At 36.8% G+C, this 63,367-nt stretch overlaps 8 protein-coding genes and 1 long non-coding RNA gene across 16 annotated transcripts; 3 read left to right on the forward strand and 6 right to left on the reverse strand.

The window, feature by feature from the left end:
* Positions 1 to 16,788: 16,788 nt before the first annotated feature.
* Positions 16,789 to 18,203, reverse strand: LOC110918391 (F-box protein At5g07610-like). Its single transcript, XM_022162722.2, has one exon. The coding sequence runs from the start codon at positions 18,109 to 18,111 to the stop codon at positions 16,915 to 16,917; it is 1,197 nt and encodes a 398-aa protein (XP_022018414.1). The 5' UTR covers positions 18,112 to 18,203; the 3' UTR covers positions 16,789 to 16,914.
* Positions 18,204 to 19,147: 944 nt separating this feature from the next.
* On the forward strand, positions 19,148 to 23,771 carry LOC110918390. 4 transcript variants are annotated; one of them, XR_004883108.1, is made up of 8 exons: positions 19,148 to 19,380; positions 19,450 to 19,494; positions 20,464 to 20,541; positions 21,854 to 21,949; positions 22,036 to 22,125; positions 22,215 to 22,350; positions 22,450 to 22,599; positions 23,509 to 23,771. It is a non-coding gene; the product is annotated as an uncharacterized LOC110918390 (long non-coding RNA). The 4 variants fall into 4 exon arrangements; XR_002581272.2 differs by having other exon boundaries at positions 19,453 to 19,494; XR_004883109.1 differs by lacking the exon at positions 20,464 to 20,541.
* Positions 23,772 to 25,548: 1,777 nt separating this feature from the next.
* On the reverse strand, positions 25,549 to 27,011 carry LOC110918388 (F-box protein At5g07610-like). The gene has a single exon (XM_022162720.2). The coding sequence runs from the start codon at positions 26,663 to 26,665 to the stop codon at positions 25,721 to 25,723; it is 945 nt and encodes a 314-aa protein (XP_022018412.1). The 5' UTR covers positions 26,666 to 27,011; the 3' UTR covers positions 25,549 to 25,720.
* A 6,413-nt stretch (positions 27,012 to 33,424) lies between these two features.
* LOC110918387 (histone H2AX-like) lies at positions 33,425 to 34,045 on the forward strand. Its single transcript, XM_022162719.2, has one exon. It carries the CDS (start codon positions 33,486 to 33,488, stop codon positions 33,912 to 33,914), a length of 429 nt encoding a protein of 142 aa, XP_022018411.1. The 5' UTR covers positions 33,425 to 33,485; the 3' UTR covers positions 33,915 to 34,045.
* An 866-nt stretch (positions 34,046 to 34,911) lies between these two features.
* LOC110920120 (F-box protein At5g07610-like) lies at positions 34,912 to 36,375 on the reverse strand. The gene has a single exon (XM_022164355.2). The coding sequence runs from the start codon at positions 36,165 to 36,167 to the stop codon at positions 35,184 to 35,186; it is 984 nt and encodes a 327-aa protein (XP_022020047.1). The 5' UTR covers positions 36,168 to 36,375; the 3' UTR covers positions 34,912 to 35,183.
* A 2,754-nt stretch (positions 36,376 to 39,129) lies between these two features.
* Positions 39,130 to 42,027, reverse strand: LOC110918385 (F-box protein At5g07610). The gene is made up of 3 exons (XM_022162716.2): positions 39,819 to 42,027; positions 39,604 to 39,702; positions 39,130 to 39,499 (listed from the first exon to the last, which is right to left on the reverse strand). Exon 1 carries the CDS (start codon positions 41,734 to 41,736, stop codon positions 40,609 to 40,611), a length of 1,128 nt encoding a protein of 375 aa, XP_022018408.1. The 5' UTR covers positions 41,737 to 42,027; the 3' UTR covers positions 39,130 to 39,499; positions 39,604 to 39,702; positions 39,819 to 40,608.
* A 5,148-nt stretch (positions 42,028 to 47,175) lies between these two features.
* LOC110918384 lies at positions 47,176 to 49,096 on the reverse strand. 4 transcript variants are annotated; one of them, XM_022162715.2, is made up of 3 exons: positions 48,919 to 49,096; positions 47,555 to 48,519; positions 47,176 to 47,423 (listed from the first exon to the last, which is right to left on the reverse strand). In XM_022162715.2, the coding sequence occupies exon 2, from the start codon at positions 48,379 to 48,381 to the stop codon at positions 47,581 to 47,583; it is 801 nt and encodes a 266-aa protein (XP_022018407.1). In that variant the 5' UTR covers positions 48,382 to 48,519; positions 48,919 to 49,096; the 3' UTR covers positions 47,176 to 47,423; positions 47,555 to 47,580. The 4 variants fall into 4 exon arrangements, with proteins under 4 accessions (XP_022018407.1, XP_035840833.1, XP_022018406.1 ...); XM_035984940.1 differs by having other exon boundaries at positions 47,570 to 48,491; positions 48,919 to 49,095; XM_022162714.2 differs by having other exon boundaries at positions 47,570 to 48,513; positions 48,919 to 49,095.
* A 2,462-nt stretch (positions 49,097 to 51,558) lies between these two features.
* LOC110920119 (basic leucine zipper 23) lies at positions 51,559 to 52,189 on the forward strand. Its single transcript, XM_022164354.2, has one exon. It carries the CDS (start codon positions 51,653 to 51,655, stop codon positions 52,046 to 52,048), a length of 396 nt encoding a protein of 131 aa, XP_022020046.2. The 5' UTR covers positions 51,559 to 51,652; the 3' UTR covers positions 52,049 to 52,189.
* Positions 52,190 to 52,916: 727 nt separating this feature from the next.
* On the reverse strand, positions 52,917 to 55,745 carry LOC110918383 (protein IQ-DOMAIN 14). 2 transcript variants are annotated; one of them, XM_035984941.1, is made up of 6 exons: positions 55,586 to 55,736; positions 55,411 to 55,544; positions 55,105 to 55,332; positions 54,376 to 54,582; positions 54,171 to 54,302; positions 52,917 to 53,666 (listed from the first exon to the last, which is right to left on the reverse strand). In XM_035984941.1, exons 2-6 carry the CDS (start codon positions 55,480 to 55,482, stop codon positions 53,091 to 53,093), a joined length of 1,215 nt encoding a protein of 404 aa, XP_035840834.1. In that variant the 5' UTR covers positions 55,483 to 55,544; positions 55,586 to 55,736; the 3' UTR covers positions 52,917 to 53,090. The 2 variants fall into 2 exon arrangements, with proteins under 2 accessions (XP_035840834.1, XP_022018404.1); XM_022162712.2 differs by having other exon boundaries at positions 55,411 to 55,745.
* Between the last annotated feature and the right edge of the window lie 7,622 nt (positions 55,746 to 63,367).

The following is a 63,367-nucleotide window of genomic DNA, read 5'->3' on the forward strand; positions in this document are numbered from 1 at the left end:
CGACCACAGAGGCGTATACCAACATGTGACCTGGTCCTAAGAGAGTCCTAAGGTATATTCATACCTCACTAAAACGGGTCAGAACTGAAGTCAAAGCAAAAGTCAAACTTTTGCGACATTCGGCTCCGAACCGGTTCTATATAGTAAATGATCGATTCAAACGAGCGCAAACAGGTTTATATACTTATTATCATGGTTTATGATTGTCAAAACAGGTTCCATAACATATACATTACAGATTATGCTTAAATCGCTAAAATAGCTTTCTGTTGACTTTTTAACCGCACGTTTGACTCGATAATTGACATAGTTAGAGTGGTGATTAGGGGGAACCATTTTAGAGGTTTAATACCCACATAAATACCAACTCATAACCATTTTTGATTCGTCATAAGACTGAACCATTTGCAAGATATTGCAATGACAACCGTTAGTTACGACGGTTGCGTTTATGAGCTATAACTATGGAAATGCAAGACCAAATTGATTGTGAACGACTTACAGAAGTGTGTTCTTGTTTATGGAGCAGAAGAGAATGCTTGGGAGCACTTAGAATGATCAGTAGTTGTGTGTTTTGATGTTGTGAATGATATGAGCCAATGTAGCTTATTTATAGTGCTTAAGAGCCTTCAAGATCATTACACAACAAGCTACAATTGATCATGGATCATGGGCAGGTGTCCCTAAGTGGTATGGGTCGTGTAGGGGGCACCCATGCTCAATTAAATGGTTGTTTGATCGTTCAAAAGCTCCAAAAGCCAAGTAGTTACAACCATTCTGCATCTGGGCACTTTACGCGGCCCGCATGGGAGTTCCCATGCATTTTAATGCGGGTCGCCTAAAGGTTAAGAAATCAGGCGAATTAGTGAGGAGGCTCGCGGCCCGCCTCAACTAATCCTTAACCTTCACGCGGGTCGCCTAAGGTTAAGATTTCAGGATTTTTAAATCTTTTTGTAATGATTGCAGAATCCGACCATTAATAACGAGATCTTTCGTAATGATTTACCTGACCTTTCGGGTTTGAAGGGGTAACTTTGCGGTTTGGCCCTCGGTTATTTACCGATAGGGGCCTCGTGTTAATTACCCGCATTATTAAGTCCCCGGTTTATTTATTAATTATATTGGAAAGCCTTAACTTTCACTGTTGACGCTTTTAACCCTTCTTCTACGAATTCGATCGTAACTTTCTCGTTTCATATCGAAACTTCGCGAAATTCATATATATTATTTTAGTGAGGGTATAATACCGTTACAAAGTCTTTGGAACGTTAAAGGGTCACTCAGAGGTATTATTAAACATGTTGACACAGTTAACCCCTGTAGTTTGTAATCTCTCACTTTCTTCCGCGTTTTATTTTTGTACGATCTATAATTTATTCGATTGAAGGTTTAAGCATTATTTAGGGATACTATACAGTATATTTACCCTTGTTGACATTTATAACCCTCGAATTTACATACTTTCAAGGTTTGTCAAAATTAGTCCCTTATTTATTATAGATGCCACGTGTAAACAAATGCCACGTGTTAACACATCATTGGACACAAAAATTCGAGGTGTTACATGAATGAAGCCCACAAGTCCCGATACTCCATTCATCCCGGTGCTGACAAGATGTACCAGGATCTGCGTTATAAGTACTGGTGGTCGGGCATGAAACGGGATATCGCTCTCTACGTTGTAAGTTGCTTAACTTGCGCAAGAGTCAAGGCTGAACATCAAAGACCTTCTAGCTTACTCGAACAACCGCCGATACCTATATGGAAGTGGGAGAGTATAGCTATGGATTTCATAACGAAACTCCCGCCCACGCCATCAGGTCACGATAGTATTTGGGTTATAGTTGATCGTCTAACCAAATCAGCCCACTTTTTGCCAATACGAGAAGACTACAAGGTGGAACGACTAGCCCAAATCTACATCGACGAGATCATTTGTAATCATGGTACGCCTCGCGACATCATCTCTGACCGTGATGCTCGGTTTACTTCTCGTTTGTGGGAAACGTTTCAGGCGGCTCTTGGTACGTCGCTTAATCTGAGTACTGCATTCCATCCACAAACCGACGGGCAGACTGAAAGAACGATCCGTACTCTTGAAGACATGCTCCTGGCGTGTGTCATAGATTTTGGTGGTAGTTGGAACAAACACCTGCCACTAGTCGAATTCTCGTATAATAACAGCTATCATGCCAGCATTCAAATGGCACCCTTCGAGGCCTTATATGGTAGGAGATGTCGATCGCCTATTGTGTGGCACGAGATCGGTCATTCGCAACTAACCGGTCCCGAGATTCTACAAGAAACGACTGACAAAATCCACCAGATTCGAGACAACTTGGTAAAAGCTCGAAGTAGACAGAAAAGTTACGCCGATAGAAGACGCAAGCCCCTTTAATTTGACGTTGGCAACTACGTACTCCTAAAGGTATCCCCTTGGAAGGGTGTAGTCAGATTCGGCAAGAAAGGGAAACTAGCGCCTCGATATGTTGGACCTTTTAAGATTCTGTAAAGGATCGGAAAAGTCGCCTACAGACTCGAACTACCGGAGGAACTCAGTAACGTCCACCCGACTTTCCATGTGTCTAACCTCTGAAAATGCCTTGCTGATCATGATCTAATCGTACCACTCGACGATCTGCAGGTCAACGAAACCTTACACTTCGTGGAAAAGCCTGTCGAAATCATGGATCACCAAACCAAGCAACTCAGGCGCTCACGCATCCCTATCGTGAAAGTCCGATGGGAAGGCAAGCAAGGCGCGGAGTTCACTTGGGAACTGGAAAGCGACATGAAGGCCAAGTACCCGTAGTTGTTTAAATAGATCTGAAGCATCAAATTGGTAAAATGACTCACGGTGATGTGCAGCTTCGAGCCTAATTTCGGGGCGAAATTCCCTAAACAATGGGAGGCTGTAACACCCCGTGTTTTCGAATGTCAAAGTCAAAGTCAAAGTCCAAGTCAACTTTGACTTCTTGACTGTTAACGTTTCTTTTTGCTTTTTATATTATGTGGAGTAAGTGTTGTCTAAATAAAATGATCGAATGTTTAATCAATGCGACCGATTACGACCGTGAATAATAGGAAGTAACAATGCGATAAAGTTAATCAATCAATAATCAAGTTAATCAAATCAATCAATCGAACTCGAGACTCGAACTATGCGGAACCGGTGTGGTAATACTTACGTGTGTGTGTGCCTTATGTGTTACTTATGCATGTTTACTTTATGTTTTGTGTGGTATTCAATCGAATCAATCGAAACTCGAATCGAAACTCGAAAAGCAATCAAACTCAATCGAAACCGGCATCGAAACGTGACTTATAGATGATTGTATGTTAGATATAGTAGTTGGGACTGAAAGTAATTTGACTAGGAACTCTATCGTATTCGTATCATCGTCTATCGAAATCGAAATATCGAAAACCGTCGCGAAACATTCGAAAAGGGTTGCTGATCGAACAGGAAGCATCCTGATCGAACAGGCCAGCCGATCGGCTAGCACTTTCCTGGCCGATCGAGCAGGCCATTCGATCAGAGATCCTGGCCGATCGGTTGACACTTTCCTCTTTTGGAGCCTATAAATAGCCCTGTCATTGTCACTCTTTCCACTTCTGGAAAGCTCTGACCGAACCAGCCTTGTTCTTCACCTTTTCTCAGATTTCTCTCAACTCCGGTAAGTTTTCACCCCAATTCTTGTACGTTTTTTATCATTACATGATTCTACACCTTTCTATCTTTCAAAACTTGATTTCTAACCGTGAAATCATCAAGATCTAAGTGTTCTTGGGTGATGTCATCATGGTGTTCTTGAAGAACATCATACTTTGGCCTCATTCAACCGTGAATAGCTTAGATCTGACCGATTTCCACATAAACAAACTAAGATTTGTAAAAGTCTTAACATTTTCATGGTAAAAGGGATTGAAAGAAGGATTTCCAATTTTCTTTCAACTCTTTTACACTCAAAACCTTAAAACCGAAAGAAACGGAGCTCGAACCAACTAACTAATCATTCTAATAGTCAAGAGGTTCAATATTCGGATTCTATCTACGAGGTTCACCGATTTCGGGTTAAACACCAAACTACCGTTCCGAACAGCTCACCGGCCGGACTTGGGTGATTCCTGTCCAAACCGGTGGAGCAAGTAAGAACCCACGTTCTACGGTTTAACTCGTTTTCAGAATACCTTAAAATCATGACAAATAATCAAACAGCCAAGTGTTAGACGAAAGGCTGACCAGGTCAGAAATGCTGGCCGAACGGCTAGGCTGTACGAACGAACAACCCAGCCGATCGGACATACCAGCCGATCAGCCGGGCCAGCTGATCGGCTACCACATGGTTCCACACTTTTCAAATTTCATGAAGTATGCTATTAACGAAGCGATGTTCGATCGAATACGCTACTCGATTGGTAAACATTACTCTTCGGATCGTGAGATACTATGCTTCAACACTTAATCGATTTTGCAACTCGTTTGAAGTAAGGAGTGCCAACCGAGCGAACAGGCTGTTCGATCGAGTGACATCCAGCTGAGAATTACTTCTGAAGTCCCTAACCGATCGGTTAAGCCGGCCGATCGAACAGCACGTTCGATCGATCGACCTGAAAGGTAAGAACACTTCAGTGTTCTCAAATACTACCACAAAAACTTCAAAAGTTCAAACCATCATACACAAACACATCAGAGGAAGAAACAATCCACTCGAATGGACCAGCCGATCGAGCCTACCGGCCGATCGAACAGGACTGTTCAAACGGACTTTCAAGCCGATCGAACAGCCCGTTCGATCAAACCTGCCGTTCGATCGACCAGGCTATTCGATCCATTCACACTCGTTTACATTTCTGCGTTACTCATTTTTGTGCTATCGAACTATTCAGGCTAACCCTACTCTCAGCGCTTCCTTCAATTCATAATCAATCACTGTGAGTATACTCGAACCCTTTTTGCTTTAGCACTTTTGGGTGTTACATACGTTACTTATCAAAATCACAATCGAACACACTACTCAAACTATTTGAACGCTAACCGATTGCATGTGTTACGTGACTCAATGTATGCTTGTTGTTATGTTTACACGTGGAATGCTGTCTACATGCCTTAGCAACGGAGTACTATAGTTTGGACTCAGCACCCGTTCACACGGGGGTTGTTAAGGACAATTACTTGCATGGATTACGGTGGTAATCATGTATTGCGAACTGTCTCGGACAGTCAACCTGCAGTCGTTGGTATTGATAGGTCCATGTCGATAATTAACATGCATCATTTCCCTCTGTGTACGTGCTGGTTATGCGTAAACTATTCGAACTCTATATGCTATTATCAAACTTGTATGCTCACCTTTACATTTTATGTATTGACTTTATTTTAACGTATGTGACAGGTGTTTAAGGTAGTTGCTTGCTAGGGAAGTGAAGCTAGAATAAGTCTCTAGAGGCCCCCAACAAATAGTTGTCTGTCAAGAACAAGCTGCCAGTGCATAGTTGTCTGTAGATCTTGTCAGTCTGGGTCTTTAGGGGCATTGAACAATATTTATGTTTAATTTGAATCTGAGTTGTCGGAACAGGATTAATTGTTTGGATGTTATCTGTAATAACTTGTTATTTATTCGGGATACGGTATGGGACGTATCATTTTAAACTGAATTTGTATTAATAGTTGTTGTGGAAACTTCTGGACAATCTGTTTCGCTCAGTGCCATGCCCCGATGATTCCGCCATCGGTTGGGGTGTGACATAGGAACCTTCTCGTGCTGTAGAGATCAAAGCCTTTGAGCTAGAATTATTTGATGCATTCTTGTTGTTTGAACTCTGACTCGAAGTCTCTTGCTTTTGTTTTTGACATTCCCTAGCGAAATGCCCATAACTTTGATAGTTAAAGCACCTCACTTTGGTCTTGACGAAACCAACAGTCCTCCTTACAAACTTCCTTCCTGTTATGTTCTGTTCCCAAATTCGGTTTTTGACATTATATATCATTGGATTCGTCTTTTCGAGACGATTCTAACGGTGTAATTTGGTAACCACTGTTTTCGAAAAAATTTTGTACGGTCTTATCAGTCTGTTACGTTAAAATGTCGAACGAGCAGACGGTTTTGTCAAACGAGCTACGGATCAACTTCTATTTGCAAAACTGTGAAATTTTATCGACACTTGCCAACTGAGATTCCACCACTTTGATTATGCTAATTTCGCTGGGTTAATTTCGCCGGTCAGTTCAATTTCAATTTCGCTAATCAGTTTAATGTAATTTCGCTGGTCTAAGTCGTTGAAAGGTCAAGTTCGCTGGTCAAAATCGCTATTACGACGACCAGTAAAGTCGCCGATCAACCGTGATAATTTCGTTGTGGATAATTATACGGTTACCAAAGTCGCCTTTGGATTTAATTTCGTCGATAAATTCGCTGATCTGTTAATTTCGCAGGTCCAGACTGCGAAATTAATTAAAATCGCCTGTAAACTTGGAAATTCAATATTTTCGAAACTTCTGAGATTTTCCAGATTTTCCAGATTCTCTCCAACACAAATCTGCAAAATCAGACAGCCTAATCAGCAAAGTATTTTGAAAAAATATGAAGAACTAATGGAAAACCACGAAGAACACGAAGAACAGTCTTCGAATCTTCAAGTCTTTCAGCCAAAAATTCTTCAAAACAATCAACCAGAACTATCTCTAAAACCTGCAAAACAGCAAACAAACAATGCAGAAGATCAAAACAGCCAAAAAATTCGAAAATCTTTATCAAACCAACAAAAAATTTCCAAACCCTAATTTTTTCAGGTTTCAAAAATTTCGAAATCTTCCTGTTTCAGCAGCCAACAATTCTGAACCGAGCCTTCAAGAGCCTAACGCTCTGATACCAATTGTAGGTCCCCTTGTTGTATGGATCTTTCACAGAATTGTCAATCCAATCAAGAGTGCAGAATCCTCTTGATCAGAATATCACAAAATGAGTAGAAACAGAAATCAGCAATTCACAATCAAACCGGGTTTTTATTTATTATCAATCTCACGAATTACAATCAATCAAAACCCTAACATACACAAATTTCGTCCAAGCTCTAAACTCTCACGAAATTCCTCTCAAACTCTGTTTTGGCTGATTAACCTAAACCCTAAAGCCTAACCTTGTTTATATAACTCAAGGTTTGCTACTTGGGCTAGGGTTTCCTACATGAGCAAAGCCCAATTCGTCCCCCATGACCCAAACTGGGTTTTGTTTAGCCCAAACTCTATAATCTCACTAATACAAAGCTAAACCCGCTAACTGTTTATCGTTTAACTAATTACAAGATATCCAAAGACCAAATCTAAGCTGTTGTCACAAATATGCACAAATATGCACCAACAAACTTACTAGTGGGAAACCCGCGTGTTTCCACGGAGTCGACAACATAGGGCGTGAACATATCACCAACTTACCATTTACTATACCCGTAACTAGGGGTGTTCAAAACTATCCGTATCCGAAAATCCGATCCGAAATATCCGATATCCGAATCCGAAATATCCGAAATTCGGATTTGGATTCGGATAGTGATTTTCAAAATTTTCGGATATTTCGGATATCCGAAATATCCAAAAATTTAATTTTCAACTTTTTCGGATATCCGAATATCGGAAAATATCCGAAGTCTCCAAAAATATCTGAAATATCCGAAAATATCCGAAATATCCGAAAACTTATATTCAGATATCCGAAACTATCCGTTTCCGAATATGAAAAAATAAAAATTATATAAAAAGTTGGATTTTCGGATATCCGATTAACTATCCAAATCCGTATTCGAAATTTCGGATATCCGAAATTTCGGTTACGGATTCGGATACTGAAATCTGGTATCCGAAAATCTTGGATATCCGAATTTTCGGATATCCAGTTTTGAACACCCCTAGTTGCACATGCATTGTACAAAACAACACATCTACACACTACTCTGCACTTCCTTCGTTGTCCCCGCGCGCGCCCGCGCGGTATTGTAGCATAGGAAGGTCGCATCGCCCGAGGCTATCCCCCGCGCGCACGCACGGGACTGCGGCATGCCAATGTGCAAAATGTAGTAACACGACAATTGTAGAAGATGTGGATTCAGATAATACTAACAAATTGGGTGATGATTGTTGTCACAACTACCATCTTTAGTAGCAACCACCGCATTCTGTGTATATTGCCTAAAACACTCATTTACATACACAAGATAAGAATCTCATGTTTATTCGAGTGGGAAAGCAAACCAGGTCTGCGCGCGCCCACACAGACTGAAGCATGTTCTTTGCCGAATGGGGAAGTAAACCGGGTGATGGTCAGTAAGATCTAAGACCATACCCCTTCAACTATAATAATCAGTTCCACTTCTTGTGTGTTCACCGTCGAAAGAAAATAATGAGAGTGATAAGTGATAAGTTGTTACAAGGGTGTTAAATATGTTGGATTAAGGGTCTGTTTGATATGGGGTAATGGAATGGACAAGTGAATAGAATGGGCAAAGGAATGGAATTGACAAGGGAATGAAATGGGCCATTACCATTCCATTGTCATGTTTGGTTACCCTATGAGAATGAAATAATACATTATCTTGTGTTGTTTGGTGTGCGAAAAAAGATGAATGAATGGAATCCAGTTCATTGGAAATGAAAACAATACCCCTATCTTTAAATAAAGAAAACTCCTATCTTTAAATAAAGAAAACTACTGAGTTTTCACAAAAAAAAAAAATCAATTAAAATTATAATAATTTTATATTATGAAAAATAGAATATATTTAACTAACAAAATTCAAAAATTATTCAAAAGTTTCCAGCAAAAAATTATAAATCATCCAAAAACTGCCAAATAATAAATAAATAAAAATCATCCAAATTTTGCCAACTAAAAAAAACTAAAAATTATCAAAATCGTCGTATATCACGTCAAGCAATATCTTCAAGCATAGTCTTTACCCATCCAAATTTGCATTCTTCATCAACCTTAAAAAAACTACCATCAATTCTTCATTTTGTGCGAGCTTACATATAGTCTTGTCACATTCACGAGTAGTCAACCCCACAACTTTATTCATCTCTGCAAAAAGATTGTTACGTAGTTCCTTTCTATTGCTCTTTGTTCCAAAAACTCTATTGAAAGCGTTTGAAGCCTCCCTAATCTCGGCACCAATTATTTATGCCGACTCTTTCAAGCTGCTCATTAGAGGATCCTAGCTATTGCGTCGTTTCCTCTTTCGTTGTAGACTTGATTCTTCTCTAGAAGCTTCATATGAAGGGCTATTTAGTGGTTGATTAAGATCCACATCATCTAGTCCATCTCCAGCAACCTCTGGTTCTTCTCTGTCTATGTCAGATCTAATATCAGCGGTTGTCTGAGCATCTCTCCCATTTGCCCGATCCTTCCCAAACACATTACACAAGTCCCAGTAATGTGGAAATTTGTGCACTTAACAAGACACGTCATCATGATTGAAGTTAACAAGATATAAACATAATAATATAAAAACAATTATTATAAAAAGCTACAATCATAACGAGTATACATTACCTGTATATAAGCTTGCCAAACAGGCTGGGGAGCCTCAAGCATGTCGTTATTGTAATCCCAACCAAAACTACTTGTATTGTTCCATGCTAGCATATCATGCATGGCTGACCAGTCACTCTTCATTGTCTTTACACGCGACTCTATATGTGGCTTTGCTTTTATGCCTGTTCCGGGAAGTGATATTGCTAGTTGTCGTTCCACTGCACTAAAGAAGCCAGGTTCAATGGATTCAGTAAGTCATCCATTCCCACAGTTAATCGGTTTTAATATAAAAGCTATACATTACCAAATTAGATTAAGGTAAACCTGACTTCATGTCAATAGACAATTAGATTTAACTATATTTTGTTTCTGTTTAAAATATAAAAAAAAATATGGACTTCAATTACTTTCACCTGTACATAACCTTGATTTAAATTTGTTGCTGATTTGTGATGAGAACTGAGAAGGCTATTACATGAAGTCAATTATGATTGTTTCTACACACTTGGTTATGCTCTCGTTAAGGGTGTAAACGAGTCGAGCCAAGCTCGAGCCCGACTAGGCTCGATCTCGGCTTGTCATGATTTTGTGAAGCTCGAGCTCCGCTTGGTTCGAGCCTACTATTTTGAGATCGTGCTTGGCTCGCCAATATTAAATAGTAGGTATAATATGTGTGTGTGTGTGTGTATAGGGTCGGGATTTGGAGAAAACGGTAGAAAGTATGAGAACAGTGAGAACGCTTATCGATCGTCCGATTAAAACAATCTATGGACTAGATTGGCGCGGTGGCGTCTTCGTAAATAACATCAATTTCATTACGTGGACGCGCCTCATTAAGGGTAAAAGCGTCTTTACACCTCTATACCAAAATGCCATACTGATGAATAAAACGTCATTACGGACCAAAACACATCGCTATATAAACAAAAACATCCCAAACATAAAAACACACCCCCCCAGAACCTGAAACGCCATATTTTCTACTATATACCATTCAACTTACAAACGCCAAAATCCCCAAAACATCAAACAGAACTACTCAAAAAACGCCATATTTTCTACTATATACCATTCATCTTAGAAAACGCCAAAACACTCAAACATCAAATATTCCAAAAAAATCGACGGTTCTTTCAGATACACTATTTCCTCAGTAAAACGCCAAAAATGCCAAATATCATTTCTTGTGTATTCAAATATTGTTCTACGCCAAAGTTTCGGATAATGCATTCTTCCCTGAGGTGCTGTGACTCAAATAACATTTTGCTGCATGAGATGGACAAATCATAAACAAAAAGATGCTGGGTCAGACTTATGTCATTTTCTGTGTTTTGTTCTTGATGAATATTTTAATGGCATGAAAAGACGAATGTCACTAATAAGTTGTTTGAAGATACATATTCAAAAAAAAAACACATGTCATTTTGTCTTTCCAAACGGCCACAAAAACACAAGCTTGGCTAAGCCAAACCACCAGTGAACATGATTCAATGAAGAAAGAGACTAATGACAGTGAAAATTTGGAAGATGAATTGTTTTTATTTTTATTTTTTTAATTTTCTTTTTCTATTGTTTGCTATGTATATTTCAACTTAGAATAAAAAAATACATTATCTTAATAAAACGCCAAACAGTCATAATGCATATGAAACGCCATAAATGGAGTAAAAACGCCAAAAACTCCCAAACTATAATCTTTGCAGAAGTATTAATTAATAAAAGCTAAAAATGAAAAAAAATGCCAAAAACTACTTAAACCCATTCAAAAACGCCAAACTTGGGAGATGGAAAGTCTATGACCCTAAAAACTCATAAAAAGCTGAACAAAAACAGTAAAAATATAAAGTAACTGAAAAGACGACTACTTTATTAATATCATTTATTATAAATAAAATCCCGCCTAAAGTACGCGCCAAAAACATCATATAAAGAGAGACTTCTCTGCACAAACAACTTATCACAAACCCAGAAACAAACGCCATATTTCCTAGAAAGCATTCACTTTAAAAACGCCAAAAAATACTTAAAAAAGCCACAGATGCAGAACCTTGATTCTGCTATATTGATTATTGATCTGAATGAAGTTTCACTGAATGGATTCTTCTCTGAGTTGGGTATCTCTATAATCTTTTGCTGAATGAGATGGACAAATATTCAAGATAAAGAGACTGATAACACTGACATCATGTCACTTTTTTCTTGATGGATATATTGATAGCATGAAGGGATCAATACATTAGAGCAGGCGTTGGTCTTCAACATGTCATCAAACAAGTATATATCCACTCACCATAAAGGATGCCACAAAAAATAAGCATCCTCTAAAGACGGCTTTTATGTAGGAAAATAAGGATCTACATAAGGCATTCAAAAACAGGTTCAAAACGGCAAAAAAGTTAAAGTAGAAGAGGCTGCTGACAGTGAAGATTTGAATGAGAAATTAGATTATAATTTTTAATTTTTTTTTTTTCATTTTCTATTGTTTGTTATGTAATTCTCTGTTGTTTATTATATAATTCTCTGCTATTTTAAAAAAAGATGAGTATAAAACACCAAAAACTACAAACACCAAAACGCCTGAAAGTTTGAAAACCGTGAGAACGAATGCTAGCAAAATACGAGGTTGCTATATAAAACGCCAAAAACGCAAACAAAGTATTACTGGAAAAATCAACACTAATTGACAGATGAAAATTGAAAGAAACAGTGAAATAAAGAGACGGTATCATTATTCCCAAACATTATAGTTATATTAATGCCACTACATGGAAAATTGAAATTTATTTATCTTTTCAAAACGCCATAATTGTCTGTCACATTATAGGTCTGTATCCTAAATGGCAAAACACTTGATATAATAAAATCAACAAAATTACTGATGTTTTTTTACATTAAAAGCCTGCATCCTGATCTAAAAAACAATAAAAACGCCAAAACAATACTTAAAACGCCAAAACATTTACTATGATTTTGATCTAAAAACAATAAAAATGTCGCGTATTTATTAAACGCCAAAAAATGGAAAGATGAAGTGACACGCGTTAAAAAAATATGAAAGGACAAAAAAGCCCCTCCGCCTTTCTCTAAGCGGCGTTACACGTGTTAGGCCAGGAAGCGTTCTCACCGTTCTCACACTTTTGAGCGTTTTCTCCTGCTCTCGTTTCTATATATATATAATAAAATTTTTTGGGCTCGTTTAGCCGCCTCGATGAGCGTTGTATGTAAAGTTCGAGCTCGCGCTAAGGGTTGTTAAGGCTTGGCTCGTTTGAGCTCGGGCTTGTTAAGGCTCGACTCGTTCGAGCCAGTTAGATATTTTATTGAATTGAGTTTTTTTTTTTTTTTTTTTTAAGACAAGAACCCAAGACTTGCATTAAAACAACAAATAAGCCCAAACTCCCAGCAAGCTGGGAGGGGTCTACACCAGGAGAACAAACAAAGACAGTCACCACAACACGCAACAAAAACAGTCTACTTAAAAAAGCCTATTGAATTGAGTTATTAATTAAAACTCAACAGAACTTCTTTTGTTGCTTTACATTTTTTAACAAGTCACCGCATAATTAACAACATAAGTGGAAGCAATAATCATATAAGTGAAACCAAACACAAAGGCAACCCACAACTATATTTGGCAATTCTTGAACTATGAAAGATCTACACAACAAAAGAGAAGCAGCAAACAAAGAAACAAAGGATTACAACAAAGAACATACATTTTATGGTAAAGGTCCAACACCAGCAACCACAAATGATAACACAACTTTAATCTGCAAAATTAATATAAAAGAAACAAAAGATTCATTTTTTACTAAAAAGATGAGACTTTAGTTTCTTGCATACGATAACCATAAATGACAAATCTTGGGCTTAAAAGCCTCAACAAAAAACTTCAATTTTGCTTAAAACTCACAAAAAAGAACTAGTGATATTACCAATTGGGTTCGGTATGTAAAGAGTTCAAGTTAGCCATTCACTCAAAGAAAGTTTGGGATGATAAAATCACATGTATTAAACAAATAAATATACAATAAATACCTATTTACCCGATTTCTTGTTTGATGACAAAAATCAGAACAAACCGGGTGAATTAGGGTTCCAAAGGAGTGAAGTTCTGCTCCATGAAGAGGGGCGGTATATATAATCAAAATCATAATCCATTCCTCGTTTAGAGGATGTGAAAATCATATATGGATGGAAGGGGAGGGATAATCAGTAAGGACGAGGGGAAAATAGAGAAACGACCTTTTGTTATGGAAGGGAATGAAAAAAAACAGGGTGTAGGCCTGAATAGATTTCAACGATTTTAGAAGGAATGGAATGAGACATGTAATGGGTTATGGTTGGGTTGGCATATTAACTTGTTGAATAGGTGATTTTGAGTACGGATTATACATTTGACTTTATTAAAATTAAAAAAAAAAAAAACTAGTTTATGGCAAGGATAAGGCGTCGCCAGTATTTTGTGACTTAACGGTAGTTTCTAAGAATTTTGACATGACGGGATTTGATTGGTTTTGCAACTTAAGGGTAGTTTATAAGAATTTTGACATGAAAGGATTTGATTGGTTGAGGCAAGGGTATTACCCTTGGGTACCCTTCCCATTAGGCTACACGGTATGGGGGTCGGCCCCGGCCCGTCGCGGGTCGGCGACGGTCCAAACACCGTGCCGCCCCCTACCGTCGCCGTCCTCTCCGTCCCAAGTTAGCCGTTTGCGATGATCCAAATGAGGTGGGTCCCCCACCTTTTGACCGTTGGAAATAAAAAAAAAAGAATTTTTGTAACGGCTATATTCAAATAAAACCCCCATTTCACTTCCATTTTTATAAATACTCACATCTTTAACCCCTATTTTCACAACTTTTCACCCACTACCACCCCATCTCTCTCACATTTTATAAACCACTCTTCCCTTTTTATAAAAAATCATCATATTTTGTACCATTTTTTACCCGCTACCACCCCATCTCTCGCTAAAAAATTATCATGGCTTCACCCGTTTCTTCCATTTCTTCAATTTCTTCTATGTCTTCATCGTCTTCGTCCGAGTGGTATTCATCATCTTCGGAAGAGGATGTTATTATGCACAACATGATTATGAACGCGGCTCAGGTGTTCATGGCGGCCGCTGAAGGGTCGTCCCAACCGCTAACCAGACGAGCAAAATATAACCGAGACCAAGAAGGTATTTTATTTTTTTTTCCTTATGTTTTATATAGATTTTAAAATGTATGTTTTAATTAATTTAATTTTATGTTTTGTTCTAAATTTATAGCCGGCCACGATAAACTAGTAGCCGATTATTTTGCCGACGAACCCGTGTACCCAACCGAGATTTTTCGACGTCGTTTCCGCATGAGTCGTCAACTGTTCTTACGTATTGCAGGCGACATGGCCCAGTCTGATCCGTTTTTTACATTGCGAAACGATGCTAGGGGGCAAAGGGGTTTCAGTAATTTACAAAAATGTACGTCGGCCATTCGCCAACTTGCGTACGGTTACGCACCAGATGCATTAGACGAGTACATTAGGATGTCTGAAAGAACCGCACGTCGATGGCAAGGTCAGTATACTAGGGGAGATCAGGGACATCCGACTATCATTCTAGAGGCTGTTGCGTCACAGGATCTCTGGATATGGCATGCTTTTTTTGGTCTACCTGGTTCACTCAATGACCTCAACATCATATACCAGTCACAGATTTTTGATGATGTAGTGGCGGGTACAGGTCCAGACACAAGCTTTACGGTTTCAGGGGTGGAGTACAGGCGAGGTTACTACCTAGCCGATGGGATATACCCAACGTACTCGACAATTGTTAAAACTGTCCCGCACCCGACCGACGACAAAAGGAAAAAGTTTGCAAAGTTTCAAGAGGGCGCAAGAAAAGTTATTGAACGGGCTTTTGGTGTTCTACAAAAAAAAATGGCACATCATTTCTATTCCAGCACGTTCGCAAACACCAAGGAGGTTACGACACATTATGTACGCTTGTATCATCCTTCATAACATGATCATTGAAGACGAAGGGAGAGCGATATGCGATTACGACGAAAACGCGTCTACTGGAAATTCTGTTCCAGTTAGTGAGGAACAACAAGATTTGAACGCCTTCGCTCTACGTAACGAGTACACACATCACAACCTACAAGCGGACTTGGTGGAGTACATTTGGAACAACGCTCAAAACGAACCCGCCCACCACATGGAAGACGACGACTAGTAGCTTATTTTAATATGTTAGGATATTTTTAAGTTTTTTTTTTAACTTTAGGTTTTTAAGTTTATGTTTTTTTTAGTTTATTTTTTTTAAGTTTAATTTTTTTTTTTTAAGTTTATGTAATGTTTTTTAATATTAATGAAAATATTTTGTTACTTTATTTGTTAAATGTTTAAAAAAAGTTGAAGATTAAAAAAATAAAAAAAAAATATAAAAGTGGTGGAGGATGATGACTAGGACTATCCTCCCATGCCCCCTAGTTTTGGAGGATGATCCATCTTTGGGAGGACTATGATGTGTCGCCTACGTGGCGAATCATCCTCCAAGGATGGTCCATCACCATACCATGTAGTCTTAAATCACCGGGAAAATTTGTGACATACTGTTGTTATAACTGATAGCCGTGTGGTTTTTATAAGTTTTAAGGTTTTGGTCCACTAAGTACCCGAACAATAAGTAAACTTGTTCTTAACATGGTGAAACAACTCATGTAGATATATATATAGCTTGGGACCCGAATCTTGTGAAGCTAGTCAGCAGCTTAACTTGCCTCTCAATAATAATGTAATTTGCTCTTCATCCCCTCTTTCTTGTAACTTTGGTTTTCATATCATATGTTTGTCTATTTCATTGCAGGTTCGCGAATCATCATTATTTCAATTCAATATGCTTTAGCTTGAGCTTCAATAGTTTCCACCTCCACTCACATGATCTTTTAGTCTGTTCATACTTTGCAGAATTCAACAACTAGGAAGCTCCATATTTATAGAGGCGATGGTCAACGCAGTCGATTATTAGAAATGATTCTTGCATGGAACCTTCAGGGGATAATATTGATTTGGTGTGCTTTATGTCGGCGCTCGCTGCATGCAAGATCTTTCATGATAATCACCATTTGGTAGGCTTCGAGCATGTGAATCGGTCCAGTTAGGTCCAGAGATATTTACAGTGTGATGGGTATTGTAATTATCAATCAATTAAAGCTAAACTCTGTAAATTTAAGCTGCTGCTTCGATATTACAGCGTTTGGTTATGTTTAGATGTACAAATAAAAAGCATATTAACAATAGGCTAAGCGTAAATTACATAACTAATTAACTAAATCTTTTTTAAACAACACATTCAAATACCTTAACAATTTAAATAAGATAAACAAACCAAAATGTCATTTAGAAGGAAGACAAGGTTTCGGTGTAACGATGATAAACTGGATGAAACATTGAATTGTCTTCAAATAAGTACCCGGTGAAACTAGATACCTGTTTGAAACTCTTGTCATGAACATTGTATGTTATAATCTTTTCACTAGTGTTCAGAACGATGAATGTATCTTCTTCTTCTTCGCCTCTAACCACATCAATGACTTTAAAATAACAAGCGTACTCAGAGATCATCTCCGGGAAAGAATCCAGAAGTTCATCAAGCTGTAGTTGATACTTGACAAACCAACCCGAATGATCGCTCAACATCTCATACACATTCAGACGTAAATAATTATCTTCACGATTCTTCTGTACTACTAGATGTAGATGACCTCCAGATTCTCCAAAGTACATTATGAATATCTCGGAAGACGTATAGCCCTCCGGCAAAGGCAACATATGCAACTGTTCAACATCTAGTTTAAAGTAAAACGGACAGCCAGAAAACGGAACCCAATGAACAGCTCCATTCCAGTAAACTCCGTGGCCGAATAAAACGTGTTTACATATACAGAAAGATTCGCTAGTCATCTCCCATTTCTTTGTATCAGACGAGTAGACTTGAATCTGAAACAAATCCACACCAGGCTCAAGACGACGAACACAAACAACTTTGTAGTGAACACAATCTGTTTGATGAAATGCCAGACCCATAAAACGGATTGTTTTACGAACTTTAGAACCTCCGCAAATCGGTGGGATGACTGCCAATTGTTTGGTGGTGGGATTAAAGACGTAATACTTAAGAGCAGCTTTGCGGCCTTTGGGCCCACGGTCAGTGTAGCAAAGTAGTAAGCCATTACAAGATTGCACGATTCTGACATCCGGAAGATCAAAGTAGGAATCAAGACTGCTAAAAGGAGGAGTGCTTGGGTCTTCAGCATCAAAGGGGAGATATTTATCGTGAGCAAAAAGACCAGGGGATTTAGAAAGGTGATCATACCTTTGGGTGAGATGGCTGTGACTCAAAAGCGAATACCAGTGTTTGGAAACAGATTTGAAGCGAAGGATGGAGGTAACAGGGAGGCGGAGGAGAATTTCGGTTAAAATGTCATCATTGGAACCAATCAAAGCTCCAGATTCAGTCGATTGATGATCCGAATCCTCCGTGGAAGCTTGTGAGAAGGAGGGTTTAAGGGTTTTCTTGATTCTGGTGTTCACCATTTTTTTCTTCTGGAGTGAGTGATTTCGAGAGTGTTCTTGATTTTGCCTCCGGTGCTCACCGTTAGGGACTTAGGGTTTCCACTTTCCATCAGTGAAGAGTAGTACACAATGGATTCAAGAAAGGAGAAAAAGAAGTGGGCCGGGCCCAAGATAAAAGGCCTAAAAGAAAATTACTTTCTACCGATTGAGTTCTCAAACCGTAGATGCACTTTAGAGTTTAGACCCACATCAGTATAAACAAATTAGAATTCTCAATCACTTAGATACATATCTTTGCTATGCCTATCATAGTGTCGAACTGGCTCACAAGCCTAAACGAGCTCACTATTTATATAACTTTTATTTAATATATTAAATATATATTTAAATAATAATAATAATAATTAATATTTATAAAATTATAAAAAATAACTAAATTATATATAAACTAATAATTAAAATTAATATAAAAAACTATAAATAAAAAATGAACCAAGCCCGAGCTTGAAAAACCTACGACTCTACGAGCTTGAGCTTTCGTAAGTTAAACGAGCTCAAGCCGGTGCCTGTTGAGCTTGGGCTCCACTCGTCTTGTTTCCACCCCTAAATTAATAACTATTCATGTAAAAAGAAAATTAATAACTATCCACGTAAAAAGAAAAGAAAGTATTTTGAATGAGGGGTCTTAACAGAATCAGCCTCTATCCTACAAGATAACAGAGGTAGTGTTCACCCCAACACACTCTCCTTAAACTCTACCATTCATTAGTTATGCTATACAATGGATTTTATTGCTTATGTTTATCTGTTATTCTTTCTTCAACATTAACAATTGGCTCATTTATGGTTTCTCCGTCAACATTAACAAGTGTTCCTTTCTTCACATCATATATATCTATATCTATCTATATCTATCTATATACTATATATAAGCATTTCTCATGTACAAAATAGTAATTTAACACTAATTTTTTAAGATGGCATGCTAAAATTCTTAAATAAAACCCAATATTTTACATTTTTCTTCCTATTCTGCCCTTCTTTCTCTACATCAAACCATCCGTTATCATCATAAGTCAATCGTTCCCTTCAATCGTTGCCCTTTAATTCTTGAATTGCCCCAATCGATTTTATGAATGAAACTGAAGATTTAATAGCAAATTGAAGATTTAATGGGAAAATAAACACACCAGTTTAATCTGCCCAGACGTTTCCATAGCCACAATTATTTAAGATGGAACCCATGATTGAATTCAGTGGTCATTTGCGACCTCAGTTGCCTATAATCAGGTTTGAATTTCGACTTTTGTTATATAAATAAACTCCTTCCGGTCGATTATAACTTTGTCAATTGTGAAGCAGGTCCTCCACACACGGTTGCTTAGTTTCACAGAGTTGCAACAGGTGCAATTTATGTCCTCTTTTGGTTTTGGTATTCTGTGAATTTGAGACTAAATGTTGATACTATTTTTCCTTATGTTTCCTTATGTGAATTATGATTGAAGTCTCTATTCATTATTTTTGTATCTTTTCTTTGGAATTAAAATTTTGTATTTAAAGATAAGTAAATTTATATCATTAAGATTACACTAAATGATATTAGGTGAATGCGAAATGCTTCCGTATATCAAGTCGACCTGTTTAGTATGGTTGTTCTTGAGGTTTTAAAGGTTGTTGTTAATAAAAAAACAAGCGGTGAAAGTTGGCCTTGAGGGGGGTACAAAAGAAATTTTCTTTGATGACTCTAGGTCCTTTCATATTATTTGAATGATGATTATCATTATTATGATGTGTAGAAAACATTGTTTATCAATGCTTTATGGGGCACTTTACATTTTACACCATAGCATTAGGTGGTGGCCGTGGCGGTATAAAGTCGAACGTTTCAGGTTTTGGGTCATACCAATTCCATATTAACCCCTAAGTAGGAAAAGGCAATGGTCTACTTTTTCAATCGGTTTTACTTTTATATTAGTGTCGGGTCCCTTTTTGCAGTGATGTATTTTAGTTAATATACAAGATAATGTGGTTAGAGGATGGAGGTATGGGATTTCAGTTGGGACTATGATCACCGCTTCTATTGTGTTGATTTGTGGGACCGCTATGTTTCGGTTCAAAAAACTGCAAGGGAGCCCATTACTGGTTACATTGGGGCTGTTTAGGTAGCAATAAAGCTGCACGTTTGGGCCTATTTGACAGCACTTTTGTTGTAGGTTTGGGGTTGTTTTGGCAACAAAGTAGATGTTGTTCCAAATTCAATTATATGTAATGTTTTAGCTGCATTTTGGGAATGTTTTTTTTTTTATTTGGCTAAACTACATTAGCTTTGAGGCTGATGCAGATTATGGTTTAATGACCACGGTTTTTCTTTAGGCGATGTTTAAGAAATTTATTACAATTCGGGATGATAAACAAACCGCTCAAGTTAAACTATTTGGGGATTACTTGCAGGTATAATGTTGGATGTATTCCATGATATAGTTTACTTAATTTCAACATTATTTTCTTATGCTTATGTTTATCTAGCCAATTAGAGTAAATATTTAAATATTTCAATAACACAGCTTTTAAATATTGCTTTGGAAATATTGACAAAGGTTATGCTTATCTAGCCAATTAGAGTAAATATTTCAATAACACAGCTTTTAAATATTGCTTTGGAAATATTGACAAAGGTTAAATTTCAAATGTTATCAATTCTCATAGTTCCATTTTTTGTTATACTTTCTGCAAGTCATCGTCAGTAAGTTGGTAATTTTGACCTGCTACTTAGACTATGGGGTGTGGAGGGGCTTAGGTTGGGGGCATTGCTCGACATGTGGCAGGTGTGGGCTCCATCAGTCCATACCCAAAAAAGTGGGGTGTGGAAGGGGCGTGGCCAGGCCGGCGTTGGGGTGCCATGTGGCACGTAATTTAACCATTGCCAAACGGTCATCAACGCCCAGCCAACCATTGCTAGACACGTCACCCCAGGCCAACGCCCCACGCCAAACACTATTGCCACGCCAATTGGGCAACGTCCACCAAAACGCCAACCCGGGGTGGTGTACCCGGCATTAAAGGGCCAACAACACCCTTGGCGACACCCACACCCGACAGTCTTATCGGGTCAAAAAACATTGCTTAAAAGCAGGCTTGTTAAATGCTTCAAACGGGTTAAAACTTGAAAGTGTATTTTTAATGTATAAATCATCCAAATCGTTTTAGTAAAAATAAATTAGATTATTACTGAAATATTATAGTTTTTATAATCATATTTGACTTCTTAATAACTGAAATATTATAGTTATTATAATCATATATTTAACTTCTTGGTTATATTTAAAAAAATAATTTTGGAGAAAAAGAACGTTGTTTGTGCTCATCAAACCTGGCATGTTTCGACCCTCACCAAAAATCCAAATCCATACTTCAATACTACCATTTCATGTTTTATTTCAAGTGTAATATGAAGGGTATAAGATCAGTTTAAGTGTAATGTAATTAAGTTACTCATATAAATGAATGTATATAGTTTAGATTATCTGTCATTTGAAATCATATGAGTACATTTCTGGTTGAAGGTTGTTCTTGATTTGGATGACTCTGGTATGTGCCGGAGGAGAGTTATATACACACACAAAACTTAAATACCAATTTTTCTTTATCGTTTTAAGGTTTGAACTATGTTTTCACCCCGTATTGTTAACCCCGCCGCAACGCGCGGGTTCCCTGCTATAACTATATAAAGGAAATCTAATGGACAATATTGTAATTTGACCAGGGGTACACATTTTTAAGAAGCATGTGCAAGCGACTGTAAGCTGGTAGAAGAGGAAGTTCATCAGACTTTTACATGCTCTGTGCAGCACCCCCCGAGGTGACTTCATTTTTTATGGAAATACGTGTGAATTCGGTTATTGTCTCGAGTGGACTCTGGTTTTTACATTTCATTATTTGAATCAGGCTAATTGCTATGAAGTAGCGAATATAGACGATGGGTATTTGGAAACACTAAATGCTATGGATGTTGTGGGAATAAACTAAGATGAGCAGGTAAACTCACTCAAAAGTAAACGTATTGAATTACCATCTGGGTAAATAACCAACGTCTAAAAGATAATCTTTTGCTTGCGCTTTTGTAGGATGCGATATTCCGTGTTGTAGCTGCGATTCTTCATCTCCGTAACGGTGGCTTCATCAAAGGAAAGGAGTTTGATTCTTCCAAAGTGAAGACGAAAAATCGCTCCGTCATCTTCGTACAACAGCCGCGCTACTCATGTCCGAATCTAATCAACTCAACCTGTCATTATGCAATTTGATTAGTCGTTAATGACATATAATATGAAAGTAATCTCAGCTATACATGTTTCTTATCAGGTGTAATGCGAAAGCACTTGAACAATCTTTATGTGAGCGTGTTATCTTAACTCCAGCAGACGGAAATATTACAAAACCACTGGATCCAGCGGCGGCAGCCTTGAGTCGTGATGCATTGGCAAAAACAGTTTATTCTAGACTCTGTGATTGGTAAGAAAATAAAAAGCATCTTTGGCTGACTTTGACTTGTTTGACACGTTTGACTTAATTCCTTTTAGCTAATATTCGTTACTTGGCCCGGATCGTGGACAAGATAAATAATCATCTTTTTATAAGCTGAATCATATATCAAATCATCTTTTTATTTTTCTTCACGTTGCTGTTTACATTCATACATTAATATAATCATTTATGGGGTGTATTGGTTTGATTATTATACAGTCTACCACTGTTAATAAAACAAATAAACCATTCTGAATAAAGAAGTTACTGTATACTTTATTCATTGTTTCAAATTCAAAGTGATTACTATACAGTTTTTATGTTCCATACTTAAATTCAAAGTAATCACTATACAGTTTTTATGTTCCAAATGAGCCAAGCGCGTAGCTTCTAAAGAGCTAGACATTATTTTATAGTCAATAGTTACTCTCTTGTAATTTTAGTACTATTCGCATCTGTGGATTATCTAATAACACATGCATGAAACAAGAACTAAATCCCAGTAAAAGATATATATGAAAACTGGTAGTTTAAAGGTGTTGAAAATACATACTATATACGGTCGATAACACAACCCAATTTCGAGTTTTAAAAAGAAAACCACATAACTTTGTTTGAAGGAAAAGAAGAATGGAGATTTTGGTCAGAAATTACTTATTTTAATACTGATATCGTGTGTTATTTGTCATCTTAGCATATACTATATGCTCTGGCATCTCAACCATGGATTTTGGCACCACTAGGCATATTCTTGATTAATATTAATAGTGTGTTGTGACAAATAAGGTGACTTTTAGAGTTGCGTCTTTTACAATGTATGCATACTTAGGTCAGTATTGTAATATGTAATATAGATTAATAAATGATTTATATTTTATAAATTTCCGTTGTATCCAGGTCTACCAGCAATCTATTTCAGCAGCCTGCATCCAAGACTTGCCTCGAGAAAGGATGCTTGTAGTCTTGTACAGATGCTTGCTAGATGATTCGTGATACAACTATTCAGGCCCTTATCAAGGCAGGATGATTTCAAATTTTAGACTATCGCTTAGCTTATTGTTCCAATCAATTATGTAGTTTCTTTGAAATCAAACATTTTATGGTGTTATCTGTTACAACTAGGCTCATATTGGTGATAAGGACTTTGTTTGATGGCTTGAGATCCCATAGTGAAACTAAACGGGTAATCTTGATGTGTATCTTTTTTCCGTCACGTATCGTTGGCTCCACCGCAACGCGCGGGTTTTCCACTAGTTTTTATAAATGGCAGACACGTATAAATCGAACAAGGGGTGACATAACAAAATTTCAAAGGAGCAGCAGCAAGAATTCAGCAAGGGTTAAAAAGTAAGATAAGAGGCCAGGAGATGAGATGTTCCCTAGGTCAAAACTCAGACATTACAATGGTGCGTGGAACTGGTGGTAGATTTGACATTGATGTGAAATGAGTGATGGTGGAGCCAGAGTGGATCGATTGGGAACTGTGATACATCTATGATGCGGGCATAGTTTTTCACCCGAGGAGGTTAGTAGCATCCGATTATAAAATCACATTGATGAAGGCTTATTTATAACTGAGCTCTGGTCTCCTGTTCGTTTTGCAAATCACTTCACACTGTGTAGTAGTAGTATTACGATGCCATTTACTTTTTTATTGGGTAAATTACAAATTACGACCTTTATGTTTTGGGTCACTTGCACTCACCGAACCTAATTTAACAAGTACATTAAGTGATCTTTAAGGACACTCAACCTTCCATTTTGATCATCAATTTAGTATATTATGATTTACCTAACCTGATCTTGGTAAATCCACATGCCTGATACACAAGCATATTCATCTTTTATGTTCTTCTGAATAAAGCAAACAGCTTCATAGTTCAATGCAGCAAAATACAAGGATCTCTAATAAGCAACATTCAGCGAATTTGAATTAAAATAAAAACAAGTTACAGTTGATAAATTTGATACGGATTCGTCTTTCTTCTAAAGAAGTGTTTGGATGTGTGTTTAGAAACAGGTTGCAGTGTTTGGATGTTCTTAGCACATAACAAACACTAAAAGTGATTATTACGCCTTAAAGTCACAATATTCAGATAATCAATTTCATATAACATATCTGAGCACCCCTAAAACCCAGAATAGTAACACTAAAAAAACACTGTTAATGATTCTAAAAGAACATAAAGCCATAAAGCTGCTAACCAGATAAGCTTCTAAGCATAAGGGCAAAGCCTCCTCGTATGTTCAAGCTGACCTGTTTGATTAAATATGTCGTGTTTGGGTTGACATTTTAATCTATTTAACCAAACATATCAACTAACCTAAACAAGTGGACGCGCTAATCCGTTTAACCCATTTATTACAACCCACCAAACCAATAACATGTTTACAACTTAATTACTACATGCCAACTGGTTTGGCAGTTGTAAAGAAATGAGTTAAACATGTGATGATGGTGACACATGTCCAACCCATTTAGACCGGACGGTATGGGGGACGGCCCCAGGCCCATCCCCTTGCCGCCGCCGCCCCAGTCACCCCACCCCCTTGCCGCCGCCGCCCCAGTCACCCCACCCCCTTGCTCCGTCGCCGCCCCAGGCTCGTCCCCTCCGTCCGCCCACAGCCGCCCAAGCCGGGCCTCACCCCCTCACACACACCTATACATACATACATACATACACATATATAAAGGGGTTCATCCCCCACCCCCTAGGTCCATCCCCTTTAGGCCCATCCTCACACCCGCTTACGTGGCGGCCCATCCCCTAGGGGATGAGTCTCACCATACCTTCTAGTCTTATTGGCACCCCTAAATTTGTAAAAGTTGATACAGTATAATTTTCAATAAATAGGTATGAAAATGACAAAACTAGTAAACCACATACCAACCATGTAATTAACTCTTTATTCTACTTGTGAATTATCAAGTGACAGTTTAGATATAAAATTATAGAAAAATTTAAAGAGTGCAAAATAGTCAGATAACCTGTTCTAATATTCGATCCATAATGCCTTTGCAATACATACATGCACAGACACAAACTAACAGGATCCAATTAAGCCACACTTTAATAAAGAAAAACATACAGATACATAGACTTGTCTTTTAGAAATAAGCCAAAGTCGCGGTATAACGATGCTCAATCACGTAGGAGTAGCGGGTGGTGATATCGTATATCTGCTTAAAACTCTTGTCGTGAACATTATACCTTATGAATTTCCGGGGTATTTGCAGCACCATGAATGTATCTTCTTCTTTTTCACCTCTGACTACATCAACGACTTTAAAAACATAACGGTAGAGTGTCATCTCCGGAAAAGTAGCCCAAAGCTCAGGGAGTTGTAGTTGATACTTGACAAACCACCCGGAATGATCGCTCAACATCTCATACACATTCAAGTGCAAAGTATTATAATCGAGAAAATTCTTGCATACTATCAAGTGTAAATGACCTCTAGATTCCCCAAAGTACAATGTCGACCATTCCAAAGACGTCATCTCCACCGGCAAGGGAAACGTGTGCCACTGTTGAGCCTCGATTTTAAAGTGCAAGTGATTGTCATAAGAGGGAACCAAATAAAAAGCTCCATTCCAGTAAACTCCCTGTTGTTGGAAGAAAAGCCAACTAGAATGGAAGGTTACAGGACAAATCTTCCATTTCCCTGTATCAGAAGAGTAGATTTGAACCTGAAGCAAATCCTTAGCCGGCTTAACGAGACGAGTACAAACAAGTTTGTAGTGAACACAATCTGTCGGGTGAAATGCCAGACCCATATGCAGAATAGATCGACGAACTTTCAGACCTCCAGGGAGAGATGGGATGACTGCAAATTGCTTGGTGGTGGGATTAAACACATAATACTTACGAGCATCTATGCCCGCTACTGCAAAGGAGTAATCCATTACAAGATTGCACAATTGTGATACCAAGAGGATCAGGGTAGAAATCGAGAGTACGAAAAGGGGGAGCGCTTGGGTTTTGAACATCATATGGAACATATATATCGCCAGCAAAGAGACCAGGAGATTTTGAAAGGTTATGAATATCATACCTTCGGGTGAAATGTCTGTCGCTCAAAAGCAAACGCCAGTGTTTAGAAACAGATTTGAAGCGAAGGATGGAGGTAACAGGGAGGCGGAGAAGAATCTCGGTTAAAAGGTCATCGTTGGACCCAATCAATGATCCAGATTGAGACGATTTCTGATCGGAATTCTCCACCACTGGTTGTAGGGGTGTTTTGGTTTTGGGATTTCCTGATTTTGCTTCTTCTGGTGTTCACCATGTTTCGGTAGCGAGTGTTTGAGAAATGTGTGCTCGAGTGTTGTTAGGGTTTCGCCAAATGTATATATTGATGTCGTGGAATGGGAAGCAAGAAATGGGCCAGGCGGGCCAGTTGAGTTCTCCTTTCGTAGCCATCTAGTAATATTACCTGTGATACGCGGCGATGTCTATTTTAATTTAGTATAAGACCATGTAGTGGTTAAGAAAATTAATGCTCTCATTATAGGGTATTATTCGACACGTGGTGTAGTGGGCATAATGTCTAATAATGCCCCTACCAATCATTAAATTAAAACCTATATAAATTAACAAACTTTTTGTGCATAAGGACTTGTAAGTTGTGCTTTGGGTGTTTTTCAAAAAAAAACTTTGATTTTTTTTGTTTTAACCCAAAGGTTTGTACATTTTTCAATTTTAACCCTACATAATTTGTTTTTTTAACTTTAACCCAAAACTTTTCATTATTTGCAATTTAACTTCACAACTTTTATCACTTATACTTTTCATCTTTCGCAAATTTTCGTTTTACGTATAGTTCTAAAATTTTCGAGTTAATACGACGCAACGTGCATGTGTGGTTCAACGTTTTTACCTCTGTTTTTCCATGTTTGAAAGGTTCGTCATACGCATATTATAGGTCGAGTCAGTGTTGGTTGTCGATGACGGTTGTGTGACATTAGTACTATTTGACACCGTTTTACGCCCCGCCGCAACGCGGGATGTGCTTTGGGGATTTTTCAAAGAAAAAATTGTTATGCATATGGTTGTCGTAACGTTGGCTTTGGGGGTTTTTCAAAAAAAAAAAATTTGTTTTTTTTTACTTTTCACCCAAAAGTATTTTATAAATTACTTTTAACCCAAAACTATTTGTTTTTTACTTTTAACCCAAAACTTTTTATCTTTTACAATCTATCCTCATAACTTTTTTTACTTTCAACTTTGGTCCTTTATAGTTTTCATTTTCCGCAAATTTTGCGCTCTATGCTGGGTTCTAAATTTTGTGACTTAACACATCACAGCGTGCGTCTTTGGTTTAATGTTTTTACATTTCGTTCTAAATTTTGCGAGTTAACACGACGCAACGTGCGTGTGTGGGTGAACGTTTTTACATCGTCTATTTTTACCCCGTTTGACAGGTTTAACATAACGTATGGGTCGTAGATCGACTTAGTTATAAATAAAGAATACCCGCCGCATTGCGGCGGGTCGTAATCCTAGTTAAAAAAAAAAAGCAAACTCACAATCTTATTGGCTGGTCAAACCTTGGCAGACTGAAGAACACTCCCATTGGCACATGCACTTGCTCATTTGACCACTTCAGGCGTTTTATTTACAACGCCAACATGCAAATATTTCAAAAAAAACGCCTTATAACGCCCGGTGTAGTGGGGGGAGGGGCGTTTTGGGGCGTTTTTTTTCAAATTTTTTTAAAAATCACGCCCCACTACGGGTGGTCTAACAACTAAAAGAAATGTGCCCAAAACGTAAATCACTTTAAATTTATACCAACTTATAGATGAATATAAACCCGTAAAACTCGATTACAAAGTCTTTTAAAAGTTAAATGATTGTGAGTGTCAATACTAAAAGTTGAGGGATAAAAGTATAGAAAAAAAAAACAAAGCACAAAAGACAAAAAAAAATGAAAACATTGTTCTCAATCTCTCCTAATTGTATTATAGTTAATAAAGTAAACTATCATTTTGGTCCCGGTGGTTTGGGCACTTTTGTCATTTTAGTCTAAATCTCAAACTTTTTAAATCTAGGTCCCTGTGGTTCCAAAAACCCCCTATTTCGACTGTTGAAAGTTGATTGTTTTGTCTTTTTGCTCAGTGGCATTTTGGTCATTTTAATTTTATAATAAATAAATTTATAATAAACCAACCCCACCCTCCCAATCCTTCTTCTTCGCAACAACCGGTCACCGCCGTCAACAATCTATAGCAACCACCTACTACCTCCTGCAGATACCTCACATACACACCGTTTTTCTTCTCCTACAGAGCATCAACACCGGCACTGGTGCACAACACCATCGCCAGTCACCAAAACTCCGATGACGCCCAAGGAACAGCGGCGGCACCTGCAACCACCCGTCACAACCTAACCACCTGCAATGACCAGTCACACCCAGCGGCACCTTTGAGTGACCATCAGACTAGAGAGAGAATCAATTTGTAAGTGAATCAGTAGTTCAGATCTACGGTGTGGGCTACAATCGGAAATGCTATGTGACTTCTTGAGTCCTCACAGAGTGAAAACTACCACAACAAACTCGAAAACACATCGGAAACATATGATTTTGCATCAAAACAAACGTATCCGATAAAAAACTGTCAAATCCGCCATTCGTTTCAACTTTCAGCACTTGACAGGAACATATATCTCAAATTTGACACCAACACCTCCGTCGCCGGCACCGGTGATCACACTCCGGACATCACCCGCACCCTTCAAACCCACAACCAGGATCCATCTTCCAAAACATCCCACCACTTCCATTGCCACTTCTCCGACGCCATACCACCGCTCGTCTCCATGCTCCGGTATCCTTTCGTTGAAGGAGATGGCTTTTATAGGGTTGGATTTTGGAAGATGGATCTGGGGAAGGAGATGGCTTTTATAGGGTTAGGTTTTATTAATTTAGTTTTATTAATTCTAATTGATAATCAGTTGAAATATACCGTAAATGACGAAATTACCCCTGTGCAAAAGGACAAAACTTGAAGGGTTTGACAAGAGAAATCTGGTCTTATTTCACTTTTGGACTAAGATGGCAACAAAAACGAAACCACATGGCCCTAGATGCAAAATGTTTGAAATTTGGACTAAAGTGGCAAAACTGGCCAAACCTCAGGGACCAAAATGGCAGTTTACTCTAGTTAATATATAGAGTACACAAAACCAAGTTTTTTAATATCCGGGTTTAGGTACATACTCGAGTACGGGTATGACCGAATTTTGAATTTTCGAGTATTGCCAAAACCCAAGTTGGGTTCGGGTCCGAGTATTGGCCAGGAAATCCATGTCATGTGTAACCGGGTTCGGGTTTTCCATACCCCGGTATTATAATACCCTATTTCCGGGTTCGGTATGGCTCGGGTATGGAAAAAAAAACCCGGGCGGGTATTAAAAAAAAACCGGAACGGGTATAAAAAAAACCTGGATGGGTATAAAAAATCTCGGATAGGGTATAAAAAAACCCGGAATTGCATAGATTCCTAACATATTGTATAAGTATTCCTAAAACCCGGTAATGTTATTATTAAACCCGGTTACGGATATTGAAAAAACCTGGGTATAAAGCGGGTCTAGAAATCCTCGTTTTCGGTTTTTACAGCTGGAATACCGTACTTGGTCCATACCCATAGGGTAGGGTCGGGCTCGTGTTGTCAATACCTGGTTTTTATAATACCCGGGACTGGGTTTTTTTCGGGTACGGGTTTTTTGTGCATCTCTAGCCAGCTAGCCTTGATGTTAAATCGCAAATAATATTTAGAGTGACAAAATGGACAGGTTAGATTGGGTTGATTGTCGGATGAAAATGAGTCTTGATCAAAATGAGCTGATTAGAAAAGGTTAAACTAATTGTGGGTCTTTATAGAGCTCACAATTTCATATAAAATTTGAGGTTTAGGATCAAATACAAAGACTTTTAAAAATAAGAAGTGTACAAAGGCTCCTAAATATAAACCCATTACACCCAAAAAAAAAACATCCACCACCACCCAAAAACCTAAACCCCCCACCCCCATCACCGACACCAAAAAAAAAAACATAACCAATCCAATAACCAAAAAAAAAAAAAAACCTCATCACGTTTCAGCCATATAAAACAACATAACCAATCCAATAACCCACAACATTAACAAAAACTGTATAATAAACGTTATCGAGCCACATAACATCAACGCCAACGATATACCTAGCAACATAGACGCAAATCCGGCTGGATTAATCTGCGACAACGCGGCCGGCAGCGGCTGCCGCCGTGACGGCACCGTAGTTCCTCAAGGAAATTACCCTTCATCGGGAATTTATTATGGAATAATAAGAAATGATTATAATACTCGATTTGAAGGAATTATTAGCGCAAGTCGAGGTCAGTTGAAAGTGAATCTGGTAGTTCTTCAAGTGGATTTTGATGTTTCTTTTGGATTACATATGCAGTGGTGAAGATTTTGGAGATGAGAAGATGAGAGATCTGAAGAGTTGAAGTAACGTTTTGGACGGGGGAAGTTTTTTAAAGAAATTCGATAGTTTGAAGGTACAAGAAATTCGATTTGGGTGTTGAACGGGTAAGGTTCCAAAAACTTTGCGCAGGTGCTCGGGACCATACCACAACTTCACCACCAATAAACCTTTTTCAATGAACCTTGCGCGACAGTGCACTGGTTCCAAAGAAGAAAGCTTAAAAAGAGAGCAATCCCCAACACCCGCGCGCCAGGACAGAGATGACATTTCATTGCGCAAGCTCTCATACAACAGATAGGATAAAATCCTAACAACATCTCTGCGCGAGTGTCACCCCAACTTGGACAAAAATAACGCTTCTGTTACAACATAAGTAGCATCAGGAAGAGTCGCATAGGATTACAACTGTAATCTTTCTAGAAGGCTCTATCGTGCACAACCATTCGGTTATAACCGAATGGCCACATGGCATCATCCTAAGCTCCCCTCAAAGTCACGATTATGGCACTGAATTGAAGAAAGATCCATACTTGCCCACTTTACACGTTGCATATCCCCAGTCGTTGATCATGCCCACGTTCCGTGTGCACACACATCCCGTTAGTGATTACCGGTGGAGAAAGTAACCGCTTAAGGAAATTACTTTCCGTTATCTCTCCCGTCAACAAACTTTCCCGCCCAAATTCGGTTATAAATAAGACAACTCAGGTATCATTCTTCAAGTTACATTCACTTCACTTTCACTACTACTTCTTCTTCTTCTTCGTTGAAACATGTTCTTATTCTCACGTCGGAGGGTGGACACGGAGAGAACCCCCATTCTCCTTGTGGCGAGTCTAACCACTGTTTGTTTCTTCAAGTGTGGTGAGGAGGGTGGTGGCAGGTGGTAATGGTGTCGGGGTAAGTGGTGGTGGTGGTGGTAGGTGTTAATGGTGAGTTGTGCTAATGGTACGTCACCGGAATAAGTAATGGTGAGTTGTGACTTGTTTTTTTTATTTTTTAAAGGGAGGGGTAAACAAGTAGTTTCAGATGGACTTAACGGAGAAAATTAACGAACATCCACTCTATGTAATATCCGAGTAACAACTCGTCAAACCACAGGGAGCACCGGTGTAATTTTCAAAAGTTCGGGGAATATAGATGTTATTTTACTAAACCATAGGGACTATCCGGACATTTTGCTCTTTTATTAATTAGTAAGGGTGTTTTGGTCATTTCACACCCACTTAACAACAAAAGTTAACCCCCATCCATGCCAGGGACTATCTGAGAACGAAATTGCAAAAGTTTGGGACTATAACTATAATTTTGGAAAGTTAGGGACTAAGGGTGAAAAATGGGCAAACCACAAAGAATATCTGAACATTTTTCACACTATTTCTACCAATGTTTTAAAAACCGGTTTTTAAATCAAACCGGATTAGGCTAAAAAATGGTTCAACCAGTTGAACTAAGTTATACCGAGCGGTTCAACCGGGTTGACTAGTTAACTCTATAATTTCATAAATTACAACATTAACTCAAAATTTAATCAAAAAATGCATGATTACATATTAAAAGATGATTCAAAAGTAAATCTATAATAAAAAATCCAAAAGATATTCGAAAATCATTCAATTTTCAACCAACTCTTTTAAATGAAAGTGTACGATATGTTTAAGGCATTTGAGTGTTGAATACATCAACTTCACGCTTGCATAAAACATAAAATTCACTATTATCGCCATCCTTATCAATTAGAGGATAACTATTTTCGTTTCATACAATATTAAATAAGAATTTTTAGTTACGAATAATCATAATCTATAAAAATTACGTAAGATAAGTAACATATATAATAAAAATAAGTAACAACCCAAACTAAAATAACCATGGCAGGTACCGGTATTACGTTTCAAACCGGTATACCGGATTATACCGCCGATACAAATCTTATGTCGTTTCACTTATGTAACGAGGTGTTTCGTACCGAATTTACATCTGAAAACGGTAACACCGGTATAACCGGCCGGTATTTACCGGTTTTTAAAACATTGATTACTACAACTAATAGCTTCCAGTCAGGAGCTACTTTCGCCAAACATACCGGAATATATTTAGAGTAAAAGTATGTGAAAAAATTTGAATGACACCCACTTTAAATTATCCCGCGGAAAATAATGGAATGTATAGAGTGAAGGTATGTGAAAAAACTCTGAATGACACCCACTTTAAATTATCCCGCGGAAAAACAATTAGAAAAATCCAAGCGCCACGCTGGCAATCCCCGTGAGTCCAAGCGCACCAATCAAAATCAAACCCTTCTCACTATAAATACAAAACCAAAGCACCTTCTGTACATAACAACTCCAAACTACATACATTTTCTCCAAATTGAAATTAGGGTTTGCAAAAATGGCTGGAAAATCCGATGCAGAAGTGAAGAAAGGCGGTAGAGGAAAACCGAAGGCTTCAAAGTCTGTTTCAAGATCGTCTAAAGCCGGCCTTCAGTTCCCCGTCGGTAGAATCGCTAGATTCCTCAAGGCTGGACGGTATGCCCAACGTGTCGGTGCCGGAGCTCCGGTGTACCTGGCGGCCGTTCTCGAGTATCTGGCGGCTGAGGTGTTGGAGTTGGCTGGAAATGCAGCGAGGGACAACAAGAAGAGCAGAGTAGGTCCAAGGCACATACAATTAGCGGTGAGGAACGATGAAGAATTGAGTAAACTGTTGAAATCTGTGACTATTGCTAATGGTGGTGTTCTGCCCAACATTCATTCCACTTTGCTTCCCAAGAAAGCAGGCAAGGATAAGGGGGATATCGGCTCTGCTTCTCAAGAGTTTTAAGTTTAATATCGTTTCATGTATGATACAGAACAGTGTTTGGCTTTTGGAATACAGTCTCGCTTTTGTTTGCCTCAACATCTAACTAAAGGTGTTACGTGTTTAAACCAATAACTAAAGATCGTTTAGATCCATCTCAAGGGACTTAACATTTAGTTAATATTTGTTTGTAACTCATTATGAACATTAAATGTTATAAACTTTTCGGGAGTTGTCAACACCATGAATGTGTTTTCTTCTTCTTCACCCTCTAACCACATCGATAACGTCAAGTGCACAATAACCGTACCCAGATACTACCATCTTTGGGAGAGCACCCGGATGTTCATGAAGACGGGTTTAATCGCATGGAAAGATTCGATAGAAATCTTTTATTTCTCTGTATAAGAGTAGTAGATTTGAATCTGAAACAACTCAACCAACTCCCCACCACACTCTAAAGAACGAATACAAAAGGACCCTCTCTTTGATGATACGCCAGACCCATAAAACGGGTAGATTTATGGACTTTGAGACAAGAAAGAACGAATACAAACAAGCTTGTAGTGTTTGAGAAATTGTTGTTAGTGTGTTGCCAAATTATATATTTACGTCGTGGAAAGGAAGCAAGATATGGGCCAGTTAAAAAAGCCCCTTCTCTCAGTTTCAAACGAAAATTTGAAGGAAACTTAGTTTCAAATCGGTTTTTGTGTCCAAACTGGTTCGGGTTATGTCGAAGATGGTCAACACCAGTTTTTGACTAACTAGGTTCGGCTTAAACTTATTTTTTCAAGGGGGATATGATCGGTCTGTTTGAAGCTAGTTCGAGTTTGAAACTTGTTTTGAGCAGGTTCATCTTAAGGGTGTTACAGCATGGTTTCAACCCTATGGGTTGGGTCCCGACAGGCATCAACCAACCTGATTAAAGTAATTTAGATTATCCTTATAAAACTATTTATTTTTACTTGTAAATAATCAAGTAACACTGTAACAGTTTTGATAAAAAAAATTACAAGGAAAATTAGATACCAGTTCTAACATTCAATCCATAATGCCTTTGCAAAACATACATGCACAAACACAAACTAACATGAGCCACATTCAGGATCCAGTTAAGCCACATTTTAATGAAGAAAAATATACAAAAACATAAAACTATCTTCTAGAAATACGCTAAAGTTTCAATATAACGATGGGCAAACGGGTCCTTTCTAAAGGCGTAGTCGATGACATCAGACATCTGCCTAAAACTCTTGTCATGAACATTATATCTTATCAGCTTCCAGGAAATTCTCAGCACAATGAACATATCTTCTTCTTTTCACCTCTAACTACATCAACAACATTAAAATCATAAGGCGAACGGGCCATCTCCGGAAAGGCACCCCAAAGTTCATGGAGCTGTAGTTGATACTTGACAAACCACCCCGAATGATCACTCAACATCTCATACACGTTCTGGTGTAAGCTAGTTCCCTTAGGATCAACACCCACTGTTAAATGTAAATGACCTCTAGATTCCCCAAAGTACATTGTCATAGTATTAAAAGACGTCATATCCACCGGCAACGGCAATGTTTGCACCTGTTCAGCCTCGATATTAAAGTAGAAGTGATTGTGATACCAGGGAGCCCAGTGAATAGCTCCATTCCAGTAAACTCCCTTTTTGAAGAAGGACCAGTGAGTATCTAAAGTTACGGCACAAATTTTCCATTCCCCTGTATCAGATGAGTAGATTTGAAACTGGAACAAAGGCATACCAGGCTGAAGCCGACGAATACAAACAAGTTTGTAGTGAGGACAATCTGTTTGATGAAATGCCAGACCCATAAAACAGGTGGTGTTACGAACTTTATAACCGCCCGGGACCGATGGGATGATTGCGAATTGTTTAGTGGTGGGATTAAATACATAATACTTACGAGCACCTATGCTCCCTTGTTCGCTACAGCAAAGGAGTAATCCATTACAAGATTGCACAATTCTGATACCACGAGGATCGGGGAAAAAATCGAGACTGCGAAAAGGGGGAGTGCCTCTGTTTTGAACATCAAACGGGACGTATACATTGCCAGCAAATATACCAGGAGATTTTGAAATCTTATCATACCTGTGGGTGAAATGTGTGTGACTCAAAAGCAAACGCCAGTGTGTGGATACCGATTTGAAGCGAAGGATGGAGGTGACAGGTAGCCGGAGAAGGATCTCGGTTAAAAGGTCATCGTTTGAACCAATAACTGCTCCGGAGTGAGTCGATTGCTGATCGGAATCCTCCATGGATGCTTTTGAGAAGCTGGCATCGAGGTTTTTTTTTTTTTTTTTTTTTTTTTGGGTCGGTTCAACATTTTTTTTGAGTGATTTCAAGAGTGTTGAACAAAATGTGTGTCTTCTTGATTTTGCATCAACGTTAGGGTTTCCATAGTGAGCAGTTCGTGGAGTGAACTGTGAATAGAAGAAAGTGGGCCGAGCCGATGAAAGGCCTCGAAATTTTATTTGTAGCCCCTTTAAAAGATTTAATACTTATAACAATTGAAGAAACACGTGTCTCGTCCAAAAAAAAAGTTACTCTTCTTTCGTTTTCGTCTAAATAGCGATGATGATCCTACAAAACAAGGTTAATCTTCTTTCGTTCTCGTTTAAATCTGGAGGTGAGGTTCTCTGTTTATAGCTAAGGTGATTTGTGAAGAAGATGGGTTGACGGACCTTGGGCTGGATTGAATCCTATGCCCTCAAGTTCTTCAAGTCAGGATTCATGGATAAGCCTTCAGCTAAGAGAAGGAGAAATGCTATAAGTCAAAGTCAACTTCGTTCACCACTACGTTGTTTCACCCCTGAAAGCTAAGATGTGGAATAGCGCTAGCTAACAAGCAAACGAGTGAATCTTGCGTAAGTGAACGGAAGCATGTTCGAGCTAAGCAAGTATCTGAGGTCGACAACAAGGAATATCCCTCCTGTCTCCTCTGCCACGACCGTTAGTGATTCCAGGCGAGAGGGTAGCTGGCGCATGTTGAATGGATCGACGTGTCCCGACAATTGTCCTTGTTGTCTAGTCTGTCATCAGGAGTTAAGTGGAGATCATGAAGCAGTGGCCGACATAAGTTGATTGGTGTCACGTATTTGTCCTTGTGTACTTCTTGTCTCCTGCACGATTGCTCATCATCCAACATGATCAGATACAACCTGTTGAGCACCTATTGGCCCACTATCTTGCCACTCGTACATTCTGTACTGTCCTATGTTGCCTTGCGCTTTTTGTCCCTGTGCGCGGCCCGGAGCTTGCCCGTGTAGCTGGCACAAGTTCAAGGAAGCTAGGTCGTTTGCCAAAGGAACTAACTGTCAGAAATGGTTCTATCTTGGTCTTGACCTCGGGCGCAACTTGGGGCAAACCCTTGTAGTCGGCACAAGGTCGAGGAAGTCAAGGCTTTGGTTTATTTTGGGTATGGTTTCGCGCACAACATGAGACTAACTCATTTGATCGGCTCAGGATTTGGGACCATTCCCCTTAATGTTATTGTTTTCTACGAACCATATACCACTTCCAAAAGATATTTTCACTCACCTCTTTATGTTGTAGGCTACCAACCCTTTAGTATGAAATCGCAAATTGAAGCCATCCTGCTCATATTTATGTAGAGCGCCAAGTTTAGTTAGTTTGGTTTCACATAAAGGTTAATGTTAGTATTCAACAAGAGTAAACTGCAATTTAAGTCCCTTTGGTTTACATGAATCAGCACGTTGATCTCTTAAATACTTTTTTTTTTTGCCTCCTAGGTCTCTGTGGTTTACAATTTCTTGCACTACAAGTCCTTCAATGAAACAACTGCTAAATATTCGTTGCTTAAAATAATTTTATCTTTTTAATTATGTAAATAAATCTCTATCGCCCCCTTAAAAGTTCGGTTATGTCTAACGATTACCCCTTAAAAAAAGATTTTTGGACCCGACACTGACCAGAGATGATTGTTGTATATTATTTTTTATATACAAATGTTGTTTTGAATTGTGAAGGTAGTAGACCAAAATAAAGAAATGTACTGTTCACAACTTTTTATATTATTTCATTGTTCACAAGTTTTTGTATTGTTTCATTGTGCTACATGTACGGTAGTAGGATGAGTATAAAACTAGTTCCATTTATTTTTAACTCTTCCCTTCAATTATCAGAATATGTATTGAAGGTCGTTGGATCCTGTAAAAAGACATTTTTCGTGAGAAGTGTGAGAAGACATAAGAATTGATATGTAGACATCATGTTTTGGACTTAGACATGATGTTTTGGGTTGTTTTGGCAAGAAAAACACCAAACATAACAATTTAATACACAATGCAATGAATTCTAGGCTTAAAACATAAAACACCATGCCAAAAACGTGAAGTAGTGTGTTTTAAGTGTTAAGCAGTGTGTTTTAGTTGTGTTTTAAATTTCACGCCCATATTACGTTGCATTGTGTTTTAAATTGTTATGTTTGGTGTTTTTCTTGCCAAAACAACCCAAAACATCATGCCTATGTCCAAAACATGATGCCTACATGTCAATTCTTATGCCTTCTCACACTTCTCACGAAAAGGGTCATTTTTACAGGAACCTCACTTGAAGAACATATATAGTTCAGCCATCATGGTGTATTTAGTTTAACAAATAAAAAGTAGAGTAAACTGTCAAAATGGTCCCTGAGGTTTGGTCACTTAGTCCAAAACTCAAACCTTTGTAATCTGGGTCCATGTGGTTTCAATTTTATTGTCATTTTGGTCCAAAATTAAAATCAACTCAGATTTTGAAGTTATATAGTTTTTTTTAGTCTTTTTACTCCCTTTTAATAAAGGACAAAATGGTATTTTAACGTTTTATTATAACAAATTAAAAAAATCTGACCATTTTGCTATTCATTAAAAAGGAGGAAAAAGACAAAAAAGCTAGATGTTAACTGAAAAATCTGACCAAATTGTACTTTTGGATGAAAATGACAACAAAATTGAAACTATAGGGACCCATATTCAAAAGGTTAGTTTTGGACTAAAGTGTCCAAAGTGACCAAACCTCAGGGACCATTTTAGCAGTTCACTCTAACAAAGTAAAAAAAAAAAAAAAAACTCTTTAAATAAGAATCCCAAACACCCCTCAGGTTTGCCCACTTTTTATTTCAAACCCTTTGGGGGATGATGCAGAACAAAGATCTTTATAATTCTCATCCATAATCTATACCATATGAGCTCACCCATTAGAAATGAAAATGGATCACAACCATTGAATTTCTTTTGTTTTTTGTTTCCACCAAGCTCTAGAAATGTCAACAACTTATGACCATTACAATCAACAATGTCAAAATTAACCACCAACTTTCTCAATTCAATGTAAAATTGTGAACCCCAAATTAAGTAACTCAAAACAAGTTATTTGAAAAACCAAAGAAACGTACGTTGTGCTTGTTCACTACCTTAATGTTTGGCGTCTCTTGGAATGTCAAGATCCTTAAAGAGCTTCAAGAAATGTAAGGGGCTGTCGACTCCAACTCCCATTGCATTTAGCCCGTTATCTACATACAACACCGCCCCTGTAATGGCTGAAGCCAATGGCGATGCCAGAAAAGCAGCAGCATTTCCCACTTCCTCTGTTTCAATAAATTAATTTCCATCATTTTAAAACAAAACAATTGGATAAAGTGATCAGCTGACATTCATTATATTTGAGTTGCTTAATGAGATTCACACTGACCTGCTGATAATTCCTTTTGCAGTGGTGCATTCTCTAATGAATAATCAATAATCATATAAATAAAACCGAACGCCTTGGCAGCATGACTTCTTAGTGGTCCTGGTATATTTTTACTAAAAATTAATACAACAATACCAAATTTGTAACATTTAAGGTTTGTTAGTATAAACACACACACACACACATATGATAATGATTCTAAAATAACATGTTACCATAAAGTTGCTAGCCAGATAAACTTCTAAGCACAGCGGCAAAGCCTCCTCATATGCTGATGGGACCATCACAAGAAAGCATCGACAGTCTTCGTGTATATAAACATGCACCCGTATTCAAATTTCTAGGTGCATCCTCAGCCACCTCAGCAGGTTGAATGCTTGCAAGACACGATCCTTTACATTTCATATACTTTTGCATAACTCCACATTCTTTAATAAATCCAAATTTACTCGCCACACATGACTGCCCAACCGATTTACAAACAGAATCACACGATTCCCCTTGTTTACCAACCACAACATTAATACCAATCAACCGAACCACTATTCGTGTATTATTAATGCCAACCAAATTGTTGGATGGCGGTGCAATATAATGATGGAATTCACTCAATTAAGCGTTTTCATGAACTACACTCTCGGAATTATGCTGGCATCTTCCCAAATGAAATACAATATCCATATGAATTGTAGCATTGTGAGACAAGATTGCAGCCTTTACAAACAGTTTTAAACAAGTAATTTAAATTATCCATATAAAACTATCTATTTTACTTGTGAATAATCAAGTAACATTGTAACAGTTTAGATAAAAAAAAGTATAAAGAAAACTAGATAGTGCATATTGTTGTATAAAGATCAATAATCAGACAACCAGTTCTAATATTCAATCCATAATTTCTTTGCAAAACATATATGCACAACAGACAAACTAAACTAACAGGAGCTACATTCAGGATCCAATTCAGCCACACTTTAATGCAGAAAAATATATAGATATAGTCTTTTAGAAAGGAGATAAAGATTCGGTATAACGATGGGCGATTGCGTACTTTCTAGAGGCTTGGTCCGTGAAATCACACATCTGCTTAAAACTCTTGCCATGAACATTATACCTTGTCAATGTCCCATGAGTTCTCAGCACGATGAATGTATCTTCTTCTTTTACACCTCTAACCACATCAACGACATCAAAATCAAAAGGGGAACGAGTCATCTCCGGAAAAGCACCCCAAATTTCATGGAGCTGTAGTTGATACTTGACAAACCACCCTGAAAGATCGCCCAACATTTCATACACGTTCAGGTGTAAACCGGTTTCATCAGAATCAACAAGCACTGTTAAATGTAAATGACCTCTAGATTCCCCAAAGTACATTGCCAACGTTTGAAATATAGTCATCTCCACTGGCGAGGGCAATGTTTGCAACTGTTCGGCGTCGATTTTAAAGTACAAGTGATTGCGATAAGACGGAGGCCAGTGAATAGCTCCATTCCAGTAAACTCCCATCTCGAAATCGGGGCAATCCGTACGGAAAGTTACAGGACAAATCCTCCATTCCCTGGTATCAGACGAGTAGATTTGAATCTGAAACAACTCCACATCATCATCAGACGCTAATTCACGAATACAAACAAGTTTGTAGTGAACACAATCTGTTCGATGAAATGCCAGACCCATAAAACGGATTGTTTTACGGACTCCATAACCTCCGGGGAGACAGGGGACGATTGCAAATTGTTTAGTGGTGGGATTAAACACATAATACTTACGAGTATCTATGCTCCCTCGATAGGTACAGCAAAGGAGTAATCCATTACAAGATTGAACAATTCTGATACCGCGAGGATCGGGGTAGAAATAGAGACTACGAAAACGGGGAGTGGTTGGGTTTTCAACATCATACGGAACATATATAGTGTCATTAGTAAAAAAACCAGGAGATTTTGAAATCTTATCATACCTGTGGGTGAAATGTGTGTGACGCAAGTGCAAACGCCAGTGCTTAGAAACAGATTTGAAGCGAAGGATGGAGGTAACAGGGAGCCGGAGAAGGATCTCGGTTAAAAGGTCATCGTTGGAACCTATCAAAGCTCCAGACTGAGTTGGTTGATGATCGGAATCCTCCTCCATATGACTCCGAGAAGCAGGTTTTAGGGTTGGATATGAAATCGGTTTCAAGAGAGAAACAGAGTATAGAACTGGAATTGGTTATCGGGTCATTTGAATCGGGTTTGAGTTTCAAACCGTTTTGACTGGTTCGGGTCGTTTTTGACCGGATTCAAGCCGGTTTCATGATCTGAGCGGGTTACAAGATGGTTTCAAGTTTCAACCTGTGGGTTGGGTCCAAACCGGCTTCGACCAACCTGGTTTCAGACATGCGGATGAGCTTGGAGTTTGCGTTCAAAGGCTAAAAGGGGTGAATAAACTTAGTGAAGAAAAATGAATAAGAACTCTCATCTGCTCTATCTTGTTGTTCAGTTTTGTTATTTCAGGTTAATTTTAAAAAATACATCAGTTTCTTACCTGGCATACTAGAAATGTATCAGTTCAGTCCAAAAATTAAAACAAGAGTTAAATGAAGGGTGTTATTGTCAATTCATATATATTTTATTTTCACCTTATTTTACGAATTGACAATAATATCCTTTATTTAACTTATCTGACTTAACTGAGTTTTAATTTTTGAACTGAAGTGACACGTTTCTAGTATGTCAGGGGGGACACTGGTGCATTTTTTAAAATTGGTTTGAAATGATAAAAGTGAACAAAACACGGGGACGAAAATGGCAGTCAACTCAATGAATAAATTATACAAATGTATAACAAGATAATAATGCCCCTAATTAAATGTTCAAAAATGAATGAGATTAAAGAAGTGGATGAATTTCGCAAAATTTGGAAAGCTCGATGAAGGTAATGTTAGAAAAAAACCTTTTAGATGAAAGGGACGAAACTGATCAAATTAGAGGGACGAAAATGATAGTACAAATAACTTCATTTAATTATTTTGAGTAAACTGCCATTTTGGTCCCTGTGGTTTGGACATTTTTGTCATTTTCGTCCAAATCTCAAACCTTTTAAATCTGGGTCCCTGTGGTTTCATCTTTATTGTCATTTTAGTCCAAAATTCAAAAACCCCTTTTTTTGACTGTTCCAAAAAGTTTGAGATTTGGACTAAAATGGCAATAAAAGTGAAACCACGGGGACCAAAATGGCAGTTTACTCTTAATTTTGGACTAAAATGGCAATAAAAGCGAAACCACAGGGACCTAGATTTAAAAAGTTTGAGATTTGGACTAAAATGGCAAAAGTGCCCAAACCACAGAGACCAAAATGACAGTTTACTCAATTATTTTGTTATTGGTTTCGGTTTACTTTATTTGTGTTCTAAGTTTCGAAGACATAAGCTTTTCTTTTAACTAGCTATTGACAAATGCTTATTATTAAGGGGTAACTTTGTAGAATAGTAACCAAGTTTTAAAAGTGTTCCAATTAGATCACTGAAGTTTCAAAAGTGTTCCAATCAGGTCACTCAACATTCATTTTTCATTAAAATTAAGGGTTTTTTCATCCATTTCATAAGTAACCATGGTGATGTCATTTTTTGTTTCTTTTTTCTCTTTTATTTGATGCTAACTTTGAGTGATGATGTGAATTGTAACTTGTTTTTTTAATTTTTAATGTAATTAAAGTGTTTTTATTTTTAATAAATATAATTTCATATATTAAAATAATCCGACCCCAACATCTTATTCTTCATTTTTTTCTTGACACCTAGAAAAAAGGACATGACTCGATTTGAATGTTAAGTTATCTAATTGGGACAAAAACGATACGAGTGACCTAATTAGAACACTTTTGAAACTTGGTTACTATTCTGTGACATATTCCCTATTATTAAAGATTGTTATGCTTTTCTTTAAACCAGTTATTGGCACAGAGTTATTGACAAAGTCATATCACCCATCATTATTTATGATTCATCACATTTGCAGGTATTTAGAGCATTACCTGAATGTGTTAGTTATATTATAAGAAATAGTTGTGAGTGGAGTAGAGAGAAATTGTTAATTGTTTATCTGTAAATATATGAAAAACATTGTTCACTGTTTATAATTTTTTTAATATTTTTTAAAGTGGTTGTGAGTGGAAAAAAAAGAAAATGTAATGATAAAGGTATAAAATAATATTATTTAATTGAAAATGAGATAGACAACGTAGTGGTTTTTAGTGTACTTATATGGATATTTATAAAGATTCTATTGTGAATGATCTTATAATTCTATTAGGTTATAGACACGTGTAACACCCCGAAAATTTTGAATCAAATCACAGCTGCAGTTTAATCTTTTGAAAACATGTCAGCTTTCGCTGATAAATAAAATTAACCGACTCTTTTAAAAATCATTTGATACATATTATGATTACCCGTAGTCTTTTGGGATAGATTCTAGTCACCAGTTTTACATGCTTGTCAATACAGCTGGGTACCAGAAATCTATGCTGGTATGTGATGATGGTACATACCACCTTTAATACAACGTCTTCTGGGAGTATGCCTACTACACTGCACGTATTTTATATGGCCATTCCTAGTTGATGAGTCAGGACGCCCGGACACGGTACCATTACCCGCAGTGTTTAATATTGTTCAAGCAATACAGATTAAACCGGATTCTTATATTTATGAAAGCATTTGCCCATTTATATAATACCCGTTCCAAGCGGCTAATGCCATAACCCAAGTTTTCAAATAAAAATAGGCTATGAATATTTACCTTTGCTTTGCAAATATTCTGTTCAAATAAGTTCTCTGAAGCAAATCTGTATTTCAGGTTGTTTATCCTAGGCACGATTATCTGGAACTCTATAGTCTAGAGTAAAACAGATATAAATATCCGTTAGAATGTTCACGAGTCTTTTTGTAAGTTATATTACTTGACTCACTACTTAGAATATTATTTGGTTTCGCTATATTAAGCGTTGACCGGATAGAATGTGGTTTATACCCTTTCCGAGTGCAAGACCTCGTTAAATATGAGTTATTTAACCAAACATTCTGATTTTGAAAGATTTTGAAAGATTTAAACCCAATTCGACTAGTTTATATAATATATATAATAAACTAGTCATTTGCGTAAACGCGACATCAGATGGTCGAAATGGTCTATGATTTCCTAAGCTGGCTTTTATTTCGGATCCTACCTTGTGGGACTTGTATTGAACGAAGTATGATCTTATTTAATAAATTTCAAATCTTTTTTGATTATTACTTTATAAATCTATCTTCCGCTGCATATTGTGAAACCGTTATCAATCGTCACGTATAAACCCACCGACCGGGCCCACCTGAAATCCGGGGGGGGGGGGTTACAACACGTGTATTACACGTGGTTGTACAATAGAAACGATATAATTATATAATATGTAAAAAAGGTTTCTTATAACTGATGTATTTTTATTTACCATATGACAGTTCACACAACTAACTTGAATTTATCACAAAAACCGGTCTATATAATCAATAACACTGAAATACTATGGTAGCTTGTTTATTAAACGCATTGACCCGTATGATTAAATGTGTCGTGTTTGGGTTAACATTTTAATCCATTTATCCAAACATATTGACCAACCTAAACAAGTGGATGTTTACAACTCAATTACTACATGTCAACCGATTTGACAGAGATTAGATGAATGAGTTAAATATGTGATGATGATGATGACACGTGTCCAATCTGACACCACTAAATTTTACACATTTGGGGTCGTTTGGTTCGCAAAATCCTATGGAATTAGAATGGAATTGGAATTAATTCCATTGAAATTTAGTGTTTGGTTAGCACATGATGGAAGTGTAATTTGAATATATTTCAATATTTATTGGAATGTGAGAATCATTCACTACTCCAATGGAATTTCAACTTTCCAATGGAATGTTAACAAATTACCAAAAATAACATACATTTCATCATTTTCATTCTCTAATTTATCTAATTACATATTTACCAACCAAACACAATACAAATTTTGATTGGAATTAATTCCAATTCTTTTCAAAATTCTAATTCATTCCAAAAAAAATTCTATGAATCAAACAACCCCTCTATGACTCTATGTCAGTAGAAATTCACAACATAGCGCCATCAATTGCGTGATAACTGACAATAAGTCCACGGACCGGTCGAACCTTTTACTCATGTATCCACGGTCTAGCTTTTGGTTAATATAACATTTCTCTAAACAGACAATTGCAACGATCTGAGACTTGTTCCTTGTTCAACGTTAATGCTCTATAATCTAGAACACAACAACTTGTAACTAAAACTATTTATCTGTTCCAATATAAAGCTATTTATATAACAGTTTAGGTAAATATTATTTTAAACAGTTTAGAAAGTGCATATTGTTGTATAAATCAATAACTAGATATACTGGAGCCGGAGCAATTATGGGTGTAACTCGATAATGAAGGTGGATAAAGACTTTTTACGAAATTGGGGATCAATGTAAACAGCAACATCTCAAGCACTGTGGGTGCAGATACGAAACTAAGGCTGTTCACGAGCCGAACCGAACCGATCAGACCTTTGCTCGTGCTCGGTTCGTTTACAAACCGATCCGAACTGAACCGAGCGTTTTTTCAACCGAGCCAAAGTCGGGCGGGCGTCTTTCGATCCGAGCATTTTTCGAACGAACGTCGAGCGAGTATCGAGCGTCGCCGAATAAAAAAGGAAAGTGACGATGGGAGTACTAGTTATTAGAATAAAGTGCAATTTTCGTCCCTGATGTTTCGTCCAATAGAACATAAGTAAAAATTTAACAAATAACAAGGAATACAAAAACACTCAACTAGTTCTATCGAGATTAACTAAGCGGGAAGATAATTCGTCGACCGATTGAAACATACCCTTGTTCTATCGGAAGTTTGAAAATTAATGAATCGATTGAAGCAAAACCCTCACGAGTTTGCGCCTTGGCGAGTAACGATGGAGAAATGAATAACGATGGCCAATGGGGGGTTTTGATTAGGGTCTTGCACTTCAGAATCAAATGGCAAATGGCGGGTTGAGACTTGAGTATTGATCGACGCTTCACATTTTAGTATTTGAAATTTTTACTCAATTACTCAAATGGACATTTAAGTATTGGATAATGGACTGATTATTGGTATTAGATTTCAATTCTAATTACTTAAATGAACTCTATTTGGATGTTGGAGCAAACATTGTTAACGTTGGTCTTTAGTCATTTCATTTAAAATGATACACACACAAACACAAATATATATATGTATATATATATTAAAAAACAAATCGAGCCAACCGAGCCGAACCGAACTGAGCAGAACTTTGCTCGTGCTCGGTTCGTTTACAAACCGAACCGATCCGAACCGAGCATTTTTTTAATCGAGCTTAATCGAACGAGCAAATTCCGAGCGAGCATCGAACGAGCAACGAGCGCCGAGCAATTTGAACAGCCCTATACGAAACTGTTGAAGAACTACTATAGAAATTGGCGAATGTTTTGGCTTAAATAATTACTTTGTGTATCAGCCAAAATATAAATTCCCAAGTAAACGAATGAATTTCCATTTCTTGATAAACAAAGTTTTCAACAAACACAAAACTTCACTTAAAACTTCCAGTTTGATAATCAATTTAGTATATTATGACTTTACCCAACCTGATCTTGGTAAGTCCACATGCCTGATGCACAGCGTATTCATCTGTTATGTTCTTCTGGATAAAGCAAGCAGCTTCACAATTCAATGCAGCAAAAATCAAGGATCTCTAATAACCCGTCCAGCAGATCTGAATTAAAATACAAAACAAGTTACAGGCGAGACAATTTGATACAGATTAATCTTCCTCCAAGGGAGTGTTTGGATGTGTGTTTGGAAACAGGTTATGTGACACTAAATAATCAAAATCAAACATGTTACCGTAAAGTTGCTAACCCGATAAACTTTTAAGCACAAGGGCAAAGCCTCTTTGTATGCTGATGCGACCCATCACAAGAAAGCATTGACGGTCTTCGCGTGTATAAACATGCACCCGGGTTCAAATTTCTAGGTGCATCCTCAGCCACCTCAGCAGGTTGGTCAGCACCAATGCTCGCAAGACACGATCCTTTACATTTCATATACTTTTGCATCACTCCACATTCATTAATAAACACAAATTTACTCGCCACACACGACTGCCCAACCGACTTACAAACAGAATCACACGATTCCCCTTGTTTACCAACCATAACATTAATCCCGATTAACCGAACCTCTATCTGCGTATCACTAATTCCAACTGAATTATTGGATGGCGGTGCAAAACAATGATGAAATTCACTCAAATAAGCGTTTTCATGAACTACACTCTCGGAATTATGCCGACATCTTCCAGCACAGTAATCAAATAAACTTGAATAAGTCCCTGAAGTCACCGGTTTAGCTATCTTCACTTTTAACGCTTGATTTACATGCGTTCTTTCCGGATTCAAGCAGCATGAAACACAATACTCATACGAATTGCAGCATTGCGAGACGAGATTGCAGCCTTGACAGCTGTATTGGTCTCTTTTCACACGGCAGCAGTGTGATTTAGGATCAAGTGATAAGGCATCACATACGTAACCAGTATAATCGGTTATTAAATATCTTCCTTGAACCGTCGTTCTGCAGATTTGCGTTTCTTGAAAACTGATATCCTTTCTAATAGCAAACGTTGTCGAAGTCAACATCAAAATCAGCACCAATCTTAACTTGAAATCCATGTAATGATCAAACTCGGATTCTTGTCCTCACCACTATGATATTAGTATCTAAAGTTCCAACTGATCATTAGTCATTTAAAGCCAATCTGTCTAGAGCACGAACCCGTTTTCAAGCAATGCCCGGCTCACCGGCTGTCACTATGACAAGATTAAATAATAACTATTAATTAGGATCACAAGGTTATAAAATTGTTAACACTATTAAAAAGATTAACTTAAAAAAGGAAAGCATTATTAATAATTTAATATCGATATTTTGTTGTATATAACATATTGTAGATGATAGTTTCCATAATTATTCTACTTAACAGATGTTAAAAAGTTGATTATCATGAGCAATTAGTTTGAAATTCATGTCATTTAATCAGAAGTCAAAGACTCCTTCTGGGTACGAAACATATCAATCAAAATCCACGAAAAAAATCATAAATTGTAATGAAACCTAACCAAGAACCAATATTTGAGTCTTTCCAGTGCGATTTGAAATATAATAATCACAATAATACAAAATGAAATTGAAGAGAAAGGGGAGATTACCTGGGATTTAAGAACCCTAATTTCAATGCAGCAGTACAGATCTTGATTAAGAAGAATTACACAGGGTTTAATTTGGGGAAAACAAGATTGAGGGTTACAGGATACAATATCGATTTGGGATAAAATCGGGTATGAAATGTTGGCCCGTTACCGGTTTAAGGGTGATGAAATGTGGATCAGAATACTACATGGTAACCATTAGTAACTTTTTTTTATTGTTAAATAGTTAGACGTTGTTTTTTTTACCTTTTAATGGGGCTTTTGATGATTCAGACCTCTTATTAGTTCATCACTTAACGGTTCAGACTCTTTGTTTCATGAACAAATGTCTGAATAGTTCAGGCATTTGTCTTTGAATGGTTAAACAATATACTGAGTCTGAACGGTCAAGCATTATACTGGTTCTTAATGGTTCAGACCTCTTACTGGTTCAACACTTAATGGTGCAGATCTCTTAATGGTTTAACACTTGACCATTCAGAAGTTGGCAAACGGCCCCTTATACTTGGTTGGTTTATAGACGGATAGTGGGTTAGACAAGTTAACTTTTGACTTATGGGTTGAGTTTACTTGAGTACATGAAGATTTGAGGTGGGTCATGGTAAAAATTGTTCATGTTAATTTGATGAGTGTAGATTTTGATCCTTGTTATGAAAAGTTGAGTAGTTTAAATAGGGATAAAGTATGCAAAACTTTATCTGAATTTACAACAATTCTTACCATATGCGGTATATTATAAAATGTATATTTTACTTGCTATTGTATGTAGCACACCTTTTAGAACTCGTAAAATAATAATGTGACATCGGTTTATGACGATATGAAGCGTTAGATGGTGACATGACCCGGTATTACCATTGATCTTGCCTTAACGGTTGCATCCACTAGACCACTACCATTACTTGCGTGAAGGTCTTCACTCCCTACACTTCTATCTTTAACCATTGATGAATGTCACCCTCCCTCTCACGTTGTCCAACTCATCTACTCTCTTCACGTTACCACCCACCTTGTGAAGTCACCCTCTTCTCTATGTTCCAGTCATTTGTTATTTTTCGAATATCATTGGTGAATTCTCCTACCCTATTTGTTTGATTTAAAGTTGTTTTATTTTAAATTACCCAAGATTTGTTTTTTCTATGTCTTGACCACAAATAACTTTGTAAGTATGATACTTTTTTCATTATTGGAAGGTGTGTTATAAATGATGCCAAGTTGCACTAATGTTGCCTTCTATGGTTGTGATTAAGCCATAAAAGAGGTATGTTGGCATTCGTCGAAGGTGTCACAATCAGTAAGGTATGAAAATAGGCGCAAATGGTGATCGGGTCATGATGGCCTTCAACTTTAGTTTATGCAACATGTGTGGTTACTAGTTAGGATGATGGAGTCTAAGTGTAAAGTACTTTCGAAAAATAAATCCAAGTTGTTCAATAGATTTTAGTTGGTGAAAGTTTAAAACTTCATACTTTAACCTTGAAGGCTTGAATACAGGTTGGAATGGAGTAAGGGCAACAAACAAAATTACCTTTTAAGTAAATCATCATAGATCTTGGGAACCAACCCAAATCACTTTTTAGTACATCTTAGTAGACTTATGTTTCAAAGTGAATATCATATATATGTTTCAACTCAAAATTTCATGACAAGTTAACTGTAACTCGATTAGGTTTTAAATGATACAATAATGATAACTTTTTAATAACCAAGGAAAATGGAATTGTTATCGAGTGTCGTAGAGTTCAATATTTCTATGCTCAAACATGTGAATTGAGTTTCTATGTGTAAACAACAACGTTTTGAAATATAAGATGAAAGTTAAAGTTGTTTGATGAAAAAATGACATTGGACGGAAGCATGACATATGTTTTAGCAAGTGAAAAGACAATCAAAGAAAGAAAGTACCTATAAAAAATATGAACATGGTTTAACCAACGGTGTCATCGACCTAGGTCCACGAGTAGGCTTGCTTCTCATAATTCTCCAACAGGCTGTGTTAAACGAACCCAATATCTATGGTTTTTTACATAATCTACCACGTACTAAATCAATCACATCATCTTTCTACTTTAATTCATAGGGGCGCGTTAAGCATATAAGGCTATATGCTATCATTTCACGTCTTTTCACTCCACATCATAAAGTAACTGACACCTCACTGACATATGACCACCCCACTTTCCTTTACTTTCTTTCACTAACACCTTCACCCCCTTTCACGTCCTATCAAAATAATATTAAAATCTAACAAAGGAAAATCCTGATTGGTTGATTAAAGCAGGGCCCCATAAATAGATTCCTCCTCACGCCGTGAATCCGCTCCCCACCCTGCCCCTTCCGCTGGTGTTTCCCGCCCCTCCACGCCTGCCGGATGCCACATGGCATAGGGCGTTAGCCCATAGCAAGTGGCCTAAGGGGTACATTTAGCCTCACCCTTCTCCAACGTTTGGAAAGAACCTGCCTATTCGTACAATCCGATTATTTGTTTTTCTTTTTAAATCAAATTAAATATTGGTTTTGTAGAACTACAGAATAATGAGGTTTGACATTCTTCCAGACATTAACCACCTTTTGCCTCTATATTCTCTTAAGCATTACATTACTGGTGGCCTGGTGGGGGCATTTAGCATATCCTCCCTAAATCCACTGCTTTTTTGTTTTTTCTAGTGATGATTCCTGCTGAACATGTTCCCTGTTCATCAGGAACTGAAGCTTCAGTTTGAGTAGTGTGCCAATGAACATGGATCATGGAGGGGCACCATCAAAGCTTGAAGATTCGGTTATAGATGATTCAGTTAAGAACCGAAGAACATGCCCACACACTCACAAGTCTGCTCATGCTTCAGTGAAACTCCAGAGACCATCAGGAAACCGAGTGGCGGTTAGAAAGTACCGAGAGAAGAAGAAAGCACAAAACGCTTACTTAGAGCAAGAGGTTAAGAAACTGCGGCTTGTGAATCGAGCATTGATTCGAAAACTGCAGCTGCAGGCTGCTCTTGGAGCAGAAGCTGTGAGGCTTAGAAAGTTGTTGATGGATTTGAAATCTCGGATTGGTAACGAGCTGGGGGTTTCTCGAGTTTACAAGCAGAGCTGCAATGGTAGCTCTGACGGTTGCATCCGTAGTGACTGATCCATGGATACTCAGGTCTTAATATGGATATAAAACACTGGCCATTGGTGCATGTATGTAAAAATAAATTCACAATATTATTTCCATTTTTGTTTAATTGATTTGAAAGTTATTGTCTTGTTTTTTGAGTTATTAAGTAACTCTTTGGGGCTGTTTGTTTAACTCTTAATGAACCTCTTAATAGTTCAGACCTCTTATTGGTTCAGCACTTAATGGTTCAGACTGTTTGTTTAGCGAACAAATGTCTGAATGGTTTAGACATTTGCCTCTGAATGGTTAAGCATTATACTGAGTCTGAATGGTTAAGACATCTAATCTGAATTGGCCAAACATTTGCCTCTGAACGGTTAAGCATTATACTAGCTCTTAATGGTTCAGAAATCTTACTGGTTCAGCACTTAACCATTTAGAAGTTGCCAAACAGCCCCTTTGTTATGATTATTATTCTCCTTGATCATCTATGTTTGATCCAATTGTGAAGCTTGAGAATCTTTTATGCTGCTTGTTTCTAAGATGAAAGTATGTTTAATAATTTTCTAAAACTTAAATCGAGTCATTTACTAGAACGAATCGAAAGAGACCACATACCGATTAAGCTGACCGACAAACACTTTTTTTTTTTCCATTTCTTAAAAAATAGTAAGAAATGAATGTGTTAGTTACAAGTTACAACTTACAAATATGATTTAGGAGTTTGTATGCATTAGAAATCAACTCTGTGCTACCTTCAACATGTTAAACCCAAATGGTAAACTTTTTTAATTTGACCTGTTTGAGATAAAACATAAGCTAAATCGACCTACTCGTAAATGGGTCAAAAACATCACCTCCACTATATTCACATCGCCTTTTAACTTCAAGATTTATATGGGTAAGAAAATATTATCAACATAATCATGATAAATAATTTCACTGAAAATTATAACGAATGCAACAAAACAAGTCAAGAAAACCGTTACTAGTATGAAGTTTCACTTGGTCTACTTGCACACTAACAAGTGCAGGAAAGATTTACGATTTACGGATTACCTGGTATCATCAATCATCTCAAATGGTCATTTTGATCCCAATTTGGTACTGCAGATTCTGAATTAAAACTGAGATTTTTCGAACTCCGGTTTGGTTTCACATGACCCGGGCTCCCTTTTAGGCTCGGTGATCTTTGCGAAAACCCTGCACGCGCATTAGCGTTCCAAACCCGACTACTGCCAGCATCACTATTGATAGAAGATATAGGAGACAACAGCTTATGCTTATATGGAGAATTGCTTGCAGACCAAGTATCAACACTTAACGGTCTTAGCCTTGGTGAGCTCAACGATCTGGCTTTGGCTCGTGCGGATTCGGTTGCAGCCATGTAAGTAGGGAACATGGGTGAAGTTGAACCCAAATGTTCTTCTCCGATGGAACGTTGTTTTCTGTGACGGGTTGTTTTTGGGGGATAGTTTGAGCCATCTGTTAGCTTGAGATTTCTTAGTTTGACTTTTTGAATTTCGAAATCTTCTTTTTTTCCTAGATTTTGAAGATCTTCTCTTTTGGCTAGTTGGGTATCCACCCAATGTTCTAACCAGTACCTCCATTTCATATTTACTTTGCTTTGTTCGGATTCTGATGACATCTGAGAGAGAGACGAGGATTAGAAACGAAAAGTTGAATTCTTTTAGCTCTATTTGTTACTCGTAAAGAAGTCATGTTTGACTTTTGAGGTCAAACTGATTAGTCAAATGATTAATAGAACCATTTTCAATATGCACATTCTTTTGTTAATTTTTGATATAGATAGACCTTTACAACACTACTAATATTTAAAATTTGACTTTTGAGGTCAAACTAATTAGTAACGTTTAGAAATTTGACTTTTAAGGTCAAACCGATTCAAATATAAAACGGATTTCCACCCTAATTTTATCAAATGTATTTTTATAAGTACATTTTTAAAAATAAGTTTGTGTATTCATGGACCTTGATAATACAATTTCAAAGGAAGCCATAACAATCTTTAAAGTTTGACTTTTGATGGTCAAATTGATTAGTCAAATAAAACCAGTCCTTTAAATTTGAAATAATATTTTTTAACTCAAAAGTCAAAACATTTAATTATAAAGATGAAGTATAAACTTACTCTGTGGTTAAATGCATACTCTTTGATCCTTTCTCTCTTCAGAGCTGCTTCTCTTTTACTGCACCACATAGCTTCCTCCTCTTCCTTTGTTAAAATACTGCCGTCCCACCGCCTCTGACTGTTCATATCCATCTGTACGAATTCTTAAATGTTAACAACCAAAATATGTTAATAAAAATATTTGTTTAAAATGAAACCAACAAACCTTTATATCCTTTCCTCTACTTTCTTGATAGTTATTATGGAAATTGCAGTCTGCTACATGTACTCTCTTTGCACATGCTTGTGAGTGAATATTTACAACCGATTGCAACCGCATTAGAGTTGTGACCGCCTGGCGTCTAACTAAATGCCCACGAATTATAGCTTGTAGCTTCACTAGTCCCTTTAATGCCCTTAAAGCTTTTCTTGCCTACAACATCAGACAACAACCATTACTACATGTTTTGACTTTCAGGTCAAATTCTTAAACTTTAATGTTAAATCCTATAATACATTTCCTCTAGATATTTGACACGCTTGTTTCCAAAGTAGTATCAACTGTTTTGTTTCAGCTCTTAATGGCTCAGACCTCTTACTCGTTCAACACTTAATGGTTCAAACTGTTTGTTTCGCGAGCAGATGTCTTAATGCTTCAAGACATTTGCCTTTGAATGGTTAACCATTATACCGAGTCTGAATAGTTAAGACCTCTTATCTGAATTGGTCAGACATTATTCAGACCTCTTACTGGTTGAGTACTTACCCATTTAGAAGTTGCCAAACAGCTATGGTAATTTGCTTTTAACATTTGTATAAACTTGAATAATATCATATTATCTTAGATCTTGAAAGTTAATGATTTGACCATAAAAGTCAAAAGAGTGCTTAATGTGGATAGAAAGAAACACTTCAATTCTTACAAAAACTACAAATTTTGAGAGAAAACACATACAAGAAATCCCCGAAAAGCCGTTTGAATCTTGATGGCTGCACCATTTTCCCTTTCCTTAACACCAATCTTCCGACTCGATACGAGTTTCGATTCATCAGTTTCTTGACCCACAACACCACCATCAGGTTTCACCTTTGTTTCTGCTGATTGAGGCCTCTCTATTAGTGTAGATTGTGAAGTTAACCTCTTCAGTTTATGCCTCCCAAACACCCATCTTGTCCTCTTTTCCTAAAAGTAAAACCATACAACAATCTTATCATAATGTACAAGTAAACAAACATGAATGTAAACTAGTTTTAACCATACCTTTACTCTCTTTTCACATGTTTCTGAGATGAAGAACCTCTTGATTAGACTCAACCATCTTCTTCTTGCCATTTACTTATAAAAAAAATCAAAATTTCTTGATGACTGGATCTACATACCCTCAAAGTATGAGTGATTTAAGAAACTGCTGCAAGTTTGAGTAGTTTAAAAGATCTTCAAATGGGTTGTTGGGATTTGGGTGTACTTTAAATTCAGATACAGAGTTTGTTTAATGGAAGAGAGTTTACTACAAGTGAAGTAAGTTAAGTGGAGTGGATGAAGAATGTTTGCCAGAAAGAATCCCATGTTGCAAACTGCAAACTTCTGTTTTATATTCTTTGACTTGGTTATTGGAAACCAAAGTTAATATTGGATCGGGTAAAATGAGCGGGTCGGGTAATACTAATAGTCTATATAGTTCGATATGAACCGAGTAAGTTGGTTCCACCGGTGGAAATGGGACAACATATGGGAGTTAAGAGTTAAATTAAAGTACAAGATATACAAATTTTAGTCAAAAGTTTAGAGATTAGGACATATGATAAAGTTATTGGACTAGCTCAAAAGCTAGAGATCATAGGTTTAATAACACACAAATAGTAAATTATTTGGTGTAATTTAACGGTAAGTAACAGAAAGGTAATATTCGCTGTTAAAAAAAGACTTATGATATAAATTATAGCTTGTCCAACAGTGGTGGAACCAGAAAAAACATTCAGGGGTATCCCAATTTTTTTACCGTGTGTTTATATAATTTATAGAATGGAGAATTTTTTTTTTACCTATATTACGGGGCAGGGCCAATCTTGAAAATCAAGTGCCCTGGTCGAGCCAAAAAAAGACACTTAGGCCTTAAAGAATTAAATTTTATAAACTAGTTTTTTAATGTTATTAGTATTTAGGTTAATGAATCCATATTGAGCATTTCACATTTGAGCTATGTTTTATGAATCAATATTGACAATAAGTTTTTAGGTTTTAAACCGGGCTAGATTTATTTTTAATTTTTATGTAAGGGGCCTATCGATTACGCAAAGAAGAAGACTGTGCGTTGGAGCAAGAAGATTGTAAACCGAATTTCGCTACAAGGCATACTAATTGTTGAATATAATGAAACTACTTCTCAATATTTATACACAACACAAATCCCTTAACAGTCCATCCCCACCCCACCTAACAGGTTATATTAAATTGTTTTTTTAAAGAAAGAATTAAAATGTATTTTTTGGAATTGAAAGGTAAATTAAATTAACTTTTGACTTTCAGACTTATCTTCCCAAGATGTACTCCTAAAGAAACGTTTCTTCCTTGTATCAAAACCTGCAACTTTTTTTTATTTCACTTCAACGTTAACAAAGAAACTTTACCAACTTCATCTTTCTTCTTTGTTTTCCTTCCATGGTTATTTGGGACAATATAATCAGTATTTTTTGGGCTTAATTTCAGTTTGTAATTTTTTTGAGGGGTGTCCTAATTGTTGTTGAGGGGTGTCCTTAGTATAAAAATCGAAAAAAGAATTTTTTTTTACACTACCGAATAAAAGTTGAGCCGTAGCCCGGGCTACGCCTCGGACCACACTAGGTCCGCCCCTGTTGTCCAATAATTCGACTTTGGCAATCAAAAGGGGTCATGTGGTTGGGTGGGGTTCGGTTTTGGGCATCGTGTTCCTTCATATATGAACTACAATTAGAGGAATGGCGGGGTCGGGGATGTTCATTTAAAATCAAATGAGTTATGCGGTTTTCGACATAAAAATGGTTATAAAAACAATTTTATTTAAAAATTTATAAGTGTTGAATATTATAATACTACATATTAATTAATTATACTTTAAGTTTTACAATCTCTAATTTATAATTTATAACTTTTAAAAATATAAATATTAAACATTTTAAATTTGAATTCGCAACTTATGTAAATTTTATAGATTATAGAAAAGACGGAAAAGTAAAAATAAATGTAAAAGGTGGTGTTTAAGTATGAATATTTTATTTTTTGGTCTCTATTTATTGGGTGGGTTTTGATGATTTTGAAAAAATAGTATTTTTCGGATACGCAAGCTAACTACACAATTTTACAAGTGTTTTTAATTTTCTTATCACGGATGTTGTTGCAGTTACTAACTTATTGAACATGTGAGAAAATATTTATTTTTGAGATTACTCTTATAATTTAGTTGGCTTTATAATCGTAACAAAACTTATACATTTTCAGTTATAATATATAGCTATTTTTAATGATTTTTAGTTCTCGAATTATTTATTACTTATCTAATTCATAAGGCCGATCTGACCAGTAGAGTAGTAGATTCAATAATCAGTCGGATTCTATTAACATTGGTTATGTCTCCATACTATGACCCGCAAACAATTTTTTAACACTATACACACTCTTATTGAGTTATTGTATAGTGTATAACTTGACATTTTGTTAACAATAATTGATTATTATGTAAGGTTGTGATGTGTATAAGTTCCGGTGATGGTGACGGGTTAGAACTGACTTGAAATGGTACCCATAATACGAACGGTTCATCATGTCAGCAAGTGTTTAGACCCGAATAGACCGGATGGTCCAAAATGAAACATAAGGTATGTATTAAAAAAGATGTACACATGGGTTTGGGAGACAAAAAGCTGAAATACCCGAAAGGAATGGTGGTGGATGTCAGTGAATTATGGTTTCTTTTCATGGGCCCATTACATGTTCAGATGTTTTCATCAACAGATTTCTTCAACTAGTGGTGCTGTTTTTATTAGCTTTTTAAAGATAAAGTTAAAAGACATAATTGTCTATCCGTATAAATAAAGTTTTTGAATACATGGATTTATACATCACATTAACTATTTTTTTAAACAGCATTACATTATAAGTAACCGGAAATGGTTAGAAAAAGCCTTACCAGATTCGAATAAAAGGAGTTATATGTGTAAGTGTGGATTTTCATCCACTCGACCCGACCAATATTAACCTTGCTATTCCTATTACGAATCCAAAGAAAATAACAGTGCACAATAGTTTTCAAAACAAGATTTTCCGTGGATTAATAGCTTGAAATACCGCTTCGTTCTTTGAGTTCCATATCACCCACTATGTCGTTGAGAATATGCCTTTAACCACCAATTTTGAACTATCTAGCCATTTCTAAAGAGTTGTGGGGCGGTACGAACATGTAAAAGAAATCTACAGTCGTTTTACATTGAAATATATATATTTGAATTAATAACTAATCATGTACTAATGGGGATGGGTTCAGACTTCAGATATAAGGTACGATTTAAAAGCGAGAGTTTCAAGATGACTGAATACCTTCTTTGTGAAATAGCTAACATGGTTAGATCGATGAATTTAAAGATGAGATATGAACACACAAGATGGTTAGTAGATATCTTTTGACTATCTAGCATGTGAGCTCAAAAACCCGAGGAAGGGGCACTCATGGAGTCATGGCTATTTACTCTAGCCTCAGCCAATCAACACTCGTCATGTCAAATTTCATACCAAATACTCTTTAGCTAGTAAGACCATGTGTAGTGGGGCATTATAGGGTAAAAAAAACGCCCCCTCCTCCATTACATAGGGCATTATAGGGTATTATTTTTGAAAAAAAATTGGTCGGGCATTATATATAAAACGCCTAATTCAATTTGTGGAATGGTTGACTGGGTTTGACCCACCAATAAGAAAATAGTTTGTTTTTTTTTTTGTTTAATGATTGGAAGGGGCATTATCAGGCATTATTCCCACTACGCCACTTTTGCAATAACGCCCCATGCTGACTGGACTGTCACGTGTCAAATAATGCCCCATGGTGGGGGCATTATTTTATTTAACCACTACACATGGTCTAAGTAGTGGGGGCACCCTACCCATGCCATAAAATATGTATATTCTTTTAATATTAATAAAATAAAATACCCTAATCAAACACAAACCACCAACAAATTTCGTAGTCAACATCCACCTTGAAAAAAACACCTTTCTCATGCGGGTACCTCTCCTGGCTAACTGAACCCGTCTTGCCTGCCTTTAGGGGTGGCGGCGGTGTTCTGGCATAAGTAAGTACCCTAGATGCATCTACCTGCTAGTGCCCTATCCCTCTAAGGATGATAACCATGAACTAGTTCATAAAAATCTCATGAATCAACTCCATGGTAATAAAATGTGTAACATGATAGCGAAACAAATGTTTTAGAATTCAACTTATGTGAAACAATTGACATGACTAAAAACCGGAAAGCCTCGAAGTTCCAAGACAGTTAGCAAAGCCGACCCTGGGGTGGGCAGGGAGGACTTCCGGCCAAAGCAGATTTTACCTGGTGGCACATTATATATACACACACACAAATACACGTTTAAATTTACGTGAATTCGTAAATAAAGAAAATTTACACATGTGTAAATTTGTTATATTTACACATGCGTAAAAAATCTAGTAACACTGATTTTGAGAGGAGAAATGAATTATTTGATGTTGTAAATTCTTTTTTGATGTTGTATTTTAATTACAATGAGGTTTGTATTAAAAAAAATTCGGGTTTGATTGGTTTTTTCATTCGTTCTTACGGTTCTCACGATATTTAGCGTTCTCAAGATAACCCTCCCCTATATATACATATATATATATATATAGGGGAATGTTCATTTGAGAAGAAAATTAATTTGAGAAGAAAAAGAACAAAAGGTATAATTGTAAAACATTAAATAGTTTTTTTTTTCTCATCTCATTTATGATTGTTTTTTGACTAATTAATTAGTCATAAAGACTATCATCCTCCACATTAATTTTTTTTGCCTACACGCATCAAAATTTATCCTACACGTTTTGAAATTTATCCTACACATATTAAATTTATACTACACACCTCGTAATTCATCATACACATCTCGTAATTCATCCTATACTTTAACTTAATTTTCTTTTGTTCTTTGGAAAAATATATTTTTTGAAAATAAGTTACAAATTTAATATAGTTAGTTATTAAAAAGAAAGACTACCAATTAATGATCTATTTAAGTTTACCAATATACCCTTACACTAATATTAAATGCAAAAATTAAATGAAGTAAAATGAAGGGTTCTTATTGGTTGAAATTTATTCTTTTTTATTCTTACAAAAAATTTCTTCTCATTTGAACTCTCCACTATATATATATATATATATATATATATATATATATATAGGGGATGGATCATGAGAAAACTAGTTTAAATGAGAAAACCAAAAAACTAACTAAAAAAACCTAAAAAAATACCAAATTTTTTTTTTTTACAATTTTTTAAAGAAAAATCACTACTTTTTATGTATGGAAAAAAATTTTCAAAAAAATAAAATAAAATAAAATAAATTTTGTTGTACTGTACATGTGCACTAATACGGAAAGCCTAAACCACTTAACCCACCCCCCACCCACACCCCCCAAAAAAACCTAACCCCCTCCCCCCACCCCCCACCCCCACCCCCCAAAAACCTAAAACTAAACCCTAAACATAAACAAAAAAAAAAAACCTAAACCCCCCACCCCACCCCCCCCCCCCCAAAAAAAAAAAAAAAAAAAAAATTCTAAACCCCCCTCCCCCCCACACCCAAAAACCTAATCCTAATCCTAAACCTCCAAAAAACTAACCCTAAAAGCTAAACTAGACTCAAAAAGCTAATTTTAAGCATGTAATGCAATTGTACTACATGTTATATTGCACATGTGCACTACTATAATAATAGTGTTGAAAACAAGACGACACCATAAATCTTTTTTTATGTCATAAAAAATATGCTCGAATATACTTGAATGAAAGATAACAAAATTTGTGATCTTATGGTGCCATTTTTGTTTTAAAATGATAACGTATGGAGAAATGGGAAATGTTTGAAAAGTTATATATATTTTTTTTCAATTTTACCCCTCCTTCATTAAAAGTCCCCCCCTCCTTCATTAAAAGTCCCACTCTCCCTCCTTTTTAGTGGATTTTAGTTAGTTTTCTAGTTTTCTCATTTATATTTAGTTTTCTCATGATCCTCTCCCCCTATATATATATAGGGTGAGGTTCGGCTAGAAAGTCCAAGTTTCCTAAAAAGCGTAAAAAGTCATAAAACACAATAATTTCAGGCATAAAGCACACCTAAAACTCACAAATAATAGAATGAATATTACTAAAACACCATATTCAAACTCTAATAGTCCATAAAAACTTAAAACTCACCATCGTATAACTATGAATGTAAAACACACAATGCTAAACAACATAAAACACATTAATATTTGTCATTCCATAATCAGAGCCTTAACATCTAAAACACAACACAAAACCCACATACATGATGTTTTAGTAATCTTCATGGTATTATTTGTGGGTTTTTGGTGTGTTTTATGTTTGACATTATGGTGTTTTATGACTTTTTACACTTTTTAGGAAATTTGGACTTTCTGGCCAACTCCTAGCCTATATATATATATATATATGTATATATATATAGGGGAGGGTTTAAATGAGAACGCTAAATATTGTGAGAACCGTGAGAACAAATGAAAAAATCACGAGAACTTGGTCAAAAACAATTCAAATTCAAAATTTTTTTCTACACTCATTATTATTATTCGAATACAATGTTAGAAATTTAATTTACACGTTTAAATTTACGTGAATTCGTAATTAAAGAAAATTTACACATGTGTAAGTTTGCCATTTACACATGTGTAAATCTGTTATATTTACACATGTGTAAAAAATCTAAAAAGAGTGATTTTGAAAGGAGAAACAAATTATTTGATGTTGTAAATTCTTTTTTTGATGTTGTATCTTAATTACAATGAGGTTTGTATTAAAAAAATTAGTTTTGATTGGTTTTTTCGTTCGTTCTCACGGTTCTCGCAATATTTAGCGTTCTCAAGATAACCCTCCCCTATATATATATATATATATATATATATATATATATATATATATATATATATATATATATATATATAGGAACAAGATCAGGAGAAAACGACTCAAAGTGTGAGAACGGTGAGAACGATTCTCAGCCATAAGATCTTAGTGGTTTGTGGCTGAGATTGATGCGGTGACATTTTTGTAAATAATAGGGGCCTTGGAACTACAAGGAGGGGTAAAATAGGAAGATCCAAACAAATGTGCACATGCTAATCACATGCCATTTTCCACCATCATATTTAAACGACAATAACTTTTTTATACGTGATTGTTTTTTGAAAAAAAAATTACACCATAAAACTCAGCGTTTTTTATCTTTCCAACGAGTATACTATTGATATATTTTTCGAAAAAAATGAACTGGGTTTTTGTGGCGTTTATTTGAACTGGATGTTTTATGGCGTTTTATACAAGGTATTTTCATGGCGTTTTTCTGAACTAGGTGTTTTTATTACGTTTTAGACTAGGTATTTTCATGGCATTTTTATGAACTAGGTATTTTTATGGCGTTTTAACTAGGTATTTTCATGGCCTTTTCTGAACTGGGTATTTTAATGACATTTTTTTTTCTGAATTGGGTGTTTTTACGACGTTTTATATGAACACCCAGTTCATGTGAGTGGGGTTTTTTTGACAATATTACCCCTTAGTTTAATTTAGCATCAATGTCACATGTTAACACCAAAATCGTTCTCACCGTTCTCACACTTTTCACCGTTTTCCCTAAATACTGACCCTATATATATATATATATATATATATATATATATATATATATATATATATATATAGGGTCTGGATTTAGAGAAAAAGCTCAAAAGTGTTAGAACGGAGAGAGCGCTTATGGATCGTCAGATCAAAACAATCTATGAACTAGATGACGCGGTGGCGTTTTCGTAAATAAAATCACTTTTATTAATTTGGCGCGCTTCATTAAGGGTAAAAGGGTCTTTTGACTTAACATAAAACGTCAAACTCACGCTATTAAAATCCCGCCTCAACACACATAGCACACTTCATCAT

The sequence above is a fragment of the Helianthus annuus genome, chromosome 16 (assembly GCF_002127325.2).
Source record: "Helianthus annuus cultivar XRQ/B chromosome 16, HanXRQr2.0-SUNRISE, whole genome shotgun sequence".
Taxonomy (NCBI): Eukaryota; Viridiplantae; Streptophyta; class Magnoliopsida; order Asterales; family Asteraceae; genus Helianthus; species Helianthus annuus.

Coding starts and splice junctions, on each gene's coding strand:
- LOC110918383 (XM_022162712.2), bottom strand. CDS start 55,482: ATGGCAAGAAGAAGATGGTTGAGTCTAATCAAGAGGTTCTTCATCTCA. Junction 54,583..55,104: donor CGGCTTTTCGGGGATTTCTT/GTATGTGTTTTC, acceptor CTGATGTTGTAG/GCAAGAAAAGCTTTAAGGGC. Junction 53,667..54,170: donor AGTATGCATTTAACCACAGA/GTAAGTTTATAC, acceptor TCTCTCTCTCAG/ATGTCATCAGAATCCGAACA.
- LOC110920119 (XM_022164354.2), top strand. CDS start 51,653: ATGAACATGGATCATGGAGGGGCACCATCAAAGCTTGAAGATTCGGTT.
- LOC110918388 (XM_022162720.2), bottom strand. CDS start 26,665: ATGATATTCATAACCTTTCAAAATCTCCTGGTCTCTTTGCTGGCGATA.
- LOC110920120 (XM_022164355.2), bottom strand. CDS start 36,167: ATGGAGGATTCCGATCAGCAATCGACTCACTCCGGAGCAGTTATTGGT.
- LOC110918387 (XM_022162719.2), top strand. CDS start 33,486: ATGGCTGGAAAATCCGATGCAGAAGTGAAGAAAGGCGGTAGAGGAAAA.
- LOC110918384 (XM_022162715.2), bottom strand. CDS start 48,381: ATGGATTTCAAGTTAAGATTGGTGCTGATTTTGATGTTGACTTCGACA.
- LOC110918391 (XM_022162722.2), bottom strand. CDS start 18,111: ATGGTGAACACCAGAATCAAGAAAACCCTTAAACCCTCCTTCTCACAA.
- LOC110918385 (XM_022162716.2), bottom strand. CDS start 41,736: ATGGAGGAGGATTCCGATCATCAACCAACTCAGTCTGGAGCTTTGATA.